The sequence below is a fragment of the Mercenaria mercenaria genome, chromosome 6 (assembly GCF_021730395.1).
Source record: "Mercenaria mercenaria strain notata chromosome 6, MADL_Memer_1, whole genome shotgun sequence".
Lineage (NCBI taxonomy): Eukaryota > Metazoa > Mollusca > Bivalvia > Venerida > Veneridae > Mercenaria > Mercenaria mercenaria.
The window spans coordinates 89520926-89593014 of NC_069366.1; the positions used below are offsets into that span (position 1 = coordinate 89520926).

The 72089-nt window shown below is 34.8% G+C and overlaps 1 protein-coding gene across 1 annotated transcript; it reads left to right on the forward strand.

Annotated features, from left to right (window-relative positions):
- The first annotated feature begins 21383 nt into the window (after window positions 1–21383).
- On the forward strand, window positions 21384–59331 carry LOC128557915 (uncharacterized). Its single transcript, XM_053546577.1, has 3 exons — window positions 21384–22095; window positions 52731–52845; window positions 56429–59331. Exons 1-3 carry the CDS (start codon window positions 21859–21861, stop codon window positions 56908–56910), a joined length of 834 nt encoding a protein of 277 aa, XP_053402552.1. The 5' UTR covers window positions 21384–21858; the 3' UTR covers window positions 56911–59331.
- Window positions 59332–72089: the final 12758 nt, after the last annotated feature.

The window sequence follows — 72089 nt, forward strand, 5'->3', positions numbered from 1 at the left end:
CGCTTTAGACCAAGCTAATTTTGGCGTGAAAATCAACCCCATAAATTTATACATCGAAGTAACATTCACTGGACTATTATTATAAAACCATTTTTCATATGTTCGAAGCGGTCCTCCGTTTTGAAAACATATTATTTCCGTTTTTTGCTGGTTTATAGTCACACCGGTGTCTTCGCAAAATTGCGCTATTGAATTCAGTTGTAATTAAAGTTCGACCGCTGTGTCTGCACAGTTCGCGACGTCGTCCGCGAAAAGTATACATATAATGTCCGCAATTTGTTCCGTTATAAAGATACCCCGATGACCTTTTGATCTCAAGAAGGAGGATAACTCATTAATGTATAAATTAAAGACTATCGTACTGGTTACGTCCCCTTGTCTGGTCCCAACACTGCAATGAAAGGGCTGAGATAATTTACCGTCACCGACTCTCACTGCGCCGCGCAAATTTGAGTACATAGATTATAGGATTTTGAACAGATTACCCTGCACCCCCTTTCTATGCAAACTGGCAAACAATTTATGGTGTATCAGGCCATCAAAAGCTTTTTTAAAGTCCACATATAAAACATAAAATCTCCCGCCTGGCTTACTTATGTATTTTTGTACCATACTTTGCAAAGTAAATATGTTGTCTATCGTAGAATATCCGACGCGGAAACCAGCCTGCGACTCATTTATTTTGTCAAATTCTTCCGACCATGTATATAATCTATTATATATAATATTCGCAAATATTTTATACATAACGTTAATAAGAGCAACTCCCCTATAATTAGACGTGTCTTCTTTAGATCCCAATTTATGTACAGGAACTATAATACTATCCCTCCAAACTTCCGGGAATATACCAGTACTCAAAATCTTAATAAATAATGAATGTAGTAGCGGAGTAATAATATGCCTAGTATTTTTGTAAAACTCAGCCCCGAACCCATCAGTACCTCGAGCCTTCCCATTTTTTAATTTTAGAATACTTTTAGTATTTTCCTCTACCGTAATTGTAGAGTTTAAAACCTGGTCATATTCCTCATTAACTGTTTCTATACCCCATTCTAAATCCAACAAACATGGCTGGTCTTCCTTAAATAACAAACCGCGAAAATAGTCCCTCCATGATTTAGGGTCCACGTCCGGTGTACTACTTATATTACTACGCCGACTATCTTTTAACAATTTCCAAAATACTTCCGGATTTTTGCGGATGACTCTCGTGCTGTTAATGACAACTAGTGGTTCATGCACTGATAAAATATTGTTTATGTAAAAAAACATAAAAAACAGGTACCTTGATGGTTTCTCTTCGTTCCTTATAGTATATTTCTCGATTCAAAATACGTTAGTTAACCATATAAACATAACGTTACGCTACAAACGATAACACTAAAGTTATGTGCGTAACGCAAAACAACATGACGTCCATTTTGCTTACGAACGTTAATTTCCCGCGCTTTATGTTCATTCTCCACTGTAAGAAAGAGTGCTAAAAAGAAACTATGTCTACCTTTTGTAAAATACGGTATGCAAGAAAATAATCTGCAAGAATAAAATGCTAACATGTATACAATATGCAAGAAAAATATCAATCATGTGTTTACGAATCGGATGGAAATATCCGTCCCTCGGCCACCTGCGCATGGGTGGAAATACTGAGCGCATTGATGGTAAAAATACATTTTATTTAAAAGACGCTGAAATGTTACAGAATGGCCGTTTTATGATCGCCACCTATGCACAATACATGGTCAAATGCTAAAAAATATTGGCTAAACTTAACCAGGGGCGGAGGAGAATGGTTTGTGTGAGGGGTTCGAACCTCAAGTGTCTGTGAATTTTAATAGTTTTCTTAGTATTCATATTGATTACTGGACCTCTAGCCTGCCGTGTACGAATAGTCTAAAGGTACAGTTACAGGACGCTTAGGCAACTGCCACATAATAATTCCTGCCATGGAAAACATTTCCCTAGATCTACTGCGACTTGAACCCACAACAACCCGAACTCTTGTGAGGACGCTCTTCCTACTAAGAGCTAGCCAGAGTCTGTCACATCTCCACCATATTTGATTTAGAAATATATTTGAATTTTGTGAAGTTAGTCACAGATAGTTCTAGCTACTTCAGCTTAGTAAATAGCCCAGTTTTTAGCTTCTGATGGCCGCGTAAATTAGGCATAAAAAAACTGTTTGGTTCCGGTATCCCGACCTACCCTAAATTTTTGACCCGACCCTAAATGTTTTTATGGCCTTGGAGAATGATTTTTTCGCAAACCAATATTCAAGTTACTGAAGTAATGAGTGTCATTACGTATTTCCGACCAGGGACCGCTAAACTGGAAGTGTCCCATAAGTAAAATTGATTCCAGAACTTTTATAGTTATAAAACAAAAGAAAGTATTGACGTACTAGTTACGACTGTTTCTTTGTCTGTGGAAACTGAAATGTTGTTCCGCTGGACTTCTAGCCCCATCAGACACTTTTGACTTGGAAAGGTGTTTTGCTTCAGGAATTAAGTCACAGGATTTCTCAACGATTCAATTTTTGGTCAGCGTGGTACATGCTACTACCAAATTATCTGGCACAAACGTATTTCTTTCACAACAAATATCTTGTTTTGGTCGCACAATTGTTTTAAAGATGGCGCAAAAAGTGCAACAAATTTGGCAACCAATAGAAATTCTCGAATCAGTTGGCCCTCTGTCTTATATTATCCAATCAAATATTTCAATACAAAAATACAATGTACTGGTCCCCTGCGATCACCAACTTTAGAATAGTGCGACAGGTAGCCAGTGATTTCCTGTAAAACTGATTGGCTGAGGTATCTACTGGTAAACAACATGGTGGCGCCTGTCTTCTAATAGCAATCGGGAGTTTGTATTTTCTCAATATATATATTTTTTAATAAAAACAGGCAGTTACATATATGAATTTCATTTAAATGGTAAAGTTTTACTGATCTTCATTGTATTTTAATGTGAATTTGACGCAACTCCGAAGAAAGCGCGTAAATGATGTCCTTACGATTCATTCGTCCCCAGTCAAACTCGTTCCCATTTTTACAGTTGGTCTGACTCTCCATATAGAAAATTGCCTCGTAAACTATTGTTTTTGATACAAAGTGTACAAATTATTTAAGACAAATAGATTGGCAATTTTTATTGACAATCCTAGCTTTTCTGAGGGTCAATACATGATCAATATGTGTAATTTAATATTCTTTTATTTCCTAATTTATTTTCAGCTAGACTATGAATTTGAAGAATATTTAAAGCTTAGTCGTACTCACCATGATGTCACAAATTGACATACGGGCCTTATTTTATCTGTAGTGTAAATGCAGGTATTGCATCATCTTTTTGTACATTTTTGAGTTATTGAGGTAAATGTCTGATTTCACGCATAAAATACCTCTGATGTTTTTCTGCATTTCATAACTTAAATTTCCATGTAAATTTCATTAAATTCGGTTCAGTAATAAGAAAGTTGATATTCTATAAGCTTCAGTAATTTATGTTTTTATCCCGAAAACCACTATAATGGGCCTCAAATTGTCAATTTCAATCCGCGCCAAAGTAGTCAGATTTCCCGGCTATATCGTGAATCCCGTGGAAATACAAATAGTCAGAGTTCACGGCTTAGCCGTGTGTCCCATGAAATTTAGTATTTGGCGGGACTTTACCCTTCAAATAGACTGGACTAGATATGCCTTGCGCACACCACCTTCCAACATTATAGACGAATCTATGTCTGATTAATTTTTCTTGCTAGAAATTTATACTCGATCGAGGTAAGAAATTTATTTGTTAGATTTTTGTATGATTTTTGCATTACGATTTTTATTTGGTAAATTTTTGTGCATTCTACAGAATTCTATAACATTTACTTTTCGTCATGTGATTTTGGCTAGTTTCGGTATGTCAGGATAATTTATTAAATTTTTCAGACTTTTGTAAATTATTTAGAAAGAGGAATCTAAAATGTTTCGTTTATATAAGATTTAAATTTTGTACTGAAATTTGTAACATGATATTTATAAAGTACTCTGTTTCAAAACATATGTCAAACATTTCGTTGTTATGGAACGCTATTACTGCATTGCACTGTAATGTATAAATCTATATGGCAAGTCTAGTACCATGTATGTAATATATTATTGTAATATGAAATTGTGTGCCAGTCTGTTGCATATACATATAACGTCCGTTTTATTGATACCACCTATGATATAACGTTTGATTTACATTGAATTTTGTTAATTTGTAATTGTAAATAATAGCTGCAGTTTATCATTTCCGTATCTATAATGTTTTCATCATAAACTTTTCATAGCTTTTTCATACTTTAACTTTAGTCTTTTAAGTAAGTATTTTTTGTAATAATGGAAGTAATTAGTGACGTATTTTAATCACGAGACGTATAAACTTAGTAGCACATATATTTAGCAAGTATTATTTATGGGAGCCTACGGAGGTATGGTGTACCCAGAGGAGCAGTTTTATACCCTGACTTTTTTGTTTGTTATGGTGCTTACCATATGTTATATATTTTAGCTGCTTCCGCCAGACGATTTTCCTGGTGATGTCATAACCCGGAAGTACAATGCCCGAGGTTCACTTGTCTTCACTCGCCTGGATGTGACTTTCCCAGCGCAGAGCTTTCGTCCCATGGTTGTGCCGTAAGCCGCAAAGACGCTGATTTTTGTTATCCTCTGAAGTCAGCTCAGGGATGCAATCACCTACCACCATAGGGAGCCAAAACGGAATCAACGTATTCACGGTTTAAAGGACTGGATTTAAAGATACGTTATATATTGTTTGTGCTACTTAAAGTTCGCAATTAAATGAAAGAACTGTGCCACGTCACATAAAAATGGAAGTGTCGGACTTTGTATCTAGAGATACTGAACTTTGATTTTTTTTTCTTTCTTTCTTATAATCAGTTTTTTTTTCATATCATCTATTTACTGTTAATAATCATCTTATGTAAATAAATTTGTAAATATTGTAAAGGGTGTTGATTTGTTCTGATTGTTACTGTCGCCGGTACGGTCTTTCCTGTCACAATGGTGTCAGAAGTGGGATTGGTCGACCAGACACAGTAGCTATTCGAACATTATTAACACCCATTTAACTGCAGCAATAATTTGAAAAGATTCCTCTTGTTGTGTGGTATTGGTACACATATAATAGTTTTATTCATTTTTCAGAGTGACGTTTTACCTCAGACAAGACAAGGACAGATCCATAGCTTCAGCTAACCAGCTTTAGTGGTCACAGACTGATAGACAGTTGCATACGACACTTGGATTCTGGGGTGAGTTTGTTCCTTTTATTTTTCTTTTGGGTTTATTTTGTGTCACTCTATGATTAAGCCACAATATATCTGTGCTGACAGTGACCGCCCGTGACAAGGAGAGTTATCCTACTCACTCTTAAGTGTGCGTCGCCCTACTTCTCCCAGTGATCCTAATATGTATTAGTGTACTGTATACATACTAGATACAGTATTTTACTTTGTGTGCGTTAGCAAGCTTGTTTACTTGCAAATACTTTTAACCTACGCTTGTGTTTTAGTGCTACACAGTTGTCTTATACCTATACTTTATCTTAGGATAAAGCACTTTGATTTATTTTTGTTTTATTTGTTACTCTAAAGTGTTAACACTAGTTACAGTTGATTGATATTTGATAAGGCTAGGGTAGTGTTACAGCCTACTGTCACTGTACATTGTTGATTGTTGCCTATGCAACCTTGATTGACACATAGTACTGTTGCGCAACTTAGTGTATTATTAATTTAGTGAGGACGTTTTGTGTAGTTTATACGTAGAGTATAGAATTTTGTTTTGGCTACAGTGGTAACTTTATAGCCCTAGTGTAAATTAGTGTAGTCTAGTATTCCCTCACGATTGTTTAACTAGTGTCTCAGGTGGTTATAGTTGATTTAGTGCGTAGTGTTGTTTTGTGTTAACATAGTGTAATCATTTAAACATGACTAGTGCAGTAGAGTTAACGAAGGTAGGAAAGGAGTTAGGTTATGAAGGAGAGGAGTTACGTAACTTTGTTAAGGAAGAGCAGGCTAGGGAACGTGAGGAAAGACATAGTAGATTAGAGGCAGATAAAGATAGGTTAGAGGCAGAGAAATTACGAGCAGAGGCAGAGAAAGATAGGTTAGAAGCAGAGAAGGAAAGATTAGAGTTAGAAGCTAGGTTACAGAAGGAAAAGATAGAATATGAAAAACCAAGTAGTTTAGAAGCAGAGAAGGAAAGATTAGAAGCAGAGAGAGTAAGGTTAGAGTTGGAGGCTAGATTGCAGAAGGAAAAGATAGAGTATGAACGTAAGTTAGAATTAGATAAACTAGAATACGGACGTAAGTTAGAACAGGATAAGTTAGAAATGGAAAAGGAGAAGTTAATGTTAGCTAGGAAGTTAGAAACAGAGAAGGATGAAGCAGAAAGTAGGAAATTAGAAACAGAGCATAAGTTTAAGACAGACTTAGAAAAGATGAGTAAGAAAAAGGTAAAGGTTAAGATGTCTCTCTTTGATGAGAAAATTGATTCCATGGATGCGTACTTGAATGTTTACGAAACGTACGCTGTTGCGCAGGATTGGGATAAAGAGATATGGTCGCTTAACTTACCGTTCCTTCTAAAGGGTACGGCAACAGAGGTTTTTGATAGGCTTCCGTTGGAAGATAGAAAGGATTATGATAAACTGAAAGCCGCTTTGCTACGTCAGTTCGAACTCACTGACGATGGCTATAAGAAAAAGTTTAGAACTGAAAGGCCTCGTGATAATGAGACCTTTGTGATGTTTCTAGCCAGAATAAGTAGAAATTTAGATGGTTGGCTTAGATCGAGTAAGGTAGAGAAAACGTACGAAGGATTATTAGATTTTATACTTAGGGACCAATTTTTAGGTGTATATAATAGAGAACTATACCAGAATTTGAGTAGTAAGAGGTTAGTTAAAGCTAGGGATGTAGCAGAAGATGCAGATTTGTTTGCAAAGACTCGTGGAGATCCCAAGTATGTCGTGAATCGAATCAATAAGGACCGGAGCCATAAACAAATGAAATACTTCAGAGACAGTATCCTAGTAGTCGTAATGTAGGCACTAGTAATAGAGGTTGTAGCAATGTTGCTAATAGAGGTAGAGGTTATCAACCCTTTGGTGTACTGAAGTGTACTAATTGTGGTCGTATAGGGCATAGCTCATATTACTGTAGGAGTGGAAAGTGCGGTAATAGTGCTAATGCAGCAGCAGAGGTAGAGGTAGAGCAGGAACAGGAAAGTAGTAAAGGGGAGAATAGAAATAGTAAGGAAAATAGAAATAGAGGTAGAGGCCGTGACCGATCTAGGAGTAGAGGTAGAGGAAGAAATAAAGATAGAGATAGGAGTAAGTCAAGTAGGTCAGACAGTGGAAATAGTATTATAGAACTCAGTGATGTTAAGGAGTTAGGTATGCTTAGTGTAAGTACATGTCCTACAAAACCCGGTACTTGTAATGGTAGGGATGTAATCGCTATGCGGGATACAGGTTGTACATGTATGATAGTGAAACGGGATTTAGTAGAAGCAAATCAGTTTTTAGAGAAAACCCGTAGATGTAAGTACATAGGTGGGAGTGAACAGAGGCTAGATGTAGCTAGAATAGATATTGATTGTCCGTATTTCAAGGGTACAGTAGAGGCGTTGGTTGTAGATAATCCTAACAATGATGTTATAATTGGGAATGTAGAGGGAGCTGTAGAACCTCAGTTTAGTAGTTTAGCGTCAGCAGTAGAAACTAGGACGCAAGCCAAAGTAAGGAAGCAAGTAAAGCTTAAAGTTCCGTCTCAGATTTTAGATATATCTAGAGAGGAATTCTTAGAAAAGCAACAGAAAGATAGCACTTTAGATTTGTGTAGAAAGAAGGCTGAGGAAGGTACGATTAAGCAGTGTAGAGGTAAAGGTTCAGTTAGGTTTGAGATTAGGAATAAATTGTTATATAGAGAGTATACCTCCCAGAATTTAGACAAAAGTAGACAGTTGATTGTACCTAAATGTCTTAGAGAAACTGTGATGAAAGTTGCACATGATTCGTAACTATCAGGCCATTTAGGTGTAAGGAAAACTAGTGATAGGGTATTAGGCGAATTTTACTGGCCAGGAGTAATGGCAGAGGTTAGGAGGTACTGTCAGTCATGTAGTATTTGTCAACGTACTATAGCTAAGGGTAGAGTAAGTAAAGTTTCGCTAGGAAAAATGCCTTTGATTGATACTCCGTTTAAGAGAGTTGCTGTCGATATCGTTGGTCCGATCGAACCTATGACTGATAGGAAAAACATATATATTTTGACTATGGTAGATTATGCTACTAGATATCCGGAAGCCATAGCACTACCTAGTATTGAAACTGAGAGAGTAGCAGAGGCATTAGTAGATATGTACAGTAGATTAGGAGTGCCAGAGGAAATGCTTACCGATTGTGGATCGCAGTTTACGTCAGACCTTATTGCAGAAGTTAGTAGGTTATTGTCATTAAGGCAGTTAACTACAACACCGCATCACCTTATGTGTAACGGTTTAGTAGAGAAGTTTAACGGTAGTTTGAAGCAAATGTTGAAGCGTATGTGTAGTGAGAGACCTAGAGATTGGGATAGGTATTTGAATGCTATGTTGTTTGCTTACCGTGAAGTTCCGCAAGAAAGTTTGGGATTTTCTCCCTTTGAGTTACTTTACGGTAGAACAATCCGTGGACCGATAACTGTGCTAAGAGAGTTATGGGCTGGAAAGACGGAGAATGATGAGGTTAAAACCACTTACCAGTATGTTATGGATTTGCAAGAAAAGTTGGAGGATACGTGTAAGATAGCTCAGAAACAGTTAGCAAAAAGTAGTGCTAGATACAAGAAGTATTACAATAGGAAGGCTAGAGATAGGAGGTTTAAGGCAGGTAGTAAGGTACTTGTATTGTTGCCTATTGTAAGTTGTTGTTACATTGGAAGGGTCCTTACGTAGTAGTAGACGTAGTAAATAGACTAGATTACAGGATAGATGTAGACGGAAAGTTGAAAACTTTTCATGCAAACATGCTGAAACAGTACTGTGAAAGGAAGGATGATAGTAAGTCTATACCAGATAAGGGAATTTTAAGTAAGGTTGAAGCAGCTATTGTAGAGGAGGATCAGACAGATTATGACAGATTAGATCCGAATGAAAGTAGTGATGAGTTTTCGAGTAGAGTAGAAAAGTATATAGTTTTGTGTCCTATAAAACAGGGTACAGAAACGTACAAAGATGTAGAGATAAATCCAGAGTTACCAGTAGAATGTAAACAGGAAATAGTAGATTTGTTAGACAATTTCTCAAATGTATTGACAGATATTTACTTTGTATGTATATTTTTATTGATCTTGAAATGCCATGCGGAAAACTGCATGAGCAAAGGGTATAATACAAAATCTCAGGTTTACATATTTTTAGCTCGACTTTTCGACCAATAGGGGAGCTATCCTACTCGCTCCGGCGTCGGCGTGAGCGTGAGCTTCACACAAATGTTTCCGTACCACCCCAAATATTTTCCATTGAGATATTGCTTTCATATTTTGCATACTTGTTAACCATCATGACCCCAGTCTGTAAAAGGAGGAGGCAGCTCTATCAAGCATTGTGACAGAATTGTGGCCCCTTTTCGACTTAGAATAAATGTTAAAGTTTGCGTACCACCCCAACTATTTTTTAAAGTCAATTGAGATATTGCTTTCATATTTTGCATACTTGTTTACCATCCTGACCCCAGTCTGTAAAATGGAGGAGGCAACTCTACCAAGTATTTTGACTAAATTATGGCTCCTTTTCGACTTAGAATATGCTTATTGTAATGTTAAAGTTTAACCCATAGCTTATATTATACTATCAAGCACTGAGAATAGTCGAGCGCGCTGTCCACTGACAGCTCCTGTTTTATTTTGCTGCTTATAGCTGTAAAGAAATAGGGACAAAACTTATAACGAAACACAAATTTCATTAATTAAGTCATTAATGTCTCTCTATAAAGTTTACTGTGTTATCAACACAGATTGGCTCTTGTCTGTGGTATCACCGATTTCATTTGCATTGCTCTTGAAAAAAAATCGAAGTCCAAATTTACCATTATTGTTTAGGTCTTTCAAAAAATAATTCTAAGTCAAACTTAACCTCTTTCTATAAGTTAGAAAATTTCTAAGTCAAACTTTACGCCTCTCACTTAGAAACAAAAATTCTAAGTCTAACTTTACGCCTCTGTTTGTCTAACATGAATAGGTTACGCCTGGTTTACTAAATTATGATTACGCCTGGTTTTCCTGCGATTTACGCCCGTAAGTGAAATAGAATTACGTGTCCTGCTCCTTTACGCCTGGTTCTTGTCACGTAACAACCCATTACGCTTGGTTTACGCCTCAAATCCAGGTGTATTACGCTTCATTACTTCATACGGGATATTTTAAATCTGCATTTATTATTACCTATCTCATGTCGTTTTATTTGTCAGATCCAATTTCATAATTCGAAATAATTAAAGTAGTTACTGTTTTCAATTATGTTTGCAAGTAATCGTACCATTCTACAATTATATTTTTTTACCGTTTTTGGGTCGTTTTAGATGTCAAAACCAGGCTCAAAATACGAAATCATAAATCAATAGACCACATTTACTGTTACTTTTGATAAGAAGAAGTAGTCACTGATATCGAATCTTCAATTATTAATCGCCTATTTAAAGTTGTTCTAGATTTAAAACCCAGACATAAAAGTTGAAATGATGAAAGTAGGCTAATAAGTCAAAGTTACTTTAACTTAAAATTGGCAGTCAGGATACCGTATTTTCCGGACAATAGGCCGCGGCCTATACGTTCAAAAAAGTGAAATTTTCAGGGGTGCGGCCTATGCGTCGAAGCGACCTATACGTCATTTTATTTTTTATAAATGGGCATTTCATGTGGCCTATAAATAATATCTATATTATATATCGGTATTGAAAATAGTTTTAACACAAAATCAACATGTTTTATGTTCATAATTCAAAGAATTCCCATCTTTGTAAAATCTCTACGAAAGACAAACTGTGAAATTAGCCCATTTGTTTCGAATCTCTGTTGTTCTGTAGACAAAAGATGAATAGACGAAAACAGACAATTACCGGTATTGCGTCAAATATATGTAATCTGATTTCTTAACAGAACAGTGTTTTCCGTTACATACCTCAAAGTAGCGACCAACATACCGATTTCTATTCTCTTCAGCGTATGCAACCAAACAATTTTCTCTTTTTTGTCGATGTAGCCATATTTTGCTTATCCGATCGAATCAGGTAAAATGAACAGAATGACTTTGCCGAGATGGCCTTTGAAAACAGCTCACGGTAACTTACAGTTCGGACTAAATAGTTCTTTGCATTAACAAGTGTGATTACCTCTAAATTCAACCGGCTCCAGTGACTATTTATCGAGGACAGCTCTTCATACAACATGGTCACGTTCACCGCAGTGCGGAGTATTTTTAAATTTACGGCTGCGCCAATACGGTGCAGCGGCCTATTGTCCGGAAAATACGGTAGTTGCTTATGAATTTGCAATGAATGATGATAAATCTCAAATCGTTTCATAGTTTTAGTTGTCAAATCAAGGCCAAATCATGAAAGTAGACTAGTAGGTCAATAGTATTTTTATTTTTAACGGATGTCAGTGTTTCTGATTGCTAAACATCAAACATTAAGAACTATCTAATTTGTTTTAGTTGTCAGATCAAGGTTCAGATTTTAAAATTAAGAAATTATGTCAGTAGTTCAAACATATGACTTTCAATAGAAGTCAGTGTCGCTTATTGCGCATTTACGATTATTTTTTACATATTTTGAATCGTTTTAATTGTCAAGTCCAGGCTCAGAATATGCAGACATGAAAGTAGGTCAATAGGTCAAATTAATGTAACTTTATGTAGGAAGTCAGGGTCGCATATTATGAATCTGCAAAATTGTTTGACATATCTCAAGTCGTTTTAGATGTCAAACCCAGGCTAAGAAATCGGAATCATAATGATGAAATTACGTAAATAGTTGATTATGAATCTGCAATTATATTTTACCGATCACTAGTTGTTTTATATGTCAAACCCGGATCTAGATTCGCACTCATGAAAGTCATTTGATTAGAAATATGAAAACTTTTAATACTGGCCGCTAAATACGAATCTGAAGTTAGCGTTGACCTATCTCAAGTCACTACAGATGTCAAATTCAGGCTCAGAATTCGAAATCACGCAAGTAGGTTAACAAGTCAACAAAATATTATGGCCTTTGATAGAAAATCAGGGTCGGTTAGTACGAGTCAGCATATATTTTTTTTACCTTTCTCAAGTCATTTCAGATGTCAAGAGCAGATTCAGAATACGAAATCATCAATAAAGGTCAAAAGGTCAAAGACGTTATAACTTTAAATATATGTTATGGTCGCTGATTACGAATCTGCTATTATTCTTGTGTCCTCAAGATTGTTTTTCCAATATGTCAAAATTAATATATTTTTAAGAATGTAAGGGGTGCAGAATACGAAGCTTCACAGGAACCATTACGACACTTCATGGTTCATGGTAGCTGACACCTCATTTTTTTAAACGGGCTGCAACAATCGTACTCTACTCTTCTATCGGCGGCAGCCGATATTTTTCATATTTTACCAGTTTTTTCACTTCTTACTCGGGTTGTATATTATCAGTAACGGTCTGGTGTTGGAGTTCGGCGATGGACGTTCTGCGGTTATTTTACATGGCGGTATTTGCATCATGGATTATCGACGGTGAACAGGAAGGAATTTTAACGGAGACATCATCGACGGCATGGAGTTCCATCGGTCAACTCGTTTTAGGATCATGGACGGCGGCAAGGCAGCACTTCATCTTAAATGAGAGTAATTCTTTTATCAAAAGTCGGACGACAAGGATTGTGAGATGATACGAGGATCATAGCAAAGATAGTATAACTTTAAACTAGTATAAAGTGAGAGATACCAACTTCAGAAAGACGGCAGAGAACTCAACCTTAGTAGACAACATTCAAAATCATGAAAGTAGTTCAATAAGTCAAAATATTTAAACTTTAACAGGAAGTCAGATCGGGTATTACGAATCTGCAATTATTTTTCAAATAGATTGTTTTAAATGTAAAATGCAGGGTCGGAAAAACGAAATAATTCGAGTAGGTCAATAGGTAAAATTTGTTGCATTTTCTAACAGAATTCATGATCGCTGGTTATGAAAGTGCAATTATTTTTTACCTTTCCCAAATGGTTTAAGATATAAAACACAGGAGCAGAATTCGAAATCATGGAAACAGGTCAGTAGGTCAAATTTGTTATAACTTTTATTTAGGAAGTCTGCGCCGCTTATAGCGAGTCTTAAATTATTTTGGAGGTAGGTCAATAGGTTATTTTTTTTGTAATTCCTAACACAAATTGAGAATCGCTGATTACGAAACTGCAAATATTTTTGACTTATCTCAAGTCCTTTTAGAAGTCAAATCCAGGCTCAGAATATAAAATCATGAACTTAGCTTACGTCAAGTTTGCTGTTACTTTCTGAAGAAAACCAGGGTCGCTGATTACGAATCTACCATAATTTTTACTTACCTCAAGTCATTTTAAGTGTCAAATCAAGGGCTCAGAAAACGACATCATGAAAGTAGATGAATAGGTAAAAATTGTTCTGACTTTGGTAGAAAGATAGAGCAGCTATTACGAATCTGGAGTTTTGTTTTGACCATTTGTCAATATTCTTATAAATTTCAAAAGGATATAAGAGTCGCTGGATTAGAATCTGCAATAATAGTTTACCTATCGTTTCATAAGTGGAACGATGCTCTGTCTACCCTTTTTAAACATGGAGAAAATCGCATGAAAATTTGAACTTGCTTCTAGTTTCTTTATTTCTAAACGATAAAATATATATCCACATGTTCCATGCATTTAATTTATTCTGCCAATAATTGCTTTTAATACATTCAATTTTAATTTTTCTGCAAAAAAACATTTTTTACTTTGGAGCAAATTTAGCAAAAGTAAAAAAAACGTAATGGTTCTATTGCTCTCTCGGGCAACGAATCACTGTGACATTACAAAATTGGACATAGAGCAAAATAATATTTCTCATTATATTGAAATCAGGGCCAAAAATTTCGAATGACCTCTTATACAAAATGACAGTCACTGTTCCTGTAGGATTGCTCTTGTTTGTAGTTGGATTTTTGTGAAACTGACACAATTACAGACCATATATCTTTTCCTTTCTCTTTTTTTTGGCACGGGTGGACACCTGGGTAACGACTTTCCTCATATCAGCTGGACTTCTTCCTGAAAGAAAAAAATCCAACACACCAAGCGATGGTTCGAACAGGGGGCGCGCTTATTTGCAGATCGGTATTCGTACGCACCATATTTTAGAGAACAATGTAGCATTTTGGAAAATGAATACAATAAAAAGGAAAAAAATAACTTTAATCACTCAATAACGACAGTAATTATTGTCAACAATGAACAACAAATCTTAAAAGCTTTGGTCAAAATAGTTATATTTCTCAAATACAACTAGCTTTTCATTATGCTCAGTTAGTTTCTCCATGTTTTTATCAGTAGGCGTAAAATTTAACTTAATACTAAGCCTTATAAATAACTTATAATATTGACTTTGCAACTACGTATTTTACGTAATAACTATATCGCAAAATCAACCGTTTTTATATTACTCTTTATTTCTGCCTGCAACTGTACACTGTTTCAAACTTTCCAAGTCATAACCATCCTCTTTTCCAAACACAACCAATGTTATATTCCTATCTTTTAAGCTCATTTGAATTTTGAGAGCTTTTTGCATAGGTGGATAGTTCGTCCGTCGATCTTCATCACCATTTTAATTAAACATCTGATTCTCTAAAAGTACTGATCACAATTATACAAAACTTGGTCAGTTGCATTTTTGCCTAGACCTCTGTTAATATTTGGTTGTCCTTTGCCCCTTTTTGAGGCTAGAGGTACAAATAGATTTTTAATAAGTTCTTGACATCATGAACCACTTGATGGTTATTTAACAGATCTAGTCTGTAGCCTCATCAATGTCCTCTCCCAGTTTGATCTTATGGGGGCGATTTGTCAATTTTGAAGTTGCTAGAGCTTAGATTAGAAACGCCTTTGAACGATTCTTTTTCATGAGTGATTTGATGGATCTTCGTCTTCAACCTTAATTTGTAGCATCATAATAAGGTCCTTTAACAAATTTATTTAGTTTGAGATATAAATAGAAATACTTTTAACTAACTTTCTCCGATTAACTATAAGATGGGACTTCAAAAACCTTGTCTGAAGCATCATTATAAGGTCCTTTATTATGTTTTTGTTCTGTTAATGACACTTAGCCCATTTTTTTTTGGAACTTAAAGTAGACATACCTTTAAAGCACCTATTCCACTGAATCGCTCAATAGATCTTCATGGAACTTGGTCTGTAGTAACATTATATCAAATTTGTTCAAATAGGGAGACTTTGGGCATTTTTATAGGCCACTAGAGTGACAACAGAAATACCATTATTTTTCTTCTTCTAATGGTTATGTGTTTTTGGTTCGTAACGGCAAAACAAATGAAAATAACCTTTGATCTGCCTTCATGATTTCGAATTCTGAGCCTGGATTTGACATCACAAAACGGAAATGATATATGTCAAAATAACTCCAGATTCGTAATCAGTATTACAATTTTGATATACCTTTCTCATGATTTCATAATCTGGGCTTTCATTTGGCATCAAAAACGTATGGAATCCTAAACTATCTCAATATTTTTTTTTATTCTAATTATTCTTTTTTGCAGCTTAACTTTCTTAAACTTTTTATCACACATGTTTTACTTCTGTTATATATCAATGACACTTATCAATGAAAAGCTTGTCTTACTTTTCATTATCCTAATTCCATAATGAAATATCCTTTACCTTACTTTTTCTACTTTACTGTTTATTCAAATAAGATATCTTTAAAAATTATCAACTTTTAAACTGAATGAAATGATAATCCGCCATTGATGTAAATGTGTTTGTTGTTATTTAGGGAGAGGAACTATATAAGTTCTCTTTCATTCTTATCCCTTTCGTATTTGTGTTAAATATGTATACCTGTAAAAATTTAAATTGATGTATTTTCGAAATAAATATGTTTAAACTAAAAACGTATTGCGATATGTAAACAATATTCAATCAGTGACACTGATTTCCTACTGAAAGTAGTTATAATTTTGATAAATTGACCTATTGGTCAAACTTTTGCTACATTCAGTTGGAATTCAGTGTCACTGATGACAAAACGGCATATATTTTGACCTGTCTGAAGTCATGTTAAAAGTCAAATCGAGGATCAGAAATCAAAAGCCTTTAAGTGACTTTAAATAGCAAGTCAGGCTCGCTTATTAGGAATCTACTCTAATTTTTCATATCTCAAGTCGTTAAGATGTAAAATTCAAGTTCAGAATGCAAAATTATGAGCTCAAGAGGTCAAATTTGATTTTAATTGTAATTGAAAGTCAGGTCGATCAATATAAATCTCTAATTATCATCGACGACCTATCTCAAGTCAAATCTAGGATCAGAAATCGAAATCATGAAAAGTATTGTTACTTTAATGCGTCAAGCTGGGTCGCCGATTACGAATCTCCAAATATTTTATGCCTATCTCAAGATATGAAATCCAGCTCAGAATTCAGAATTAAGAAAATAATTCAATAGGTTATTTTTGTTGTTACTTTTAGTAAGGAGTCTGGGTCACTGATTACGAATCTGTCTGTTATTATTTTTACCTATCTTGAGTCGATTTAGATGACGTGATTACAAATCATAAAAGTAGGAGAATTATTCAATTATAAGATACCTTTTAAAAGGAAGTCAGGGTCGCTGGTTACGAATTCGCAATTATATTTAGCCTATCTTAAGTCGTTTAAGATTTCAAATAAGCCTCATTATTCGAACTAATGAAAGTAGGTCAGTAGGTTGATATGTATAAACATGTTCATAAGAAGTCAAGGTCACTAATTACGAATCTGCAGTTGCTTTTTACCTACCTTAAGTCTTTTCAGATACCATATCAAGGCTCAGAATTCGAAATCATGAGATCAGGTCAATAGGTCAATATTATTATGACATTTAATAGGTCGTAAGAGTCTCTGATTAAGTATAGGCATTCATTTTTGACCTATCTCATAAAGCTTTCGATGACCAAATGCAGGCTCATAGTAGGAAATGATAAAAATAGGTCAAACGGTAAAATTTCTTTTAGTTAGAAGGCAGGGTCACTTATTACGAATCTGCAAAATATTATTGACAAGTAGATTTAGATGTTAAACCAAACTCAGAGTTCGAAATCATGAAGGTAGGTCAATCGGTTAATATTGATATAACTTATAATCGGATGTCAGGGTCGCTGATTACGAATGTGCAATTATTTTTGCCAGTAGGTCGATTGGTCAAATTTCTTGTAACTTCTAGTATTACTGATCTCCAGCCGTTTTAGATGTCAAATCTCATAACAAGAAATTGCAAAAGTAGGTAAAACGTAAAATATGATTTTGCTTTTAGTAGGAAGACAGGGTATCTGGTTACGACTTTTTCCAAATCTTTGCTTAAGATAACAGATCAAGGATCAGAATTTGAGCATGTTTTAAGTCGAAACTTTTAAATCTTTTATTAAGATATAAGGCCTGTGAATATGAGTTTTGAGGGTTTTTTTTATCTATCTTTAGTCGTTTAACATTAAAAATTCAAAATCATAAATGTAGGTCAGTAGGTCAAAATTATTATGACTCATAATAGAGAGAGTGTCGCTCATTACGAATCTTTATTGACATTTCACTTATCTCTAGTTGTTTTAGGTGTCAAATCCAAGTTCAAAATACAAAATTAAGGAAGTGGATTAATAAGTCAAAATATTTATATCTTTATGGGAAGGAAAGGCAACGAGTCTGATGTTATTTTGACATATCTCAAGTTGTTTGGAATACTGAGATGTCAAATCCATGCTTAGAATTCGAAATTATGTAAGTAGGTCAATAGGTCAAATTTATAATGACTTTTAATAGAAAGTCAGTATATCTCATTACAAATATTGTATTAATTTTATTTCTGAAGTACTTTTTAATATCAAATCCGGACTAAGAATACGAAATCATGAAAGTATGTTAAGTCTGTGGTAACTTTTAGTAGGAAGTCAGGGTCGCTGATTACGAATCTGCAATTATTTTTTAACCTATATTAAGTCAATATAGATAAAGGTGGGCCGCTTGTGTAGTGATAACGCGCTCGACTGCCAATCCAGACGTCCGGGATTCGAATCACGGTCAAGCAACTGGACATTTCTGAAATGCTCTTGAGTGTCTCCCACCTGAATAAGAGCCTATACTGGTTCTTCCCAGGAAAGACGGCTTCGCGTGTATCGGTGCTGTACACCGGACACCTTCAAGAACCAGACTGTATATTCGCAAAGAGCTAGGCTAAGTTAGCCAAACAGGCCTGTGTCTGTCTGTTCTGTGGGCTTTATTTCACTCTGTCCTTCTGGTCAGATTGTTCTGTTTCTGTACTAGTAGAGGATGAATTTTGCGCCCTGTGTGGCTGCGTTTGCCATATGTAAAGCGTCTATGAACTTTTTTATCATGAAAAGGGCGCTATATAAATCTGGTATAATAATAATAATAATAATAAATAAAAACGCTCAGAATTCAAAACCATGAAAAATGTCGATGATTACGGATACGCAATTATTTTTGATTAATCTCAAATCGTTTTATATTTAAAATCCACCATTAAACCCCTCGAAATAGGTAATAAAGGTCAAAATTGTTATAACTTGATGAAGAAGGCAGTTCCGCTGATTAGGAATCTGATGTTGTTTTTTTAAATATCTCAAGTCGTTTGTGATGTCAAATCCAGGCTCAGAATTCGAAATAATGAAAGAAGGTCAATAGGTCAAATTTATTATGAATTTTAGGAGAAACTTACGACCCAACTGTTTTGAGACATACCGCATGTTTAGTGTTCAACCCGTTTACAGTTGGACACTACGCTTCCCTCTTTGATTGTGTCTGACGGAAGAGGGGGAAGACTCTATGATAAGCAGTTTATAAATCCGACCAGGACTGAACTGTTTTGATATTTGTCTTCTGGCATGTTTCGTCGGGCCCTTAAGGGTGTTTCTCTTGCTCTGTCTTCTGAAAAGACATTGAGTACATACGTTTTTGGTTCTTAAGGTTTGCTTTTTATATATTTATACACGAGCATTTTTGTGTTTTACATGCCATGCCTTTTTGTTTCCATTACGTGTGTAAGAGATTCACCTGGAGGGGATTACTTTTATTTACACTGTCCCGTGTCTTTTGAACATGGAGGGGGTAAGAGTGAGGTTGGATGCGCACCATAAACCGGTTTAAGCTCCCCAGTGGTGTTTTTGCAACTGACAGTTCCAAGGCGGTGCCCCACTGTGTTCCTTTGTTTGTTCGTTTTGTCCTGATGTGTTGGCTTTGTGTGTGTGTGTGTGTTCCTTTGTTTGTTCGTTTTGTCCTAATGTGTTGGCTGTGTGTGTGTGTGTGTGTGTGTGTGTGTGTGTGTGGTGCACGCGTCTGCGTGCTGTGGGTTTCGTTTTGAGGAGGCTGCGTCTTTGGTGCGTGGCATTCCCTGTTTGATATTTGTCTTTGTTTTTATTTTTGACATTAAAAATCTCAAATTATTGCTGACCTACGTGATGTCCTTTTAGATATCAAATCCAGGCTCATAATACTAAATAATGAAAGGTCAGCAGGTAAATTCTTAGGTAGCTTTTTAATAGGAAGTAAGGCCGCTGGTTACGTGTCGGCAAATATAGTTTAATTGTTTTGGGTTTATCTCCGTTTATCAACAGTATTTCAGTCACGTAACGGCGGGCAGTTAACCTAACAAGTGTTCCTGGATTCTGTACCAGTACAAACCTGTTCTCCGCAAGTAACTGCCAGCTTCCCAACATGAATCAGTGGTAGAGGACTAATGACTTCAGACACAATGTCGTTTATCAAATAGTCACGGAGAACATACGCCCCGCCCGAAGATCAAACTCGCAACCCCGCGATCCGTAGACCAAACGCTCTACCTACTTAGTTAAGCAGGCGGGCGCAAATATATTTTAACTATCTCAGTTCGTTTCAGATGTACACTCAAGCCTCATAATATCAATATAAATTTTCATAGGATGTCAGGATCTTTGATTACGAATCTGCTATTATTTCTATCTATTTTAATTAGTTTCGAATGTCATATCAAGGTGAAAAGATAAAAAATGTTATGTTTTTTATACATCATAGTCTCTGATGACGAATCTGCAATTATTGTTGACCTTTCTCAAGTCGGTCTTGATGTCAAATCTAGGCACAGTGTACGAAATGATGAAAATAGGTCGATGGGTAAAAATTCTTACTACCTCTAGTTGGAAGTCAGTGTCACTGATTACGAATCTGCATTTTCTATGTCCTATCTCAAATCGATCTACATGTCAAATCCATTCTCATAAATCGAATTTATAAAAGTAGGTCAATAGGTAAAATATTGATATAACTTCTAATAGGGAGCCAGGTCGTTGATTACTTAATGAAATAATTAATTTTGATCTATCTTTTTCATTTCAAATTCCATACCCTGGCTCAGAAATCAAGATCATGAAAGTACGTCAAAAGTTTAAAAGTAGTTTGACTTTCAACAGGGCGTCAGGGTCGCTGTCTACGAATCTGATATTAATTTTGACCTATCTCATTTCGTTTTATATGTTAACTCCAGGCTAAGATACGAAAACATGAAAATACGTCAACAGGTGAATATTGTTTTATCTTTAAATAGGAAGTCAGTGTCACGCATTACGAATCTGTAATTATTGATGACCTGAAATCATTTTAGATTTCACTTTCAGGCTCAGAATTCAAAATCGTTAAAGTAGGTTAAAAGGTGATAATTGTCACAACTAAGAATAATTACGGATCTGGAGTTATGTTTGCCATATCTCAAATCGTTTCAGATGACAAATCCAGGCTCAGAATTTGAAATAATGACAGCAAGTCAATACGTCAAAATTATTGTTACTTTCAGGAGAAAGTCAGGATCACGAATCTGATGTTATTTTTGACCTGTTTTATGTCGTTATATATGTTAGATATAAGCTAAGATTTCAAATCATGGCTTAGAATGAATGCATATCAAAACGCCAAAATTGTTATAACATTTATTAGGTAGTAAGCTCGCCTAGATTAACGGTAGATTACACGATATGTGTTTTGATGCTGCTTTATACACATATTCGAGTTGTATCACTATTTTCTACTGGTTCAAAACCTGCATACATGTTAAATTCTTTGTCATCATGTCTCAGAAATCAGTAGTGACATTTTAGTCCTAATAACCGATTGGGAGAGAGAAGATATACATTATGTCCTTCGAAGTTAACTTGATCTCGAGGATACAACTAATTTATGGAGTTTGTGTGCATCAAAGGAAATGATTAAATGCGGAACAGTTTGCTTTCTTAAACGAGAGATAGGCGAGGATAATAGTTCACACTATCAATTATTTTAAGTAGAGATAAACTTACGAGCCAATTACAAACGCAATATACCAGACAAATTCCAGCAACAACACCTCTAGCAGTACAAATGTATGTATACATTTATATATATTTAGTATCTACAGATTTGCTTGGCAACCATGTGAAGCAAATTAAATATAATATTTCTGCAAATACCTTAATACGTTATAGGTTTTCCTTTTTGTAATCAACAGATTGCACCATATGTGATAAAATGGCAAAATGTTTGAAAAACATTGCAGTTGGTTTAACTATCGCGGCCTTAAACGTAGCTTATCACAAAATTATGATGACAAGTGGAAACACGTGTACACCTACTCTTGTGATGCAGTCAAACACCGTTAGAAATACTGAAAGCGTGACGATATTCAATGTTATATTAGAACAAAGGAATAATTTATCAAAAATTCTGAACAAGAAACAACAGGAAGTCGGACAGGAAGTATGCAAGGTATGTAATATTTATTACACTTAACTCTTTCGGGCCTTAATGTTTGTGCTAGCAATCCGTCTGCGTTATTTGTTGGGGTGCTTATGCTCCCGTGAAGCCCCCCCCCCCGCACCTCCCCCCACCACACACTTACCTTTATTTGTTTTTGCATTGGCTTTTATAGGAAGCGTAGAGAGTATGAGGTTTTGCGTAATTAAACGAATTTTATATTCGCTTTATATTTAGAAGTCTCAAAAAAAAAAAAACAAGCATCTAACAGAGAAATAAACTATATCTGTCATAGAATCAGAGACAGTCAAAGAAAAAACAACAACATACAGTCCACTTGTAGAAACAAGCGGTTTGTCTCAAAACAGTCCGGTTGGCTATAGCCCCTCTCAAATAAACATATATAAAAATTACACAAAAGTTTTTAAAAAATGACACGAACAAGATCTTTCAACGTTTATAAACAACATTTAAATAAAAACAGTTTTTAGAAACTCCTTATTGCATAGATTTCTTCTATTACAGTAACTGTTAAATCACTATTCTAAATAACAAAAGCAGGGGTAAGCAACATGTTATGCAGTTTAGGTTGCGCTTTTGCCATACATTAATTACTTTCACTGAAATTCTAAATATTAAAAAGTAATGATTTCCTGGTAGCGGAGAACGCATCAAACACGGTTTAAGCCATACATCGCAAAGCAGAGCTTTGACAGAGGTCTGATATATCAATGTAATCAAATACTTTAAAAGATTCTTTGTACGGCCTAGTTTAAAGTAATAAACTAGGGTTTAAAGTGGAATACATAATTTCCTTGTTTTAACAGGTCAGATAAGACTTAAAACCAATTTAGCTGGTTGTCTGTTAAACTATGGGTTTTAGTGACCTTAAACCGTAGTATAAGACTTAAAACCACGGTTTAAACATTATTGTGCATACCGCACTTAAAACTATGATTTTAAGAGGTCTTAAACACTAGGTTAAACAGTTTAATCTATAGTTTAAGGCATTGAGGTGCATTCCGAATGCCATAAATAATTTCCCATGAACACTCTGAATCAGAACCTGTTATTATTTATCTGCGTTTTATTCCTCGTATATTTTACTGAGATAATAAGATAATATCATGTGTGCTTGATATGCACTTGTCTCCGTCTCCATGTAAGACGTTGTACATAAACGATATTTTTCTTTTATTTGCGGGGTGGGGGGAGGGGGGGGGGGCAAAACCAATTTAAAATGTCTTCATATAGTACTTTTTGCGTTCAAAAGTAAACTTATCATTCATATATAATAATGTACCCCAGATGTAATATATTATGTGCTTGAGATAGTAAGTAGATTGTATTTGTTTGTTTTGGGTTTCACGCCGTCTTTCAACAGTATTTCAGTCATGTAACGGCGGGCAATTAACATAATTAGTGTTCATTGATTCTGTACCAGTACAAATCTGTTCTCCACAAGTACCTGCCAACTTCCCCAAACAAATCAGAGGTGTAGGATTAATGATTTCAGACACAATGTCGTTTATCAAATCGTCGCGGAGAACACGCCCCGCCTGAGGATCGAACTCACGACCCCGATTTGAGATGATTTTCATCCGAGATAATTAATCTGCAAAATGAGGGTCGATATACGAGAGTGTATGGTCTCGTATATTTCGAAAATACGGGAGTATACGAGATGTATATCACAAATTTAGGGACCTAATATAGGATCCAGTATTTGGAACATCTAGTGTACGGGAAGCCCGTATATTTCATGTATATACCGGATCCGTATACGTATCCCGAATATATATAATATATATATATATATATATATATAAAATATATATATATATATATATATATATATATATATATATATATATATATATATATATATATATATCCCTAATATATATGAAATATTCCAGTTATTATTTTTTCAACAAAGATTTTATTTCTCGTTTTCGAATGGTCTTAGATCTTTTCCCCGTATACTTCCCCGTATATTAGAATAGACGGAACAAGTATTCGAGTCTGTATATTCCGGATATACGTAGCCCAGGAAACACACCACTTTCTTTCAACGTTGATATCACGTCTTTTCCTGACGTTGTAAAGACGTTGCTTTTTGTTGATTATGAAAGGTGCATTTACGTCTTTACACAACGTGAGAAAGATGTCTTTTTTGCAACGTTGGAAAGACGCCTTTTTCACAACTTTGATGAAACGTTGTTTTCTGGTTGATAATGAAAGGTGTGTTGACATCGTATTTGCAACGTTGAAAGCCGTCTTTTTCACAACACTGGACAAACTTTGTGTCTTTGGTTGATACCGAAAGGTGCGTTGACGTCTTTTTTGCCACCTTGGAAAGACGCCTTTTTCACAACGTTTGAAAGACGTTGTTTTTCTTTGATACTGAAATGTGTTTGTCGTGTATTGCAGTGTGGTAAAGACATAGTTTTCACAATGTAGTTTCGCCGTCTAAAAGTACATAAGAAACAATAGTCTAGGGTTTTATACAAGAGTGTATAGAAAAACAGAATAGTCACAAGACGTATCACTTATTCTATCAAAAATAAATTTTGTTGATGTGTGTAATCTGTAATAAGAGCTATTCAGTGACAACAGCAGCCGATCGAGTATTCAATAGCTTTCTAACAAAAATATTTCATCAATGAATACAACGCCATACAATAGTGTAAATGAACCGCGTCATAGCATATAATAGTTAAAGCTGTCGTAGAAGCAGCATGTTGAATATTTCAAAGCTGTATGGTGAAAAGAGGCATTATCTTAAAAAAATTGTTTAAGAAAATGCATTGATTTATAGCCATTAATGAGTGAAATTGCCTGGAATTCCTTAGAAAGGGGGCATAATTAAGAACTATCGGTTTCTTACATTCAAGTTTAAAGCTCAGCTTTTAAGTGATAACAGACATAAAGTAAAAGTACATCAAAACTTTTTAACAGAAATCTGATTTTTGATGCAGACAGAAAACACACAGGATAGCTTTGCATATAGTTTGTACAGTCGAGTCAAACACTGAAATCTACTCACTCACAGTTTGGGTGATTTGTTTTAAAATGTTCATTTCAAATAGTTTAGCACAAAATGCATATTTGACACAGAAATTTGTTTTAAAACGGTTGAGAATAAAATTTAGATACTGGTGAAAAACAGAAGGAATGTAAATTTTCTGCAATGTTTCAAATTTACTACATTCTGCACAAGATGTATCGTTATTTAATAGAATATCTTGCTAAATCATGTAAATATGTTTGTACCTCAGTCGCTTTCATGTTACTCATTTTTTATGGATTTTTGAGACCTAAAATATTTAAGAGGGATTTTGTACCTAAGCTTGGTGAGAAATTTATCAGTCAGAATAATTATCATATTCATTACCACTTTGACATCAGTTTAGTCCGAACAATAGTCAGTAAGTCAACAGTTCGAAATGAAATAACAATATATTTTCAAGAAAAAATTTAAAAGGCGATGACAACTAGCAACAAGTGTTCGAAGTTTCAAAACATATATCAAAAAGTTTAGATTAAACCTACAAAAATATTAACCGCGAAAAGTTCTAATGTGTCTCAATATGATGTTTCTACTTCAAAAGTAAATTGAGGAGTTTTTCCGTATTCTTCATATAACCTAACGACTTTTCAGTGCGATGCAACGTCTTCCAATGGCACCGGTTTTACATTATTTATTTGATAACTCGTATGCATAAAATGAACACAATTCAACAGCTCATAACTTCAATCATTTTAATTAGGCAGCGTTAATTCAAAATAATATACGCTGACCTTTATATAGTTTAGCGATAAAACTGATAATATGCGATGATATAACAGTTTAAAAACGATCACAAATGCTATATTGTTGAGACCCAGAAAAGGGTCTATTAAGGTTTTAAATTAGTTTTAAAGTCACGTTTTGAAGTTTTACGTCATTAAAATTCCTTATCTTATATCCGTTTCTGAAATTATAGTTCTATAACACTACTACAGATAATTTGAAAATGTCATTGTGACACGTTCAACAAAAAGGCCTCTACTGACGCTAAATTTCTCGGTTACTAGATTGAATGAAAGGCATACCCAATCAAAATCGCTGGAACAAACCAATTTACGCACTAATGAAAACGAAAGATAAAAATGTTTGGTTACCGGCTACTTATAGGAAATACACAATACGCCGGGCTAAAGTAGGGTGTGCTTGAATTAAATCTTTTAATCGAATTAAAATAAACCTGAAAGTAGAATATAGTGATTATATGAAACATATAGCGCGTTTGATATGTATCTAAAAACAGTAGGCTTCTGATTTGCTATAGTCATTCAATCAGAAGAGCAATATGTGGTATTTTTGAAAGTAGAATATGGTGATAATATAGACTTCGTTAATTATAGGGTCTGATTGAGTTCAGAAAGTCAACAGTAGGGTCCTAAGTCGATTGTCGGGCCACGAAGTGGAAAAGGCTACCAACTGTTCTTTTTACCATTTCACCTACGGTCTAATACGCTTCTGATTAGTTATCATCTATTACATTAGAGTAATATGTGTCTTTTTTACATAGAACATAGTTATTATATAAAAATATAGCGTATTGAACATGGTTATTATAGAAACGTGATTAATTTTAGGGTCTGATTGAGTTCGAAAAGTCAACAGTTGGCTCCTACGTCGATTGTCGGGCCGCGAATTGAAAAAGTGAGTCTTTTGGCACCAAACTGATTTTTGCCATTTCACCAACGTTCTAGTACGCTTCTGATTTGTTATCACCTATTCCATCAGAAGAGTATTTATTTATTTATTTGGGTTTTACGGCGCACCAACACAGTATAGGTTATATAGATATTAGAAAATAATATGACACAGTTTGTATCTAATCAGTCTTGTCGTGTATTAATAACAACCTGATTTCAGTAAAAACATTTAATGTCTTTTCAATACATGTTTATAATACATTCATATGATGTAATGATAACAAAGTGAATAAAATACAATACGATAAGAACTACGTTTAATGTTATTCACATAAGGCGGTTTTTTTCAATTATTTTACTGCCTGATCATATGTATAAAAGTGTATTGTTCATTGATAAAAATCTGATAAATGCAAAAGAAATTACAGTAGGTTCATTTTAAATTGTCTATTTAAATCAGTTTATAACAAGAAACTATCGGTAAAACCAATGCATGTTACGCAAAATATCTAAAACTATTTCATATTTAACGCACAAGAGCGGAATTCATTGACTGGGCAAACTATTTGTTTTAGCAGTAAAACTTACAAAAAATGTTTCTCGGAACACCAGCAGTTAGTTCTAAGAGAAAAATAATATAGTATATAATAAATGGAGTTATTACATTCTTGTTTCTATTCCCCGTTAAGTAACTATGGTACCGACAGGTCAGTATTTCCATACACTGACGCCTGCATTTCATATCGGATGCGCGACGTATTTTTTAATTTAATGTGTGTCATTGCATAAATTCTTTTTTTAGTTCAGTATTGTCAATCATTCAGGCTATTTAACAAATTCGAAATATTTACATTATATTTATACTTGTAGATACGTATGAAATCAAAATGTTATTATCTATGGATCAATAAATATGCATTCTTTAACGGAAAAATATTGCGTTGCTAAAATCGCGCAATATTTCTGTTGCAGAACTCGTGCATATTTCTCGTAACCTGTAACTATAGTACATTAAATTAAATGAATAAAGGATAATAACTCGAAACTGGACCGAATCCTATTATTATGGACAGAAGCTTCTCTCGAAGTTTCGCTTAATTCCAGTCAGTGGTGCCGGACAAGAATTGCGATATGGACGGAGGAAGTAGCGATATATTGAATGAACAGTATACTGATAAGTCTTTCACATGTATTACTTGTAGTTCCGGCATACAGGACAGAGCTTTCTATTTTTGTTCAATGGTGCCTTCAAAACTCGTATTATATGAAACTTGTCTACACATTTTCATACCTTACTGTAGGAACATAATGCTTAAAAATAGTTCATAAGTTTTCATTCATTTCCGTCTTCTGATTTTAGGAAAACAAGACTGTACGAGTATCCAACGCGTTCGAAACTGTTTAAGTGGCATATGGACAGAGCCTTGTTACCGCCTGAACCGGAAACCGCAAAATTACGATCGCCAACAAAGATTGCAATATCTAAATCAGTGCAAAAGTACTTAAAATAGTTCCAGATGACTAATAAACAAGCTCTATCGCAATGACTGAATGTTTACGATATAACTTCGGATACGCTTTAGAATTGATATATCTTAGGGATATCGGAAAAAATGCATGTTTCCTCTTTAATGACCGACGCTTATGTTTTCTTTCTGATTTTATAAGCGTTTGCTGAAATAAAATCCAGGAATACAAGTATACTATGCATGCTACAACAATTACATTAATAAATATTCATAAACAACTTGCAACGTTTGGCTGTTCAAAAACCTTATCACTTATGAAAACGGTAGTCGAAAATGGAGATAACTGTTTAAAGAAGTGAAACGGAGTTATCCAATTTGAAAATTGCATGTCATCTCATCACAATGAACATGTGAGTGAAGTTTCAATCCAATCCAACAAGCTTAAATAAAATCTTAACCAAATAGGACATAGAATTACTTAGATTCAATCTCTATATAATATGTAGAACGGCGATGATTATCGGTCATAAATGAACGTTTTTTGAATTCTGCAATATTGTTTTTAATACAGATATAACAGACAACAAGAGTTTCCATTTACAACATATTAATTTGAATCAGTCAGAAACATATTAATTTGAATCAGTCAAAACGTCACCATTTTTATAATTGCCAAATGCAAATGACGTAAATACAACAGTGTACATGAAAGAATGTTGAAACGATAACCGAAAATAAACAAATGTAATACGTCTAACTATGACACTTCTGTCGTAAAAATCTTACTGTCTTACAATATCTATACTTTTACAACAACTTGTAACATATTTATCTAGCACCGTATAAACAGTCACTCTTCTATAATACTGGCTTCACTTTCTGAATCTGACAAATCTATTGGCTCTGGTATTTTGCTAGCATCAGCGAGATATTCTCCCCAGTTTTGAACTCCATAAATGTTACTCTCTAAATGTCGCGCATAACTAAGATACCAAACAACAGAGGCAATGTGAGAACACATGCCGACAACACGTTCTCCGGCACGACATTTACAGTACCATGCAATAATATCAGACGACGAATATCTGATCCATAGAAGATATTTCCTTGACGACGTATGACGACTTTGAATCCAAACGCGTAACAAGTCATTGTCGTCTACATGTACCTGTATATCACAGTTGCCATCTAAATGCTCTTGTATGTAGCTCGAAGACATTTTCAGTTGATATACGCCACATGTCAATGAGCGTAGTTGCTCCTCGGTGAACCTCGGAAAATTGTCAAGTACAACATCACTTACCGGTTTCCAGAGTGCAGACCTTCTTTCAACATTATTTGCTTCAACATAAGACTTCAAAATGTTACCACCAGATGATAATGACAGCATCCTCGAAGCCAAACGAGTGTCACCATCTTCACTGTGAGGAGAGCATAGTGGCTGGAAATACTTATTCGAAAGCGCACATACTATTCTCAGGTAGTCTCCAATGTATGGAATTTGATTAGTTGGCAGAACGTAATTGAAATACTTCCAACTTTTAATTCGGGCATTTGCTGATTCAACTACCCAACGAATCTGTAAGATATAACACAAAACATGCACAAAGAATGTAAAAAGAAAGGTAAGTTAATGAAGTAGATCACCAGTCAATTTTTACGATCTGTATTTGAAAAAAAAAACCTACTTACTCGTACTTAAGAAAGTGCTTATATAGTCCCAATTACGAAATATAATGGCGATGGTAATTAAACCTCATGGACTTGACTTAGAATGTACTATATCAATTACTTTTAAAACTTAATGAATATTACATTTGAGCAGCGCCATGAGAAAACCAACATAGTGGCTTTGCGACCAGCATGGGTCCTGACCAGCCTGCACATCCGCGCAGTCTGGTCAAGATCCATGCGCTTTGAAAGCCAACAGCATGGATCCTGGCCAGACTGCGTGGATGCGCAGGCTGATCTGAATCCATGCTGGTCACAAAGCCGTTATATTAGTTTTCTCATGGCGCAGCTCATTTAATTAAGATATTTAATTCATGATGTGAAAATCTACTAGTAGCAGACGACACGTATGCATAGACGTAATAATTAATGCATACAGTACTGTTAGTTTTAAACAGTTTAGAATGGGTTTAAAAGCAAAGATAGTTCTTCCGTTAACATGTATATGTACGTACATATAATAATAAACATCTGCTGAAAATGGCAGATGATCCCAATCAAACGATATTTGCAGTTTCAGTTTTACAGGTAGAGTTTATAAAGAAAGACTAGTGAATTACCTGCAAACGCGTTGAAATTACAAAGGAAATATACAGCGTACCTGTACATGTATGACCGCATTTTCCCCCTACATATTTAATATATGTATAATATATAATAATAATGTAATACGATATTACATGAGTTTTATAAACGTGTATTAATTGCTTTATCTAATATCATCATAACTTAAATGTGTCTAACTCGGCACTAAGGCTTACATTATAAACTCATTTACTGTATTTTCAGTTATATTTGATGCAAAATTGACTTTCCATATAGTAATAAAACCGACTAGTATTTACCTTTGTAACAAATCTACTGTTGTTTGCATCTTCACAAGGCATCTGCTTCTGACCTTTATTGATAAACGATGGCATCTCAGCTCTAATATCCAAATCCTCCAGAAGTGACAGAGAATCCCGAAAACCCCTATCAACTACAAATACATCATCTTCTTGTACGAAGTTTCTGATTTCCTCTGTATTTGTTTTTAACATATGATTTAGAATGGACGCATCATTATTTTTTGAATCAGCAAAGTAAGGGCCCATGATAGTGACAAAATATCCTGTTGTCGTTACTATAACCATGGGCTTAATTAAGGGACGACCTTTGTGCATTGAATAAGTACGTCTTTGAAAGCTGAAGTTGTTGCTCTTTTGGATGTATACGTATGTGCCATCAAGAACGAGTATCAGTTGTCCATTGTTCGCGTTAAACAAAGACTTTGCTAACGGTCTGGTATGGTTGTTTATTATATCTTCCTTTGTCAGGCTTTCAATACCGAGGTACAAAGGAACAAATCCTCTCATCAGAGCATGTCTGGCAGACGAAATGGCACGTCGGATGCTTGATCTGCTAATTCCAAACAGTGTTGACAGTAACTTGTTTGATAAACCTGACTTCATCTTTAACAGAAATATACCAAGTGTAGTACGTGCAGATCTGACTGGTGTATTTCGGAGTTTGTCTGCTATGTGGCGAAAAACATCATCAAACTGAGTATGGTTTAAACCAGTCAAGCTTTCATAATCAGAGTCTTTCAAATAATCAAAATCAAGTTTGTTTTGTCTGCTGTGACACACTTCCCGCATTTGTGTAAGAAGTTTAAGAATGAATGTCCTGTTTACATAAGCATTTTCTATGACTGGCACATTTTCCAAAGAAGTGGCACTGAGAAGTCCTTCATACAGATGGACAGGACAACATCTAGAACCAGCAGGTATTAGTATATTCTGTTCCAGAAATACACTGAATCTGGCATCAGACGACAGAACAACAAGCTTCGGACCCGGTCGCTTGCACACTAAACATCGAGAATGAGTTTTGCTTGTAGTTTTCAAATTTAAACTTACTGATGGTGGACTAACTGGAGTACTTTTGCTCATTGGTTGTGTTGTTGATGGAATATATTCTGGATCTGACCGATTGTTTCCATTTCTTTTGTAAGTCACTGTTTCTGCCACATAATACTTGTGTCTGCACTTGTTACATATATAATGTCACTTTCTTTGGTCTCAATAAACAATCTTCTCTGTAGATATTTCTTAATGTCTTTGTTTATTGACCTTCGTTCTTTTGGTTTTGTTCTTTTTTGACACACAGCACATGGATAAAACTTTGGCATTCTGAAAAAAAAAAAAAATAACGTCCACATTAGTGAATATTCGTAAAATTATGCACATATTAGCATCCTTTAAAAGCAGCAAGTGAAATTGTTAATTTTATTTATTATGAAGCATTGTAACAGTTGGTTTTGTTTTTTGTTTTGTTTTGTTTTTAACATAAAAGCGTTAAAATCCGTGTGTTCAATGATTAATACGGTGTGAGAATGATTCAGTGGTAACTATCTGCCTACGGAAACAGGGACCATGAGTTCGAGCTCCCGCAACTCTTATTAAATGAATAACATTGGAAAAAGGGAGTCCAGTGTTAACTTGATTTACACTGTTATGCTTAAGAACCAGTTAATGACTCTGAAATTAAAGCGTCCTCGTTACCGTATTTTACGCACCATCGTCATACTAAGGTAACAAACAGTCTTCTGGAAACTCCTGTTATCGGGTACCTATTGCGATTTTAAATAAGCTAAAAATCAATGATCAATTATTTTCGGTCATCTATTGTTTGCGGTCACGTTGATACCCTCTCAATAAGCTCCGCAGAAGACACTGTATACAAATTCCAGAGGTTCAAGAAAGACGGATGTTCATTGTATTTTAAACATACAATTTATATCAACCACTAATTCATGCGGGGAAGTTATCAGTTTCTATAAAACATTATATCATTACGTTGTTTTTCTGTAAAACATTCTATCTATGATGGCATTATCTTTGTAATATTTAGATTAAAATGCATTTTATTGAATTTGAAATAAACAGTGAAAATAAAAAAAAACAATAAAAAAATATAAAAAGTCAAAATTCGATCTTCGGTCTTTCAGTTCTTGAGACAGTGACGTATCCACTGTGCTAATTTTCTGTTACAAAAGTGGTCCATGGAATTATATAAGAACAGAAGCATGTTACTATTTTAAGCAGTCTATATTTAGTTTAGTAAATATTGACTGAAAGTGGGCGAAGTATTTTGACAATTACAATTCGTCTGTTCAAGAAGCCATCATTTATGTATACTTAAAAAGGTAATTTTGCAATTCAGATCAGTAAATTTTTCCATTACGGTGCGATGGCTTAAATAAATCGTCTTTGGTTTCATTTTCATCGATGGTTTCATTTTGATTTTTTGATTAGTGTCAAATAAATCTACTCACTTGATCAGTGGATGATTTTTTTCTGGCTACAGAGGGTCCATAGTAATTCAGTAAATCACATCTCTTCAGAGAAATCGTTGTAGATTCGAGCGAAGATTACGATATATTTTTTACCCTCTCATGTTGCTAGGTAGAGTGTAAACAATGCAATGTTGTTGTTGTTGTTGTTGTTGTTGTCTTGGTGGTTGTTGTTGTTGTTGTCGTCAGCTACCAGGGTATTTATTCCGTTGAATTGATCAACATAGTAAAGAATAATAACAGACAATATTGTGTGGTAAAAATTTATTGCTTCTAATCTAGATTTCTTTATAAAATATCAAGCACATTTCACAACCATCTACGTAATCCTTGGATTTACCAGTGCATTGAACACTTTTCGTTGGACACCAGGGGACATAAAAATTAATGTTTCACTATCAGCACAGGCTTCGACCACACAAATTTAAATATATTTTTGAATTAAATAGGTTTGTTAATTTAAAGAAGAAGGAAAATTTGTGGTCGAGGCCTGTGCTCCGTATGATTTTTTTGATTAAAAGATGCGAAACCGATATATATCGGAACACTTTTTCTCTATTGAGGTCCTATCAAGGGAGTATAATTTTTTCCTTTCAAAGAAAAGATGATTTTAGCTCCAATTTACAGTTCACAGAGAAATGTCACAAACACCTACATTTATAAAGTAAAAGAATAAATAAACTAGAATATTTCAAAAACTTGATAGTTATTGCCAAATTCAGAAATACATGAAATATATGAAATTCTGAGATTTCTCAAATGTTTCTTTTTCTTTGATTTTTTTTTACAAACAAAACAACAAGTTTTACAATATGTCTGGCCAATGAAATGCAAAGATTTAAAACCAATGCAGAAATTTGTTGGGTACTTTTATCTGGGGAACACATTTTCTAAAACAGAAGTTTTAGTGTTTCAGTCAGCGAGGTGCAGAAAGGGAATCAAAATAGTAAAAATAATAATAAACAAATTTAAATGAAAATGATATATAAATTTTAATGATAAACTATGCGATAAAACAGTTATAATATGTAGTGCTCGTGTGTTACCAGGATATATCAGAGCTAGGGGTACATCTCGTTATTTTTCTCTTCACATATCTGTCTCGGCCTACCGGCCTCGACGATATGTGCAGAGAAAAATACCCTCGATGTACCCCTAGCTCTGATATATCCTGGTAACACACTCTCACACATACTATAACTATTACATATTAACATATGCGTCTTCTATTAGCAACTTTAACGACACATTTAAACCTACTTGTTGATAGAATTATTATAAATATATTATGAATGTTTTATATGACAGTAAAGTTGGTAGGCAGTTGGTAGTTGGTAGTTGAACATTCGAATAACCAACTACGTACTAGTTGCCAGTTGGTTATTCAAAATGTATAAGCAAGTCTGATTACCTTTTAAAACATACTGATGAAAAATCATTCTTATCCATGTTTTGTTCTTTAATATTAATCTTCATTTCTTAAAATGCATTCAGCAGTCTCAAAAAGTACCTTGACAGCCAGTTGTCAATTCGCGATATGTTTCAGAAAAGCTTCTTTTTTCAGTTACAAATTGATAAAATCATTCAATATGACATTTTATATGGTCTTTCATATCAATATCTGACACTTTCAACCTAAAGATCAGTCTTGGAAACACTAAGGAGAGCCAGTTGCCGATTCGCGTGTGAATAATTATTCGACATTTTACATACAGTCAGTGTTTTGGTAGAACATTATAAAACATTTATTCTAACCCTTGTTTTGTTCTTTAATGATAATATTTATTCCTTTAAATGCATTCAGCAGTCTCAAAAGCACCAGGAGAGCCAGTTGACAGTTCGCGATATGTTTCAGAAAAGCCGATTTTTCAGACACATATAAATAAAATAATTCAATTTTACATACATTTTGTTCCTTTGTATCAATACCCGACACTTTCATCGTATAGGTCCGTCTTGGAAACAATCAGGAGAGCCAGTTGCCAATTCGCGTGCGAATAAACCAAATACATACTGGTAGGCAGTTGGTTATTCAACATTTTACAGACAGTCAAAGTTTTGGTTAAAAATGATAAAAAAAAATCAATCTACTCCTTGTCTCGTTCTTTAATGTTAATATCTATTCCTTTAAATGCATTCAACAGTCTCAGAATGCACCAGGAGAGCCAGTTGCCAATTCGAGATATGTTTCAGAAAAGTCGATTTTTCAGACACATATGCATAAAATAATTCAATTTTACAGATATTTTATTCTTTCATATCAATATCAGACACTTCCAACGTATAGGTCAGTCTTGGAAACACTCAGCAGAGCCAGTTGCCAATTCGCGTGCGAATAACCAACTGCCTACTGGTAGGCAGATGGTTATTCGACATTTTACTGACATTCATAGCTTTAGTAGAAAATGATAAAAAATTCATTCTTACCCTTGTTTTGTTGTTTTATGTAAGTATTTATCTTTCAAATGCATTCAACAGTCGCAAAACGCACCAGAACAGCCAGTTGCCAATTCGCGATATGTTTCAGAAAAGCCGATTTTTCAGACACAAATGAATAAAATAATTCTATTTTACATATATTTTGTTATTTCGTATCAATATCTGACACTTTCAACGTATATGTAAGTTTTGGAAACACTTAGGAGAGCCAGTTGCCAATTCGCGTGCGAATAACCAACTGCCTACTGGTAGGCAGTTGGCTATTCAGCATTTTACAGACAGTCATTGTTTAGGTCGAAAATAATAAAAAGTATCAATCTAGTCCTTGTTTCGTTCTTTAATATTAATATTTATTCCTTTCAATGCATTCAATAGTCTCAAAATGCACCAGGAGAGCCAGTTGCCAATTCGCGATATGTTTCAGAAAAGCCAAATTTTCAGACACATATGAATAAAATAATTCAATTTTACATATATCTTGTTCTTTCGTATCAATATCCGACCCTTTCAACGTATAGGTCAGTCTTGGAAACACTCAGGAGAGCCAGTTGCCAATTCGCGTGCGAATAACCAAATGCCTACTGGTAGGCAGTTGGTTATTCGTCATTTTACAGACAGTCATAGATTTGGTCGAAAATGATAAAAAATCAATCTTACCCTTGTTTTTTTAATTATAATATCTATTCCTTTCAATGCATTCAACAGTCTCAAAATGCACCAGGAGAGCAAGTTGCCAATTCGCGATATGTTTCAGAAAAGCCGATTTTTCAGACACATCTGATTAAAATAATTCTATTTAACATATATTTTGTTCTTTCATATCAATATCCGACAGTTTCAACGTATAGGTCAGTCTTGGAAACACTCAGTAGAGCCAGTTGCCAATTCGCGTGTGAATAACCAACTGCCTACTGGTAGGCAGTTGGTTATTCGACATTTTACAGAAAGCCATTGTTTTGGTAGAACATGATAAAAAAATCATTCTAACCCTTGTTTTGTTATTTTATGTTAATTTTTATTCCTTTCAATGCATTCAAAATTCTCAAAATGCACCAGGAGAGCCAGTTGCCAATTCGGGATATGTTTCAGAAAAGCCTTTTTTTTAAAACACATATGAATAAAATAATTCAATTTTACATATATTTTTTTCTTTCGTATCAATATCCGATACTTCCAACGTATAGGTCCGTCTTGGAAACACTCAGGAGAGCCAGTTGCCAATTCGCGTGCGAATAACCAACTGCCTACTGGTAGGCAGTTGGTTATTCGACATTTTACTGACAGTCATTGTTTTGGTAGAACATGATAAAAAAATTCATTCTAACCCTTGTTTTGTTCTTTTATGTTAGTATTTATTCTTTTAAATGCATTCAACAGTCTCAAAATTCACCAGGAGAGCCAGTTGCCAATTCACGATATGTTTCAGAAAAGCCGATTTTTCAGACAAATATGAATAAAATAATTCAATTTTATCAATTTTACATATATTTTGTTCTTTCGTATCAAAATCCGACACTTTCAACGTATAGGTCAGTCTTGAAAACACTCAGAAGTGCCAGTTGCCAATTCGCGTGCAAATATCCAACTGCCTACTGGTAGGCAGTTGGTTATTCGACATTTTACAGACAGTCATAGTTTTGGTCGGAAATGATAAAAAAATCAATCTAGTCCTTGTTTCGTTCTTTAATGTTAATATTTATTCCTTTCAATGCATCCAACAGTCTCAAAATGCACCAGGAGAGCCAGTTGCCAATTCGCGATATGTTTCAGAAAAACCGATTTTTTCAGACACATATGCATAAAATAATTCAGTTTTACATATATTTTGTTCTTTCGTATCAATATCCGACACTGTCATCGTATAGGTCAGTCTTGGAAACACGCAGGAGAGCCAGTTGCCAATTCGCGTGCGAATAACCAACTGCCTACTGGTAGGCAGTTGGTTATTCGAGATTTTACAGACATTCTCTGTGTAGGTCGAAAATGATAAATAATTCATTCTTATCCTTGTTTTGTTCTTTAATGTTAATTTTTATTCCTTTCAATGCATTCAAAATTCTCAAAATGCACCAGGAGAGCCAGTTGCCAATTCGGGATATGTTTCAGAAAAGCCTTTTTTTTCAAACACATATGAATAAAATAATTCAATTTTACATATATTTTGTTCTTTCGTATCAATATCAGACACTTCCAACGTATAGGTCAGTCTTGGAAACACTCAAGAGAGCCAGTTGCCAATTCGCGTGCAAATAACCAACTGCCTACTGGTAGGCAGTTTGTTATTCGACATTTTACTGACAGTCATTGTTTTGGTAGAACATGATAAAAAAATCATTCAAACCTTTTTTTTGTTCTTTTATGTTAGTATTTATTCTTTTAAATGCATTCAACAGTCTGAAAATTCACCAGGAGAGCCAGTTGCCAATTCGCGATATGTTTCAGAAAAGCCGATTTTTCAGACACATGTGCATAAAATAATTCATATAATTACATAAATTTTGTTCTTTCAGTATCAAATATTTTCAACAAGTAAATAGATCCAGGGAACACCATGGTATGTCTGTTGCCAATTCGCTTGTGAATTACCAAATGCCTACTGGTAGAAAGTTAGTAAATCGACATTTTCAAGAAAGTCCATTTTTAGTCTAAAATGATAAAAATGTCAACGACACCCTCACTGCATCGGCTCGGATGACAATTCAGTTTTTGGGTTGACAATATCAATAACACGTTATTCACTTTATTATATAGAAGCAACAAAACAAGAAAAATAGTAATAGCAACTGAAATTTTATTATGCAACAAAGAACTGCTTGCATATTTGGCATTATTTAAAGTGCAAACTTTTTTATATTAAGTTGTTTCATCCTTTTATATAATACATATTTCTTTACATGGAGTTCGTTCAAATACCATTACATAAAGTAAGTACTTCTTTATATAAAGCGGATACTTTTTAAAAAGAAAAAAACGGTCCCCAAATCCTCACACGAAGCTTGCGCTGCCGTATAATAGAGTCGTTATTAAATTATATGAAGAGGATATTTGATAATATAATCATTATGTCATTATGCGTAGTGGATTTATGTCTTTGTATAAAAAGGTCAAATGCGGAAGTGCATTTACCACATCATATATCAGGTCCTAGATTGCTTAGACGATGCATGTCATTAATATTACTCCCAAGTCAATAAAATAGACATTAACACTCAGCAGCGGGACTATAGATTACGGCAGTGGTCAACTTTGGTAATTACACTGGACAGTGTGTGAAATAATTAGAAGGAATGTGTAAAACAAAAACATTGTTATATGAGCTGCACCATGAGAAAACCAACATAGTGTGTTTGCGACCAGCATGGATCCAGACCAGTCTGCGCATCTGTACAGTATGGTCAGTATCCAAGCTAGCTGTTCACTTTCAAAGTCTATTGCAATTAGAGAAACCGTTAGCGAACAGCATGGATCCTGACCACTATGTTGGTTTTCTCATGGCGCGGCTCATTATGATATTGTAGACTATATATAAATCATGAATTTGAAACACCTCAACTCGACTATTTAGTTATTGAAAATATCAAAGCAATAACCAAAAACTTGTGAATTAAATTACATTTAAATTATGGTTAAAAATGAAACAGACGTACAGAAAGGTAAATGAGTGGTGCATATCAGATTTGTTTACAATATACTATACATACAACAAAAGCACTTATTCTTTTAATAATCAATAAAAAATATATATAAGTTATATATAACTCTTTTTCTCTTTTGTAGTCTACATATTGCTGGATATTAGCAATATGAGACTACAAATTCTACTAACAGTTTGTTTTTCGGCATTTTTCAGGAAGACCAGTTTTTTGTTTATTTATCTTTTTTTTTTGTCTGTTTTCGTTTTCAACATTTTTTTCCAATTTGGAAGGTTACTTTTCTCGTGGGTTGAGCAACTGGTTTGGTGTGCCTTTAACTGATATTCTTTCAATTTTACAATGCCTTTGAACCTGTCCTGAAATGGCATTTTAACCCCAGTCAGATGTTCAGCCCTGATGAACTCTGCACATTGCTTAAATTCCGATGCGTAATATCCCCATTAGCACAACCGATTTATGACCTAAGATTCCTCGTCCAGCTTGATTTATGACTTGAAACTTCTTGAAACTCGATCTCATGAACGGTGTTATTGAACTTGACCTGCAGCTTTGTTTTCCCGAGGATTTTAATTGGTGACTTGCTGCCATGTGAATATATTTAATGGTATGCAGCTGGTTATTTTACATTTGTCAAAAATTCACTATTTCGGTCGAAAGTCATAGAAGTATTCAATATTAATAGATATATCCATTTAAACATTTAGTTTGTACTTACACATCAATATCTGACACTTTCATTTGGAAACATTCAGGAGAGCCTGTGGCGTGCAAAAAAACAACTATCTACTTGTAGTCGGCATTAAATCTCACGCATTGAGTTTACGCATACATTGAATATACACTAGTAAACCCTATGTTAAACATAACCCTAACCTTTAGTAAGTATATAGAACACACAATAGTGCGTATATTAAACAGGGGCGATTTAATGTTGACGCGACATGTAGCAGTAAGATTGTTGATGCCATTTTTAAGGCGTAAAAAGAATTGTTCTTTTTTTTTGTTTTGAATGCATTTAAAGGAATAAAAAAAAAACATTAAAGAACAAAACAAGGATTAAAATAAATTATTTATCATTTTCGACCTAAACACTGGCTGTCTGTAAAATGTTCAATAACCAACTGTCTACCAGTAGGCAGTTGGTTATTCGCACGCGAATTGGCAACTGGCTTTCCTGAGTATTTCCAGGACTAACCTATACGTTGAAAGTGTCGGATATTGATATGAAAGAACAAAATATATGTAAAATTGAATTATTTTATGCATATGTGTCTGAAAAAAAGGCTTTTCTGAAACATATCGCGAATTGGCAACTGGCTCTCCTGGCGCTTTTGAGACTGCTAATTGCATTTAAAAGAATCAATAATATCATTAAAGAACAAAAAAAAAAAGGGTTAGAATGAAATTTTTTTCATGTTCTACCAAAACACTGACTGTATGTAAAATGTCGAATAACCAACTGCCTACCAGTAGGCAGTTGGTTATTCGCACGAGAATTGGCAACTGGCTCTCTTGATTGTTTCCAAGACTGACATATACGTTGAAAGTGTCGGATTTGATACGAAAGAACAAAATATATGTAAAATTGAATTATTTTATGCATATGTGTCTGAAAAATCGGCTTCTCTGAAACATATCGCGAATTGGCAACTGGCTCTGCTGGTGCATATTGAGACTGTTGAATGCATTTAAAAGAATAAATACTAACATAAAAGAACGAAACAAGGGTTAGAATGATTTTTTTATCATGTTCTCCCAAAACAATGACTGTATGTAAAATGTCGAATAACCAACTGCCTACCAGTAGGCAGTTGATTATTCGCACGCGAATTGGCAACTGGCTCTCCTGGGTGTTTCTAAGACAGACCTATATGTTAGAAGTGTCGGATATTGAAAGGAAAGAACAAAATATATGTAAAATTGAATTATTTTATTCATATGTGTCTGAAAAAAAAGCTTTTCTGAAACATATCCCGAATTGGCAACTGGCTCTCCTGGTGCATTTTGAGTCTGTTGAATGCATTTAAAAGAATAAATACTAGCATAAAACAACAACAAAACAAGGGTTAGAATGAATTTTTTATCATGTTCTCCCAAAACAATGACTGCCATTAAAATGTCGAATAACCAACTGCCTACCAGTAGGCAGTTGGTTATTCGCACGCGAATTGGCAACTTGCTCTCCTGAGTGTTTCCAAAACTGACCTATACGTTGAAAGTGTCAGATATTGATACGAAAGAACAAAATATATGTAAAATTGAATTATTTTATTCATATGTGTCTGACAAAAAGGCTTTACTGAAACATATCGCGAATTGGCAACTGGCTCTCCTGGTGCATTTTGAGACTGTTGAATGCATTGAAAGGAATAAATATTAACATTAAAGAACGAAACAAGGGCTAGATTGATATTTTTATCATTTTATCATTTTTACCTAAACTATGACTGTTTGTAAAATGCCGAATAACCAACTGCCTACCAGTAGTCAGTTGGTTATTCGCACGCGAATTGGCAACTGGCTCTCCTGAGTGTTTCCAAGACTGACCTATACGTTGAAAGTGTCGGATATTGGTACGAAAGAACAAAATATATGTAAAATTGAATAATTTTATGCATATGTGTCTGAAAAATCGGCTTTTCTGAAACATATCGCGAATTGGCAACTGGCTCTCCTGGTGTATTTTGAGACTGTTGAATGCATTTAAAAGAATAAATACTAACATAAAACAAGAACAATACATAGGTTAGAATGAATTTTTTATCATGTTCTACCAAAACAATGACTGCCAGTAAAATGTCGAATAACCAACTGCCTACCAGTAGGCAGTTGGTTATTCGCACGCGAATTGGAAACTGGCTCTCCTGAGTGTCTCCAAGACTGACCTATACGTTTAAAGTGTCAGATATTGATACGAAAGAACACAATATATATAAAATTGAATTATTTTATTCATATGTGTCTGACAAAAAGGCTTTTCTGAAACATATCGCGAATTGGCAACTGGCTCTCCTGGTGCATTTTGAGACTGTTGAGTGTTGAATGCATTTAAAAGAATAAATATTAACATAAAACAACAACAAAACAAGGGTTAGAATGAATTTTTTATCATGTTCTCCCAAAACAATGACTGACAGTAAAATGTCTAATAACCAACTGCCTACCAGTAGGCAGTTGTTTATTCGCACGCGAATTGGCAACTGGCTCTCCTGAGTGTTTCCAAGACTGGCCTATAAGTTGAAAGTGTCAGATATTAATACGAAAGAACAAAATATATGTAAAATTGAATTATTTTATTCATATGTGTCTGAAAAATCGGCTTGTCTGAAACATATCGCGAATTGGCAACTGGCTCTCCTGGTGCATTTTGAGACTGTTGAATGCATTGAAAGGAATAAATATTAACATTAAAGAACGAAACAAGGGCTAGATAGATATTTTTATCATTTTCGACCTAAACTATGACTGTCTGTAAAATGCCGAATAACCAACTGCCTACCAGTAGGCAGTTGGTTATTCGCACGCGAATTGGCAACTGGCTCTCCTGAGTGTTTCCAAGACTGACCTATACGTTGAAAGTGTCGGATATTGGTACGAAAGAACAAAATATATGTAAAATTGAATTATTTTATGCATATGTGTCTGAAAAATCGGCTTTTCTGAAACATATCGCGAATTGCAAACTGGCTCTCCTGGTGTATTTTGAGACTGTTGAATGCATTTAAAAGAATAAATACTAACATAAAACAACAACAAAACATGGGTTAGAATGAATTTTTTTATCATGTTCTACCAAAACAATGACTGACAGTAAAATGTCGAATAACCACCAACTGCCTACCAGTAGGCAGTTGGTTATTCGCACGCGAATTGGAAACTGGCTCTCCTGAGTGTCTCCAAGACTGACCTATACGTTTAAAGTGTCAGATATTGATACGAAAGAACACAATATATATAAAATTGAATTATTTTATTCATATGTGTCTGCCAAAAAGGCTTTTCTGAAACATATCGCGAATTGGCAACTGGCTCTCCTGGTGCATTTTGAGACTGTTGAGTGTTGAATGCATTTAAAAGAATAAATACTAACATAAAACAACAACAAAACAAGGGTTAGAATGAATTTTTTATCATGTTCAACCAAAACAATGACTGTCAGTAAAATGTCAGTAGGCAGTTTGTTATTCGCACGCGAATTGGCAACTGGCTCTCCTGAGTGCTTCCAAGACGGACCTATACGTTGAAAGTGTCGGATATTGATATGAAAGGACAAAATATATGTAAAATTGATTTATTTTATTCATATGTGCCTGAAAAATCGGCTTTTCTGAAACATATCGCGAATTGGCAACTGGCTCTCCTGGTGCATTTTGAGACTGTTGAATGCATTTAAAAGAATAAATACTAACATAAAACAACAACAAAACAAGGGTTAGAATAAATTTTTTATCATGTTCTATCAAAACACTGACTGTATGTAAAATGCCGAATAACCAACTGCCTACCAGTAGGCAGTTGGTTATTCGCACGCGAATTGGCAACTGGCTCTCCTTAGTGTTTCCAAGACTGATCTTTATGTTGAAAGCGTCAGATATTGATATTAAAAACCATATTAAATGTCATATTGAATGATTTTATCCATTTGTGACTGAAAAAAAAGCTTTTCTGAAACATATCGCGAATTGGCAACTGGCTCTCAAGGTACTTTTTGAGACTGCTGAATGCATTTTAAGAAATGAAGATTAATTTTAAAGAACAAAACATGTATTAGAATGTTTTTTTTTCATTATGTTTTAAAAGGTAATCAGACTTGCTTATACATTTTGAATAACCAACTGGCAACTAGTAAGTAGTTGGTTATTCGAATGTTCAACTACCAACTACCAACTGCCTACCAACTTTACTGTCATATGTTTAATTATAACTGAACATCCTCCATCATTAAACATTACTATTTGTTGTATAAATATTATATTATTCATAATTATCATATGTTTGAAAGATCATGTTAACGTGACATTGTATTATCATAATATGTTGTTTATTATGCATGACGATGTACTTTGTACAAGTCTTAAATAAAATTCGGTTCTGTTCTGTTATATGGCGCCAAACAGGACTACAAATTTTGGTTCCACATCTCATTCACAACCATCAGAAGAGTAATATGTGGAATTTTAGAAAATATAACATAGTGTTTATATAAACATATAGCGCGTTTGATATATATCTAAAATAGTACTTTTCTGATTTGTTATCGCCTATTTCATCAGATTAGCAATAAATGGAATTTAGTAGGACATAGTGTAAAATATAGCGCGTTTAACATATATCTAAAATTGTACGGTTCTGATTGGCTATCGCCTATTCCACCAGAAGAGCACTATGTGGTAGGTTCGAAAGTAGTACATAGTGATAATAGAAAACTGGTTAATTATAGGATCTAATTTAATTCCGAAATATACCGGTTGGGTCCGAAAAAAACAAAGATAAGTATCAAACAGGGAATGCCACGCACCAAAAACGCAGCCTCCCCAAAACGAAACCCACAGCACGCAAACGCGCACACCACAAACACACATGCACGCACGCACGCACGCACACACTCACACACGCGCGCGCGCACACACACACAAAGCAAACACACGACGACAAAAACGAACAAACAAAGGAACACAGTGTGGCACCGCCTTGGAACGGTCAGTGGCAAAAACACCACTGGGGAGCTTAAACCGGTTTATGGTGCGCACCCAACCTCACTCTTACCCCCACCATGTTCAAAAGACACGGGACAGTGTAAATAAAAGTAATCCCCTCCAGGTGAATCTCTAACACACGTAAGTCGATTGTCGGGCCATGAAGTAAAAAATGGGTCTTTTGGCATCCAACTGTTTTTAACACTCCACCAGCGGTCCATGTGTGGTTAGCCCTATGCAAATAACCAAATGTATTAGAAACAGATAAGTGGATTTCTTTGATGATAACTGATAGGTGGGTCAAAATTTTGTATAAGAATTTAATAGGAACCCTTTAATCAAACAACTATGTAATCTTCAGTAAAATCACTTTATTTTAAATGTAACTATGAGCACCTACTTTATTTTAAATGTAACTATGAGCACCTAGTTTAAATTCTGTTACTGATTAGTAATGTCCAAGTTCATGAGTGTGGTTTCAGAGAGGTTGTTACCGATTTTGTTAGCTGAAATAGTTGGTTTGAATGCTAAATTTCACACTAAAATCATTCTAAACTGTTCCTATACAAATAAACATGCTATTTTCTTTTTAGATATACTTTCATTTTTCTTTTGTTTAAAATATAACTATATGAGCACCTGTTTCTAATTATGATACTGATAAATAATGTTAAAGTTCATTAATATCATTTTGAGAGTTTGTTACCGATTTTGTTAACTAAATTAGTTGGTTTACTTCAGTACATTATGCATATTTGCATAAATCATGCCAATTTGTACATTGAAAATATCTAATAAAGATTGGAAACATGTAATTATGCTGCAAATATGGCCAAATAAGTAGCTTAAAACTGGTAGTAGGTGGTCTATGAATGTGCACATCAACTTCTGCATACCAAAATGTTCGTCAGAATATGTTGTTTTTAGAACTGCGTGATGCCAGTTTCTAGTCACTGGGCAAAGTCCTCAAATTCAAGATGGCCGCCAACATGGCCGCTGATACATGAAAATGATACCAATGCATAAAATTGCAAAATAAAAGCATTTAACTGTTGTAAATTAATTTGAAGTTATTATAAAAATGTGAAAGTTATAAATCTGAAAAATTATATGCATTTATCGATATGAAATACAACTTTTTTACACATTTTATACCAATTTTATATGGACTAAAATGTGATAAATACTAGTTTCTTGAACATACGGTCAATATACTTTGTTTGTATTCCTCTATTTACTTGTTCCTTGCACAATGCAATCCCATGTTTAATAAGTGATAATAAATTGTAATAACATTATTATTTTGTTAAAGGATACATTCAAATTAGTGATAATATATATGTTAATGTGGGTGGGGTAATTCAATATAGAATATATCTAATAACAGGTAAAATAAAAGATAAATTGATAATCATCTTCAGTTATGTATACATCCTACTATAGTTTCATTATCAAAACAATGTATAAACTACGAAATATATATTTAAACGAAACCTTTTTTTATTTAAAAAATGGCCGCCAAGATGGCTGCCGCAATGTTTTTGCTATGACTTATATTTTATACCAGCAGCAACACCTTTGAAGACTCTGCTATAGCTTGTTGATTTCTTTGCGTTATAACAGTCGTACATTATGTTGATTATTTAACTGCATTGTGATTTATAGAGTAAACTGCAATACTATTTTTTTTTATATTTATAAAATAAACGAACCATCCATACCAGATATAGGTTATAAATGTAAATATTTAATAAATGAATATTTCCCCTACACCAAATACACAGTGAATAAACACTGCTTAATTAAATTACCTAGATCAAGGGAAACTTTCCCTTATACCAAAGTTACAGGAAATAACGAAATTGTCCGCTCTTCTATTGGAAATACAGGGCTTGAATATGTTTGACTGTTAGGGTCAAAACACCGGTTGTGCACGTTCAAATAATGTCTGCCACTGTCTGGGCAGTCATGCCAAACACATGTTGGCTGCTAAATCCGGAAACACCATGGGACAAACTGCCCAACCAATGTGGGCTGCCAAATCGGAAAACCCCATGGACAAAATGCCCAACAAATGTGGGCTGCCAAATCTGAAAACCCCATCGGACAAAATGCCCAACAAATGTGGGCTGCCAAATCTGAAAACCCCCATAGGACAAAATACTGAGCATTCGACTCCAGCATTAACAAACTATCGGGAATTTATTATTTTCAGTCGGTGACCTGGTGAATACTCAAAATGGCCTGGACATTCCCGGTAAATGCAAGGAGATTTATTTATTTATTTGGGTTTTACGGCTCACCAGCACAGTATAGGTTATATGGCGCCAAACAGGACTATACATTTTGGTTCCACATCTCATTTACATCGAAATCAAAACATGAGGTATGGAATCAAAATTTGCATACCTGCTGGAATCACAGAGTTACTGCAAAACCAAGTGTTAAGACCCTATTAGTCGCCTCTTACGATCATGCAAGGGTAAGGCAGTGGTTCCAATTCTTTTCATACACAGATCGTCCCAGAACCACATGGGGAATAGATCCTTGAGAACATACAATATACAAAATGGTAAAGTCCCTGGTTTAATATCTTACATCATATAAAATTTACAAGGGTAATCTCCACTTTTTAAACATCCTAAACTGACCAATCATAAAATAGGCAATTCATGTACATTATATACAATTACAAGTGTAACCTCCCCTGTTTTATATATTCTGAATTGGTCGGTTGTAACATTTCACCTACATCATGTAAAATGTACAAGAGTACTCCCCTGTGTACATCAAAATATAAATATAAAAACTAAGACTCCTAACGCGATCATCACGGAGGACACCCTACCTTATTTGAAATATTGCTTACTCTTGAAAAGCGATCCTCCGGTCAGTCGGAGAATCACTCTGCTCCTTCAGTTCAGGGCAATCACTTCTCAGGTGATCTCCCTGACAATTAAAGCATCTCCCTGGAGATCTAGGCATGTACGATTCTTCAGCCAATGATTTCCCTCACAATTAAAGCAGCCTCCCCCATTCCGACTAGAACTACCTGATCTACCCGGATTGTTTTCCCGATACTTATTTCTTCTGGGACTATACGGAGAGGGAGACAATGATTGATCAACTTTGGCGGTAAGCTCAGACATAGCTTTCAACAAATCTGTCTGCTGCTTAGTAGCGTTTTCTTGGTATTTAAGTTGGCTTTTGCTAGCGGTCTCCTGGACTTTAATCATACTGTTTAGTAACTCTGAGAGGGTGTGTTGCGTTGGGGTTGGAGCGACTTTAGAACTAATAGTCGGACTTGAACTATCTGAGTCTGTACTGGAGGCAAGCCTCTCTGAACGTCTGGGAATTGACTCCCTAGTAGCCTTAGTATTTGGACATTCCTTATGCGGAGACAGATTGCCCTGAAATGCATTATGGCACTGTTGAAATTTCTTGGCACGTTCTAAGCACGAGCGTATTTTAGTTTGAGATGGATCACATGTTCAGCTGGACTTACTAACATGAGGTGCCATCATATGGTGGCAGATTTGGCAGCTTAAAGTCTCTTCTTGGAACTTTCGTTTGGTCTTGCAGAAGGTTGTGCGAGGGCAACCCCATTTTGGTTCATAAACCGCACACCCGAGCTATTATAGTCTTGCACACCATAATTACTGGGGAGCACGTAAGGCGCCTGCTGTTGAGGTCACAGATAGCCGATTGGGGGCCCAGGTTTGTTTCATGGTTCAAGATGGAACCATTGGTTGGTAAATTGACTGGAACCACAGCACTGACTTGATGTTCATAAGGCGTTGTATCTCTTGAATCTGAATATAACAGACCAGAACCTCCCCAAGGGTACAATCGACTCATTTACCCTAGGAAAGATCTGTGCCGTTGTGGCAGGCACTTGGAACGGTGCCCTAGCATGCATATTTGCATAAGCTGGGTGCGGATCATGGGAGTAGCCACGGCATCAGGTGGCATTGAAGCAGCCATAGTGTATGGTGTCGAGGCAATTAAACATCGGCGGGCATTTGCGCAAAGGACGCAAGATGGCAGTGCAACAACTGTAGTATTTGGGATTGAGGGAAGGCCGGACCAAGCTACATTGGTTGGAATGGATTGAACCCCAACGAAACCCATTCCAGGTGCCAGGGGTTGACACAAATGACCACCCCTGGGTTGCGCTACGCGAGAGGGAGCTTGTATATTTGACTAAGTGTGCCACTCATACAGTAGGGTGTTTCTGCAACAACATGGTCACTAGCTCCATGTGGAAAGGTTCGAACCACCGTTTGTTACACCGGTGAGATGTGGTACAGGAGCCATAGCCGGTACATTTGTACTAATTCTAGAGGCCTGAACCCCTGTGTCAACCATAGTGTAGGGTGGTCGAACCAGAGCGTTTCGATCAGGTGGACGGATATTATTCCAAATGCCACTTGTGGGTTTTGGTGCTGAAACTGTTGCGGGTACATTTGTGTCAATAGGAGGGGATGATCTATCCATATGGTAGGGTGGTCTAGCAATAGCATTCTGGCCCCCGTCAGGTGGACGGGATTGATCCCAAGGGCCATCTGTAGGATGTAGTGCGGGTAAATTTTGTGGCACATTTGAACCACTTATAGGGCCCTGCAGTCCTGCTTCTCCCTTATAATTGGGCGGTTGTACCAAAGTGGACTGTTTTATGTCGGGCGGACACAGCCTATTCCATATTTCAGCCTGAGATTGTTGTACCATACCCAAAACTGGTACAGTTTTCCACTCCCACTCATAGGATATAGCGGCATATACTTTGATGATGGTACAATTGTACCCTGTTGCGGGGCACGTTCCCCGGAACCACCCAAAAGATAATTTGACACAAAAGCTGATGAGGGCGTATTCGTGCCAGGCGGAGGTACTTGACATCCCCTCCCCCACCCCGGTACCTCTACTAAGACACGGATGCGGGCGTATTTGTACCATGTGGAGGTACTTGCCGTGTGGAGGTACTTGTCCTCCGGTGCCACTACTAATAATGCTTGGCACGGAAACCGATGTGGGCGCATTTGTACCAACGGAGGTACTTGTCCCCCAGTACCCCTTGATGTCATAGTCAGAACTGGTTTATATGCAGCAGGAATCTGGCACACTTTGCCAGCGTAGAGGTTCGATGCTGCTTGACCCGTCGGTTCAGACATACGGGAGGCGGGGGCTCGGCCCCTCATAATATTCGCGTGATGCGATACCAAAGATGAACTCTTTTCATTTGTATTTGGATAAGGGGATTGATCCCTCGTGCCACCCGTAAGGTTCGAAAATGTATGCATTGCTGTACCAGACATACGTGAGGCGGGGGCTTGGCCCCTCTGAACATTCGCATGATGCGATACCAATGATGAACTCATTTCATTTGTATTCGGATAAGGGGTATGATCCCTTGCGCCACCCGTAAGGTTCGAAGATGTATGCATTGCTGGATCAGACATACGGGAGGCGAGGGCTTGGCCCCTCTGAATATTCGCGTGATGCGATCCCAAAGATGAACTCATTTCTATAGATATAAGTAAGCATTTTATTTCTACAGAAACAACTTACGTCTTACAAGTAAACTTTAAACCGGAAATATGTTATAAGTTGTGCGTATTTGACGTATACAATGATACCCCATTAAAATGCCTAGATAGCTCCAAGGATATGTTCTCAAAGACCTTCTTCAATTTAAGGCTTTTCTACATTTTGTTCTGCTGTAATTACCTCATACTACAAAGTATGAGAAAACATACGATTTCTTAAATAACAAATAAATAAAATTAAAATGTTGCTATTTCAAAACCATGACTTACATGTATATTACTTAAATCATATTGTGTCAGTTTGTATCAATCAATATGTGTTCAATGTATGTTGTTTTTTTGTTGTTGTTTTTTTAAGAATTTAATAACATTCTAAAGGTTATTTATTCAAATCTTAAAAAGATGTCATTGCAGAGCAGTTCTCCATATTTTACTGACATTATCATATCTCACAAGTTTACAAGCTTACAACTGAACATAAAATGTCGAAAACATTATTACGTGTGTTGTATATTAATCATTTTTACATTCTCTTTTTACAAGAAAATGACTAGCAAGCAGTTCATAAGTTTAAATCAGTATTTTATGTAATTGCTAAAGAAATACTCTATTAAATGCAGTTTTAGTGTTCGAATTTACATTTCAGCCTCTTTTAATTTCTTTTAGCAAATATATGTTTACTTCAAGATCGAACCGTGTCATAATGTGAAAATGATATATTTTCATCATTTATTGATTACCCACACCAATTATGTAACTTAGTCTTATTAATGTCGGTATATATGCCACATTTTATTCATGTAATAGTTCTTTTTCACGTATTTGTTTCGTCAAGAAAAAACATGCAGATTAAAACACCTGCACCTTTACTTAATATGAATTTTAAAGTATTACACATATCATATGTCAGTGTACATAGATTTACCCCATCCACTAAGCTGTTTACTTAGCCCTTGATTGTTGGATTAACAGATATTAATTTAATTAAAAGTTGTCATGTACATGTCAAATACTTATGTTATAGTTTATGAAAGTCTAAACATAATAAAGCATAAAACTTGTAAAATATAACCAAGCAATTAAAAGTGGTAGAATTATTAAAAGAATGTATGTAAAACAACGATTTTTTCTGATTATTTTGCATGCAAAATCCATCGTATTTTGTAAGAATATATTTCAATTTACTTAAAGATGAAATAAACTATGTTTTCATCTATTCTGCAACAGAAACTAGTATAAGACTAGGACGATGCCTTTAAATTTGAAATATATTGTCCAGTCAATATGTATAGTATGATTTTTAATTTTCGACAGCCATATTGGCGGCCATCTTGAATTTGAGCACTTTGCCCACCACTTGCACTATGGCATCAACTGGTTTTGGAAACTTAAGACTCTTACAAACATTTTGATATATAGTTTGCGATGTGCACATTCGTAGACCACCTACCCCTCATGGAGGTGAACTCATTTGCGACAGTATAAGACATAATACGAAACAATTTGATAGCAAAATAGGTTGATTTCTTTTCCACGTTTCCTGCTTTTATAACTGAATAATAAATCTTGGAATTTACAGAGAGATTATAAAACTTCGCTTAATCTTTTGAATAGTAATTAGAAATAACTTTATTTCTCCATTATAAGTTCACTAAGTCAGAAAAAAATAAGAAATATCGTTATCAAAACAAGTCTTGGAATAATGTGGACGTCAAGGGTATATATCCCAAGATTATATCTCAAACAAGCTGGGCATTAAAGCAGTTGTAAAATAAATGTGTTTCAATTGATCTGATTTGTTTTCTTTATAAAGCTCTAAATATACTGTCCTTTTTATATCACAGAGGAAATTCTAGACTTTAATCAAATGTATTGTTGCAAATATATCTATATAGGACAGATTTGTATAATTTTTGACTGTAGAAACGTTTTGATGACTATTATGTCAAAACGCCTGCAACCTTATATTTGAATTTAAGAATACATAGGTTGAAACATAGCCTTTTTATTGACAAATTTTTCAAACTAAATTTCTATTGCACATCTCATATACATAACATTATTTATTTCAGAGGACTAATAGAACGAGTAAAACGGGAGGCTGGTGTTTAAGTCAGAGCAAAGGCGAAGGTGGCCAGCACAGGACGGACAAGAACCTTGTGACTGCTTTGATAAAATTATTGAAAGGTCTGTTGAAAACAGTTATCATACATCAGGGGTTCGTCAAACTCACAAGAAGAACTTTAGGTTTATTTTATGTGCAACAGTTATTACTAATGACAGTGACTGCTATCTATCAATCATCGCCATTATTAGGCCCTTCGGAATTCAAACGTAAAACAATACATAAGCAAAGTACTGGCTAACGATAGAAATATGTCCACAAAAAATACATAAATATGGTTAATAGAGATTTATTCCTCTATTCGGATGTTTAGAAGTTTACCTTAAGAAACAAAATTATATGCCTCGTAATTCAGCGTTGATATTTTAAAGGACGTGGTCAAACATTTCACGGCCAATTTTAACTGGTTCGAGAAGATTTGTCGCTGACTGGCTAAAATATTTTATCTATAAAGTTACCAAACTAACAATACCTGCGAAATGTCCGAGAGGTTCAACCAGGAAACAATGGTATGCAAGAATGTTTGAAATGTAATCATTATTATCAAAATTGCCTCAAAATAAAGTAATTATCGCCTACACAATAAAACGGAAGCATTGAGCAACAGATACAGACATTTAAAAGCAAGTCAGCACTGAAGTGGCAAAATAATCATTAAAAAAATACAACATATTCATGAGAGAGGAAAACAGGTATGTCATTTAAAACGGTACCAACGAAAGACAACAACATCAAAATAAAGACATAGCTTTTGACTAGGCATTCAGTGAGGACTAGCAGTAGAATCGCTTCAGTGGCTAGTCATGCACATTAACCAAAAATTTAAAGTTAAACGAGACAAAATCAATGTAAACATACAGATAGGATTAATCAGAGGTATCATGGGTGTACTTATCAAATCGTTAAACATTTTAGATATATAAGGTTATGGCCTTTGTTATGACCTTTGTAAGTTGCTAAACATGTATCAGCCACTTCCACCCATAATGATATTAGAAACGTTAACTTTAGACATAGACGGTCGTCTGATTGGAACTATTAATCAGTAAATCACGGTCATTTGTGAAGCGGAACACAAAAGAGCCGTAAGTGAAAATTAAGAACTTGTATTATCAGCAAAACATTTTTTTTAATGTTTTGTTTCAATAAACTGGTTACAGAGTAATGTTTATTCATGTCATGGTACTTTCGGTGCCATTCGCGAAAATGTAGTATTATTCAGCTACTAGATCAATACTTTTGAAATACTAATAAATATATTCTGGGAAAACTGAAGAACAACTTCTCTTCTAAAAAGAATCACAAAAACAAAAAAATAAAACATTATGTTTGATAAACTAGGTTTCTCGATTGAACTATGAATTTCGGTCGTTATCCTATGTTTACCACTGTTAACTTGGGTTAACGAATGTGAACCTACGTTAACGAGCGTGAACTATGGGTTACCACGTTTTCCTATGCTTTCGCTTTAAAAAAATAGGTTAGTATTCAAAAAACCTGGTTTTATATTTGAAAAACCTAAGTTCTCGCTCGTATATCTAAGTTCACGTTTGTAAACATTGGTTCACGTTCGAAAAAATAGTTTCACGTCCAAAAACTATGGTTCACATTGAAATTCAATAAAAAATCATGCTAATTTATTTTTAAAGTGTTTTTTTTTTGTTCTATATGAAAAGTTTCTATATGAAAAATCTAATTATGTTCAAATCTGTACAAGGAGTTGTGAAGGGGTAATATACCTAAATTCAGTCTGCACAGCAGAGACTAGACATTTCCTAATTAAAATACTGTAATACTATAATTTTATTTATTTATTTATTTTTTGCACTAAAATAATGCATATAAATGCACAAAGCCATGAAGAATACTGCAATCATCATCCAAGCACTGTCATGAATAATATGCACACTGTACTTGCTGCCAGCTGTAAGCTGTCATATAAGTATGTTTCAGTTATAATTCAAGGAATTTAAAAATGTGTGGAAAAAGTTTTATGCACGAAAAGAGTGGAGAATATTCATGTTCCAAAGTATTATTAGATATCCTTCATTGCTAGCATGATATGTTATTGAAATATATTTCTAATTCATAATTATTGAAGAAGAGTTAAAGTCATGTCATGATATGCACTTATTGAATGGCTTACCGGTCAATAGTCCAGCTATTGACCAAGGTCCAAAGGACTGAGGGTCATAATTGTGACTAATGACTGGTTTTAAAGCCATTCAATAAGTGTTTTATTATATAACATGATATATTAATTTTCACAGATTACTTTTCAACAGTTTGACTTACTAGCCAAGAAATCATGTTTCGAATATAAACCGATGAAATAGCACAAACTATTGACCAGCGATTTATATAACGGTCATGCAATAATAAATGATGCTACATGCTGTATTAAAGTATGTAATATATAGCCTACTAAATACTAAATGCATTCAGGCTTTGGAAGAAAACTATTTTCAGAAAAAAAATATAAAAATGTTAGAATAGAAAAGAAGTACGACAGACATTTCTCTGTGACATATATTATATGACTCCTTATAATCATATATAACTGGTCCATGTACCCAACACATGTTCTCTGAGCCAAAGTTAAAACTTGAAATATGTGGAAATTTATTTTTGGTGTCATGTAATAACTAATTACAGTATCAAGTTTAGATATTCAAATGACTTGCTGTGTAGTCAGAAAGTCTTTCAATAAGTTGACACTAATGTGTACTATGTGATCAAAAAATTTTGAAATATATATGAGGAATAATGGTATCAGAAAATGAACACAATATCATGTGTTATTTTTTTTACAAACTTGAAAACTATATTCAATTCAGTTGATAATAAACTAAATGAAATTCTAAAGGAAATGCTCTGATGGACTGTATAGTATTAAAGTCCACAAAAGTGTAATTATATTTTTCCTCACATAATATGTATTAGAAGTTGAGTAAGAGATCATCTTACTGTTATACATGCACCATGCATACAGATACAATTGGATTGGGACTGTATATATGGCTGCCAAATCCCCTATCTTTTGCAGGTCCAGAATCTACTTTATAGTTAAAAAGTGGAAAGGGCAAACTCTTCCCTCTGTGTTTCTTTTGTTTTATTCAGAAAAGCATTAATATGACGAATTATGCTTGTGAAAAGCAAGTGCTTGCCAGGTCATTTGGTCTTTATTATGTATTAATGACTGCCCTATGTAAAACCTGTACGGTTAATCTGTCATAAAGTTAGCAATACCGTTTGATATACGTTGATCCCAAGTTTTTAATGATAATTGCTTTAAAACAAACACTATGACAATTCTTCTCGAAGATAAGTAAACGCAAAACATGGATGGGTAAAGTAAACTGATTAAGTAGTATTCAAAGAGTTTCTGATGTAGATTTATTCAAATATTGTATAACCAACACATTTATATCCTCAGACAGCTGGCCTCTCAAGTGATATCTCCTGGGCTTCGGTTACCGCTATTTGATCATTAAAATAATTAAAATAAATACAATTTCTTGGATGTTGCACATATCACAACCGCACATAAACAGACTCAATCACGCGCTGTTCTTATTTGTTTCGTTGACTTCTATGCTGCTAAATTTTTCAATATTTATTATCTGCAGAGGCATTTATTTACAGGAAAGAGCATCGGAAGTTTTGGTGATGGGCCAGGACTATACAAACAATTCTTTCTTGAGTCTAATGAAATAAATGTGTATGATGCATATGACGGGGCCCCATTTTGTGAAATAACCAGCAATGGACGTGTAAAATTTCTGGATTTGACCCTTCCACAATATGGCCTGCCAATCTATGATTGGATATTAAGTATAGAGGTGGCAGAGCATATACCGAAAGAATACGAAAGTGTATATATCAGTAATATCGTTCGTCATGCTAGAGAAGGGGTTATCTTAAGCTGGGCTAGACCTGGTCAGAGTGGATATTCTCATATAAATAACAGGCCATTTCTATACGTCAAAGACTTAATGAAAACTTTGGGATTTACACACGATGAAAAGAAATCAGACATGCTTAAATCTGCAACAGGTTTTCGGTACTTGAGATACAATTTAAATGTATACAGAAGACTTATACCACCTGATGTGTTACAGCTATAGTATAGCAGGAAGATTGATAACTTATTTGAATAAACACAAACTTTGAACAACCATACATATTTCTAAACAGTATCATGTCGCAGAAGTCTCGACAGAGGATGCCATGATAGTAGTTGTAGCCTTGAAGTCCGAGTAAGCGGAAATACATTAACAACTCAGTTTGTGTCCCCAATATATCTACATGATGCACATATAACCTATAAGACTTTGCACTGGTTACATCCTTACGTTGCTGAGGCAAATGTGCAAACTAGAGTTAGAAAACTTTCAAGTTATATATCTCATCACAGTGATATAGATAGTAAAGGGATATAAAAGGGATACAAATGAAAAAAATAGGCAAACATCTAAATTATAGACTATATTTGACTAGCCCTCACAGAGATAATATTAATGAACCACCATTTTGTTCAAAATAACATTATATTTCTTAATTCTAGTGACAAGTTATAAAACTTTACAAGCCGTTATCCTTTGAAGTTCATGAAGCATATCAAATTAATGATATGTGTAATTTACAAACAAATTTCAGCGAAGTAGAAATTCGTATGCGGCATCGGAACATTTTGTAAGCCTTACATAAATTATTTGTTTTTTTTGTCAAGAATATATATATATATATAATTTAAAATATGTGCGAGGCGAGGTTACGATGGCTCCCCGACAAGAACGACGTGTACAAACTCCAAACGTCAAGCCAGGTCGTGGATGAATTCTGCCATCTGTATAACAAATCCATCAGATGATTCGAATAACGACAGAGTTGATTTTGGACGTTTCTGCTCGGAAACGTTAGTTACACGTAAATACAGCGGCCGCAGCAGCTGTGCTGAGTTAGGCAATTACAACGGATCCGTGATTGCCGTGAATTTATGGACGATTTCATAAAAGACTTACGTACTAAAATTAGAATTTCCTTCAAAGATAAATTCTTGGACTTCCCCCCTACTTTCCCCAATCTTACCGAAAAGGTCCCAAACCTATGTACCGGTGAATTATTTGAATGCGTGAAGGAGTGAACATAACGTCGTGAAGAGAACTATTTGAGTATTAGAGAAATTAGCCGAGAAATTGACAATGACAATATGTGTAAAGTTTAGCTAGAGTGTTTTTAATATTTGTGTTGGAAAAACTGGATTTTAGGATATTTATGTAAGTGTTTTTGTTATTTTATTGGTTGTATTTGATTTTTGAATACCTAGATTTTTGACCAGGTTTTACGACTTTCGTTGCTTAAAACTTTGAGTAAGAGCGATATTAATTTCGAAAAGTAGAACCACGTTTTTCAGACTTCAGTGTACACATTTTGGCTAGGTTCAATTTTTGACCCATTCAGTTGTAATTTTAAAGTAATTTAGAGCATCTGCATTTGCATACGTCTCGGATAGGTTTCTTTTTAATAAAGTTGCATACGTATTGACAGGTTTCTTTTAGTAATAAGTGTTTATCATTATTTTGACAGAGTGATTTTTGTTCTGTCCATTTTTTTTCTTTTGTCATTCACAGGAATTTTTCATGTAAAAGTGAATTTTTGAGAAAATGAGAGGAATTCAATTTTATTTCATTAGTTAGTGTCAGTGAAAGGTAATATTTATTTTTTGCACTGACAGATAGTTTACCGTGTAAAAGTACTGATTTTGCTAAGATAATCATTCTTGTAAGTGAAATTGAAAGAAAGAAAATTTATTCTGACTGAATAGATAGCAGTGCCATTAAAATTGGATTTCAGATTATAATCTCTACCAAATTCAACGTTTGAGGATTCATCGGTATTTATATATGTCCAGTATTCATAATACATTTTAAAGTCAGTCTGTGCTTTTGAAATTTAGAAAGATCAGACTGTATTAATTTTCAATGGGTATAAACCCGATGGTTTAGCAATTCTTTTAAAGTATTTTTTTTCTGATTTCATTTTATTTCTTGAAATCAAGTTAAATAGATTTAAATGATAGAGTACGTTTAAAATTGGAAGTGGTACCCAAATAGTCATTTAAAGACTTAAATTGATAGCCAGTTAATCAGTCATTCGGAGTAAGTCAGTCGGTCATTGATCAGTGACTCAGTCATAGTCAGTCAGTCAGTAAATTAGTAAATCCTATCGTTATAATACAAAATTTGCAAAATTAGGTGTGTCACTAAAAACATTACCCATATACCCTGAAATCGACGTAAAAGTTCGATTTTCAGTACCCAAATAGGATTTTTACTAAATGTCTTACCCACTTTGCATGCTTGCACAAACTTTCTTCTTTCCTGAGGGTTCCAGAAAGGTATGTGATAGTGGAAGTGTTGTTATACAGTATTAAATAAGTATTTGAAATATATGCTTATAGTTTGATTACAGGTATACCCGTAAGCTGGCCCTTACTTGATTCCATACAGTTTTGTACAGTGTAGTAAGTTTCAGAATTGCCAGATATGACAGTATTTACTTTATATTGGTTTTGATCAAAGTTTTTCAGGTTTGCCGTACATTATTCTTTTAAGAAAATTGCAGCATCCAGATAATAGTAGCTGATAGTCAAGATATTTTCTTTCAGCATCTTAGCATAGACATTTTAGTGTATATAAACAAACATGTTTTGTTTTCCGCATTGATTTTATTATAGCCCATTCATTCATTCATTCAATGGTCCTGTTTGTACTATTTGTTTACATTCCTGAGCTGGGAACTTTACTTGGATTTGACCTAGTGTGTCACTTCATCCTTTTGTTGTGGTATTATAAATCTAACCAGCTGTACTGTTATATTGATAATGTGACTTTGTTTTGATATTTATTTCTGGGTTCAATATTTTGACAATTTGACTTCAGCATTTCATAGTGGTGAAATAAATAAAATATTTTTTGAGTCAGAATCAAAGGTCAGATTATATATTTCTATATTATTGTTAACACTCTTAAGGTAAAACTGTTAGCCCAATGTTTGTTTTAAGAAATTCGTAACGGACATTAAAACCTGAACCGTCTTGGCTCATACACAACGTCAAGTTATAGAGGAAGGTCGTAAACACTCTAGATTAAATGTTGTCTTATATCTGGTCTAAATGTTTACTTTTATAACATCTACATCAAATATGAATTGAGTATCTAGGATCAATAATTAACGTTATTTGTTGAGGTAATATAAAAGCATTGTTAATACACCAGAGGTTTTTTTTTGAAAACTAAACACTAGAGAAATATTATGTCAACTATGTTCAGAGGAAATCTGGAAATCACTTTTTTCACTCAGGCAGTTCAATAGAAATATATTAGATGTATTTGTCCCTTGCCTTTAAACTAAATAAGAACTAATGTCGCAACTAAGTTGGCCAATGTTTATAAACTGACTCGTTTGAATTTACAATTTGCACAAAACTGATTGAAATCAAAGTATGTCCAACGTGCAGAAGAATGAAGTTTTAATCCATTTTTTGCATTTTACCTATCCCAGGCAAACCATTACAAGCTATGCATTTTAGTTCTTTCTCTGTTGAACAGTTTTAAAGTGATATAACGTATATTAATAACGCTCCTGGGAGGCGCAACTTGAAACAGTTTTGTCATATAAGTATGTTAAATTAATTAATGGTTACAGATAACTCTGCCCTGCAGCCTGTTAGTGTTATTTTAAGTGTAAGTGTTAAAAAAGTACGAATATGGTAATAACAGTGTTAACGATCAAATCAAACTTCAGAATTCAGACATTCTACAATTCCTGTATGAAATATTTTTCAGTACTTTTCTTCACCTTAGCAATGTGAAATTCCAGTATGAACATTGCTGATTAATTGATAAATTGATAACAAGACGTAGAACCTGCAGATTCTACTCCAATCAAACAACTTCGATACAGAATGATCCTAAGAAAACAAGAACATTTAAAAGAAGAAATTATTACTTTTGTTTTCCATGTATTCTTGAAGCCTGAAGGAAATATATATAGTAGAATTCCGCTATTAAGACCACCTATGGTTCTTTGTAAAACTGGTCTTATTAGCGGTCTGGTCTGATTAGTGGACAAGGCTATACGGGGAAGGTCTGGCAGATAATAACACATTGGAATACAATCAAGACGCAATAATGGCAAACACAGTGTTAAATTTATATGTAGCTTTATTTTCTTTAATTTCTTTAGCCTTAAATACTCAAACTGTGTATTAATTAAGGACGCACTTAACTAATAATGATTCAAACTTCATTCTCCGCTGAAATCCCAAACGTATTTACATTAATAATAACAAACAAACACCGTTTAGATCTAATTAAATCTGTTTTAATCCAGTCAATTCGAGCAGCGGGCATTTGTCTAACTACAAACAAATTAATTATTTCAACAATTTCTTGTTAAAATAGCGGTGTAAAACACCAAACATCTTTAAATAACAATTTCAGACAATCAAACAGTTTGATACGTTGTCTTGATAACGTTTAAAAGACTTGTTAGCAATTAACGGATACATATACAATGTACACGCTTAACGTGTTAACACGATGTCGCACGTGTTAATTCCCGTGGCGATTCGCGGTAACATACAGAAAAATTTGAGTGATCGTAATTGCAGTCATTAATTAAGTGGGAAAAAATCAAATTGTTCTGAAATTGGTGGTCGCATTAGTGGATTAGCGGTCTGGTCGCATTTTCGGACAAACGACCATTGGTTTTTAGAAGGAAATATTCTGTTCTTTGCAAAATCGGTCGTATTAGCGGTGCGGTCGTAATTTCGGCGTGGTCGTAAGTAGGAATTTATTATATATATATATATCGCATAAAGCATGCCCAAGTATCACAAAGAAAAGTGCACAGGGAGCTCATAGCTCCTTATAAAATTAAGTCACGAAATCATCTAGAAAATTGCAATAATCAAGAGTAAAAGGACGTGAATTTTGATTTTATTTCTGATAAGGTACAAAGTAAATTTTACAAGATATAATACTGTTTGTTTTGTCCCTAAATCATCTAAACCTGTAACGACTTTTACGAACATTCGTCCGCAACCGAGTGCATTGTCTGCACATTCCATAACCCTGAGAATATGGCACCTTCACTGAAGTCAGCCATACCGGTAACCTACTCAATACGATGCATCCATATCCTCAATAAAGGATGTTTTAGCACCGCCTATATAGGAGACTTGGACATGGCTGACATTTAAACGTGTTCGAAATCCGCAAACACTCACTATTAAAGGGCTTTCAATGTTGAGAACCATTGCCTCAATTTCTTGTTTTACTTTGATCTTGTAATAGCTATAGAAGACCGCATAGCAAAAGGTGTTTTGCAACATTTTTTAAACAATCCCTTCAAGGGATGTAATTCATCTGAAGACGGCCTTAACCCAATCCCCCCATCCCCCCCCCCCCCCCCCCCCCCCCCCACACACACTTTGAACAATGTATCATATATTGTATGATGACGTAAAGTTCATTCTGAACTGATAATTCCCACATTCAAATGTCACAATACCAGACGAGTCCCAAACTTTAAAAAACCATTGAACGCTGGAAAGTCGCCATATGACCTATCATGTGTCGGTGCGACGTTAAATCCAACCAAAAAAAAAGTAAACTTGGCTACAACATTTACAGTGCCGTCGGCGATAAATTTCGACTCTTTCAAGAAAGGAGACGGTATCCGTTAGGTAAGTGTTCATGAAACGATAACATTGTGCAACAAACAAGAAACGTGTAATGAAGTCCGAATGCGCACCGTCAAACGTGAACCATGAAACCAGAGTTTATTGCGTCTACGCAGCGAGAAAAGAAACGATAACTGTGAAAATTCAGAATCGTTACATTCAATTGAGACATTATCATCTATTACCGTGAAGGGTATGTGTTAAGGTTGATTTTTTGTAACAAGTCAATAAAATCAGATTTAAATGATCTCGTGAATTAAGGAAATCTCAGAAAAACTATGAATTCCCTCCAGTTCACTTATGATGTGAACGATAGCTACCAAGGAAGCAAATTAACCACAGACACTTATAGAATATACTTTTAACAATATAATAAAAAGTGTTTCTGAGCCTGCATCCTTCAAATTATTTTGTTTCATAGTTTACATGCATATACAGTGTAACTTCCAAAAACCGAACGACCTCTGGACCAGCCTAAAGTTCGGTATTTGGAAGTTTCCGGAATTCAGAAGTTTGAAAATTAGTAGGCAAAGTGGACGTGGTGCACAAGAGTTATGTTTTCTTATATTTAGGATGAAGGAGATTATTATCCTTTATAATTTTACAAGTTTAATAAAGTAATTTATGACGTCCGATATATGACTCCTCGCGTAAATTAAGTCCAGTATAATATTTATTAAAATATATCAATGGGCATGTCAGAAGGAAAACAATCAAGGCCTTCTTGTGATTTATCGTCTTATTTACCACGATTCATCGTTCAGATGCTTCAGTATTTAAAAACGAGGGCTAACGCCCTCGTGGTTCAATTCTTACGCATCTAAACTCTGAACCGTAGTAAATCAGACGATAAACAACGCGAAGGCTTTGATTATTTGTTAAACAAAAAAAAAAAAACGTTCTAATTTATTGTTGTCTGTAATATATACTTCTCAGCTGATAGTAAATTTGTATATGAATATGAACCACAGAATATACTATTTGGGTAAAGCATGCTCGCTATATTTTATTTGATATTTTATGATTTTAGGTGACGTTTAGGCATATTTAGGCGGGTGCTGTATTATTTTGTATACGTGTATATGTTTTCTAATACTTATGCACATGTCACGTTAATAAAACATTTACTTACTTATTATCTGCGGCATAGTACCACAAATCAACTCATTGGAGCATGAGAAATTAACATTTAAATTTGCGATTTGGTTTTGCTAACAATAAAGGAAAAAAAGATTTATTTAAATGATGTGCTTACACATACTAAAAAGATATTTTCCTTGCCTTGAGCGTAAAATGTCACAGTGACGCGTCAGTTGAATTTACTGTATTCAACGGATTCGAAAAAAAATATTAGTATTAGATTTAAGCTTTCATAATGACAAAAAATGTCAATAATCTGCATCGGAAGACAGTTGTACCTCATATGTTGATTCAAACAGTAGTTAACTATCTGTAATGGGCATGAGAATTTAAGTCATAAAATTGTTAACGGGTCAAAATGCGGCAATAAATCGTTTTCTTTATAAAAAAGCTTTCGAATGCGAGAATGAATTTAATTTCGTATATGTCAAATATTTTTAAAAAATGAATATAATATTAACGTTACAATGATTGTAATATACTTTAATAATCTGACTCTACATGATTGAAGATATACTTCAACTGAATTTGCGTCCGTTTTCTTTACCCTATTCTTTACTTAAATGTAAAATCGCATTTTTCGATAGAAAACTTTAAAAATATCACACTCCTGAAACCACCGTCGCCGCCGCTTGACCCCCTCCTCCATCCCCAACAAAAACATCTCCCCATCCCTATATTTCCTCTTTAACGTTACATTCCTCTTCTCCAGCCTCCCTACCCGCCATTTATCTTTCTTCATATAATTTTACATTCAGCTTCCGTGAAATTATTATTGCACAAGTTCGTTAATATTTTCTAAATTTCTTTTAGCTGACTGCAAAAGGCAAACCAAAATTAAGGAAATAAGTAATGAAAAAATAAAACTAAAATAGAAAACAGTGAAAACAGCAAAGTAAAATCCATGTAAAAGAAAATAGCCTTCTTTCGAATGACACAAAATTGTTTCATTACAAACAGGCGTCATTACAATTTATTACTTTGATTGAAATGTGACCAATATCCGGTTCCAAAATGTCCAAAGTGCAATACCGCCTTTGAGGTGTTTGTGATTTATCTATAATCATAATTGAGTGTCCTCTAATTAGCACAGAACTGATTGTGATCTTCCTTACCTGTATCGGTGTTGTAAGAAAGTATTCATTTAATATGCTATATGACTTTTGTATTTTTAAATACAATTTCAGTTGAAACTTTTTCCTTTGTTTTTTTCTCTTGTAAGACTTCGAATATGTCCAAATTAATTGTGTTAATAATTTTAATTAACGGTATTATAAAAATAGTGCAGGAACAAACAATCCTCTAATGTTTCCACAACAAAAGTCTTCCAGTAATTAAGTTTGAAAAATACAGCATTAATTTACTGATACAATAAATCTGCACTACCAATAATTTCTATCTTTTTTGTAGCCTTTCGATCTTGAGGCCGGTGCATTTACATCTCACTGTGCAATTACTGTCGATGGAAGTACCTTAGAATCATAAAAAATAGAATTTATAGAAACAAAAACAAATATGGGAGGGTTTTTTTCAACTTATTCAACATTTAGCCAAAGAAATTGTGTCCTTCCCTCTAATTCATATTTATGTTAACTAGAGTGCTACGTTGTTTATTTATTCAAAATTTAGCCAAAGGAATTGTGTCCTTCTCTCTAATTCATATTAATGTTAACTACAGTGCAACATTGTTTATGACAAGTATCAATTTAGTGACATGGAAAGTTAACTTAAAACTTAAATGTAATAGGGCGACACAATACATTTTCATACTTTTAACAATTAATTGTACTTATAGACTCACAACATCAACACTTTGTTGAATAAAATATCACAACAATTTACAGCATGAAAAGGGTGTGGGAACGCACTAGATAAGTTGTCATGCAGATGATGTAACCTAGGTTTGTACTGTACATTCAGTTCATGTGTACGTTCAATGTTTGAGAATTAATCCCTTCTATAGAACTCTGACAACAGTTGTAAATAAGGTTTAATAAACGGAACAGATGCGTATGGACAGACATGTAATAAGGTATTTACAAACATAAAATAACATTCTAAAGACATATCCAAAAGGTAAAATCGTAAGCTTATATTTCATTTTTACAACATTTTTAAAGGCGCGTACCACCATATTTCGGCTAATATGATTTTATTTTGAAATTAAAGTTTGGTCATATTGTGAACATTGGTGCAATATGAGTTTTTATTTCTAAACTATCTTACCTATTTCTAAACTATCTTATCGACCTGTGGAGTTTCCACTTTTTCTATTTTATTATCCCAGCAGCGTTGTTTGTTCCGTGTGGCGGCCGTAAAAAGTCTCCCCGTACATTCAATCAGGGCTGTTATATTTCGATCTTCTCAGATCGTTCAGCACGACTTTTATGTCGTGTTACTGGTACTGGTTATTTTCTCAGCATGAACATTTCGGCCTGGGTGGTTCCAATACTCCCGCTTTCATAGCTTTGGGTATTGTTTAATCACCCCTTGGATATGGTGCCTGCTTTTTAATTTTGTGTTTTGGCAGTTCCTGTGATATGCAGGCTCCATAACCTCAGATCCCCTTTCTAAATTCCAGTTTGTTGAGTTCTGCTCATTGCTTTCTCGTTTAGGGCAAACCCATTATTTTAACTGGGGACCATACGCCGCTTTTCATGAAATTACACACTAGTGTAGCATTGAAGGTTCCATATGCACCGCCGTATGAACACATCTGCGGATGTCTCTAAATTGTTTTTTTGTACTTTTAGCATGTGTAAATGTTTAGTTCTGCTCAACCCGGGGCTAGAGGGCGTGGACGGTAGCATGCATTTCCACTATCGTCCATGAACAGCCTCAGTCAAACCGAGCCTGCAACATTTTCGTTTTTGTTGTGTTGAGCGACCTGTGGAGTTTCCACTTTTTCTTTTTTACAAATACCAAATCAAGAAAAAAATGCCCGAATCGAGAATCGTACTCAGGCCGTCGCGGAAATTAAACCTTTCTCGCTGTCATTACCACCACACACCGAATGAACATGTTTTAACGATTGTTGAATATGGATATTTTCAATAAATCTGGAGGCCGGTGCCTTAAAACTCGACTGTGCGATTACTCTCTATGAAAGTATGTTAAAATGAAAATACATGGGATGGATTTTGTCCACTTACTAAAAATTCAGCAGAAGGAGTTTTGTCCTCTTTTATACATAGTTTTTACTTGAAGGCTACTTTGTTATGAAAACTATCACATGGTACAGAATAAAGCGGGAAGAGTTGGTCCGGATAAATGTTCAAGTCGTTCGTCACATGATCAGTATGATTAGGTATGTCAAAGAATGCAGATGCGTACAGAAAGCGTGCCATATCGGATACTAGACCGTGTGGCCGAAACTTTTATCAACAATCTTGGCATCTTGATATCGCCTTTAAATTATGTAGTCAGCAATTCATCTATTCTCGTAAATATTTTCATCAAATATCTATATACACATGAGCCGTATCATGAGAAAATTAGCACAGTGGTTTGAGACCAGCATGATTCTGACAAGCCTGAGCGGAAGCACAGTATGGTTTCGATCCATGCTTGTCGCAAAGCCACTTTATATATTTTCTCATGGCGCGGCTCACATGGTTATAGTTCGACACCACTCTTCTTATTTAGGGAACTACACTTCAAACTTGTTATATTTAAAATTCTAACACGGCCAGCAAATAACCTACATGCTTGAAGAGCAAATTCTATCTCGGCTTTCTTCTTTTAATCGACGCGCGTGCAATGAGTTTATCCAATCCAGGTGCGTAGTGCGGTCGTTAAAGTAGTTTCATTTTTTTCTCACACTTTTGATACCATTATGTCGTGCTAGAATCGAAAAACATGTTTCCAAGAGTGATTTATCGTAGAATTACCCGAGTTTTTCGTTCTAACACGAAACGATATATCATTTAGGCCTACGGTAAACCAAGATTGGGAACTTATTTATTCTTGAATATTAAATAACTATAACAGACTTTCACAAAAATATATTGCAAGGAAAGAGTAAACACAGCTTTCAATTCAGTTCAGGGGCCTGTTTCCAGGGAAATAACCCTGTGAGGTGGCATATAGATGGGATGGGGGTTTGTTATCTTCTATAATTAAGGATCTGTCAATTATTAAAGTGTTACGTTTCGTGCTGGTAGATACTAGGATCGGGTTTTTCCGACATTTTCCGTTTACATCATAACTTGATACACGGCATGTTGCTTCCAACACACATTTTCAAATCGTTAGTTTTAAATGCTAACATCATAACTTGCGTTGATGAAATACACACATTTTATCTGCAGTCACGGTAATAGAGTTTTAACGAATCTACAGTTAAACTGTTCATCTTGTAAGTGTTACATATGGCGAATGTAAATAACACTTTAAATCCGTAGTATCAAGCGAAATTCTTTGAAGATCAGCTGTTCAGAAGTCAAAGGTATAATAGAAGTCAGTGGAAAAAAATGTCGCGTGCCAATTTTGTGTACTTGCAAATTATCCTAATTAATGGTTATAATCGATAGGTGTGATAATTCATTCAAACCCAATCACAACTGATCAATGCATGTGTTTCTTAAATTGATCTTATCTTTTATCTGTGTTATGACGCATAGTTAAGACTGATGTGTGATCTGGTGAAAATTGCTTTTATTTTCTTTATGTTTTTTATATGACTCGTAAAAGAATAATGAAATAAAGTGCAATAATAAATATATGGCAGGTCATTTCCAAATATGTCCAGCCCTTTCTGATCCACGTGATTTATGCGCTGACTCACATTTTGCCTTTCTTTCATTTTAAAACAGAAAATCATTATTTATTTCCAATTGAAAAATTAAATACGAAGAGATACTTAAATAATACCTAATGATAAATATATTAGATATCCTTTCCGATGAGCGTGATTTATACGCTGATTGGTATATATATGTAATTCCTTTAAGATGAAGAAAGAAACTTCTGAATAGTTATTTTCTGTTTCAACTATTTAATAATCAAATAAATCACAAAACAAAAATAGCAGACCGTTTCAGACCATTTCATGCACCGACACATATATTGTCTGTTATTCGTAAACACTGTAAGGTCGATAGTTATTTTTATTTGCATAATTTATTCTCTCTTTAAATAATAAAATGAAATACAAAACACTATTTCGATAATATCGAATTATAAACTTCTGACAGACATTTTCCGATATTATTAAGACCTTTCCAGTTTCTCATCATTCCTGATGTATATCTTGAATAACGTTTTCATCATTTCAAAGTAGAATGAATTGAAGTTTATTTTTTTTTAAATTATTTTGTTTTGTTTGCTTTTGTAATCGAGCCACTTATTAGTAACGCCTATCGTTCTTTTTTTGGCTAAACGATTCTCGATTAACGCTTCCCGTTTAAATACCATTTGACTTATTGGGAACGCCCACCAAGTTTTTTTATTGGTTGACCGATTCTCTATTAACGGTTATCGTTTAGATATCAATTGATTGGAAGATTACTGAGATAACCGTTAGTTAACGGGAAACGTGAACTGTTTCGAAAGCGTTTACAAACGAGATTGTACGGAAATTTATCGCGAGCGCCACTGTAGCTTGGCATCATGAACTTTCAATGTTGGTTCACTATAAGGCTTTCCAGGCGTTGGTTGGTGAAGTACTTCTGGCTTTTTGATGCTGATTGCCAGCCCGAAGTTGTCGCAAGCTGAAGAGAATTGTTTGAGGTTTTGCTGCATTTTCGGCTCAGAGCTTGCATTCAGCGCGCAGTCATCAGCAAACAGTAGATCCCGGGTAACAGTTGTCTTGACTTTTGTTACAGCTTTCAAGTCAAGCGTCGTAGGTTGAATAGCTTTCCGTCAGTCCGGTACCTAATGGCTATTCCTGGGTCACCGTTGATGAATGCATCTTTAAGCATGGTAGAGAACATCATGCTGAATAATGTCGGGGCTAAGACACAGCCCTGTTTGACGCCGTTGATGGTGATACCTTTCCGTCGTCAAGTACTCGGGCCATCATGTCAACATAAAACTGGCGCACAATGGTTATGAAGCGATCTGGGCACCAAATTTTGCAATGATCTTCCAAAGTCCCTCACGGCTTACGTAAGGTCTACAAAATTCATGTGCAAGTCTTAGTATTGTTCCTGGCGTTTCTCTTGCAATTGACGTGCAGCGAATACCATGTCGATTGTTCTGCGGTTGGCGCGAAAACAACACTGACTCTCTGGCAGTAAGCCGTCTTCAGGATGACCAATGAGACATTTGAGCAGAAATCTGGCAATAATCGTCCTTGCGATACTGGAGAGTGATATTCCCCTGTGGTTATCACAGTTCTGCCTGTTCCCTTACTTCTTATAAATGTACACTATGGATGCATCTTTTGAACTATTGTCGTAGTTTGCCTTGCTTCCAGCATTACACGAACAGCTCAAGTAGTTTCTCCGTCAGTGGAGGTCCTCCAGCTTTATATATCTCAGTATGGCATCTGAGCCGTGAGCTTTCCTCAAGAGAGCTGCTTGATAGCTTTTTTAACTTCGTGTATAGTTGTTGTGCAGTCCATGGCGCTGTTTGTTTCGACCTGTGGTAAGCGAGATAAGGCCTCATCATTAATCGAGAAGGATCTATTGAGAACTGAGTTGGAGTGCTCAGCCCATCTGTCTTAAATCTTTACACGGTCAGTTATGAGTGTTGAACCATCTTCGAATTAAATACTAACACGTTTAACGTTGGTCAGACACAATTGAGTTTTAATGATAAGACACCGATTATAGACCTCAGGTTAGAAAACACAATCTGCTCCAGCCAGAAACAAGCAATTTTCCGTATGATTATACACTAACATTGACTCTTTTTCAGAAACAAAGGTTCCTCATTATCAAACACCAATTACTTCCCATAGGAGCAGATATATTTGATTATGTTAAGGGAAGATACCACAGGTTTTTCATGTTTATACACAAACTTTCATTTCTTTGGGTTGAACACAACTAATATTTATTGTGATTGTGTGAAACGATACTGTTGATATTATGTTCAAAACCTCTTTGACTTCCCCAGGACAGACACAGCCAATTTTCCAGATCGTCCAACACTATACCTTTCGGTAGGTATGAAACTTCTATGTGTTTTACCAGAACCATTAATTTTAATTCATAATAATTGTCCAAACAAACAGACATCAAGTAGATCAGACACCACAAAATGTGTTTTCATTAACCGCTGACCTTTTCCTGAATATTATTCAGGTATAAAATAACAAATTATATCAGGTCTTTTATCACCATTTTTTCTCGTGAATTAAAAAGTATCACACTTAATTCATACCACAACCACTTCTCCTCATCACTTATAATTGCAGATAATTTTATTTTTCCAAGGGTTTAGGCACTTTTTCTTCTGGTCAGATATCAGTTTTTTCTGTAAACGTCCGACACGGCTTTTTTTCCTTAGGGCAATCACCACATTTTCCAATTAAAACATCACATATTTACGTTCAGAAACGTCAAATGGTTCCTTTTGTTTAAAAATACATCCATGATTCGAATATATTACTAAGATCTGACAAGTTTGGTCGGACGTATTATAGTGGAGCGGAAGTGAGAAAATCTGAGGAAATACTTCACTTAATGATGCAAGCATGAACTTTTCAGTATTGGCCAAGACATAAAAATTATCGAGGGCCACCTAAAATCATCCATTTTCAAGATGGCCGCCAAGTTTCAAAGTGTCAGTAAAAATTGAGGCTTTTTTATATAATAATGATGTAAAAGTTTCCAAAGTGTCAAATATGTTAGATACAACATATTCCTTCCTATATATATGCCCCTCTATGCTGAAAGTTTTGAATTTGATGCTCTTTACAAATATGGACTCATTTAACATGGTCGCCAGCGTTACAATGGCTGCCTTTCATTTGAATAGCCTGCTTATCACGGCCAAGTTTGAGTATTCCAAACTCAATGCTATGACCATCGATTGTTGACTGGATCCTGGTTCCAGATTAACCTAAACGCATATATAGGGATAATAACATGAAAGAAAGTATTATTCAAACAGACTTATTTTCTTTCCAATCGCTTCTCTCTTCTATCATACAAGTTTTGCTTTCTTTCTCTGAGAACCAGTCTCAAAATCATAGCAAAACTGAACCATTGCTAATCAGCTGAAGCGAAACCTTAAATAATCTATAATTAAATGATTTGTATAATGATTTTGTAGAAGGAACTTCAAACACTTCCAGGGCAGACCGGTGTAGTTCACTATCATGCATCTCGGGGTTCTTTGACATTTGCAACGAGTCTCCTAAATCCACTTTTATCGCTCACATATCCGCTTAAGTGTCCGAATAGGCGGAATGTGAAAACACGGGAAAGCGGAGCAATGGAGGATGGGGTTTAGTTCTCTGTTTGG

Excerpts from the sequence above, each read along its gene's own strand:
- LOC128557915 (XM_053546577.1), top strand. The coding sequence starts at position 21,859 with ATGGCAAAATGTTTGAAAAACATTGCAGTTGGTTTAACTATCGCGGCC. Across the intron at positions 22,096-52,730 it reads TCGGACAGGAAGTATGCAAG|AGGACTAATAGAACGAGTAA; the intron begins GTATGTAATATT and ends TATTTATTTCAG. Across the intron at positions 52,846-56,428 it reads TTTGATAAAATTATTGAAAG|GAAAGAGCATCGGAAGTTTT; the intron begins GTCTGTTGAAAA and ends ATTTATTTACAG.